This window comes from Adiantum capillus-veneris, chromosome 4 (assembly GCF_014529385.1).
Source record: "Adiantum capillus-veneris isolate H3 chromosome 4, ASM1452938v2, whole genome shotgun sequence".
Classification (NCBI taxonomy): domain Eukaryota; kingdom Viridiplantae; phylum Streptophyta; class Polypodiopsida; order Polypodiales; family Pteridaceae; genus Adiantum; species Adiantum capillus-veneris.
This window is the reverse complement of record NC_140934.1, coordinates 82,298,470-82,370,558: the sequence shown is the minus strand read 5'-3', so window position 1 is coordinate 82,370,558 and position 72,089 is coordinate 82,298,470. Positions and strand designations below refer to the sequence as shown.

The following is a 72,089-nucleotide window of genomic DNA, read 5'->3' as shown; positions in this document are numbered from 1 at the left end:
CGTATATCGTGTGTTCTCTCTCTCTCTCTCTACTCTATAATCTCTTGTGTGTGAAATCTATCTCTCTCCATTAAGTAATCTACTCAAAAATCTATTTGGCTACGTCTTATTTCCTAACATTATTTTTCTAGTACTAATTCACAAGAGGTAAGAAAGTTTGGGGGTATATAGTTGGTTATTGTATGCTTACCTCTATTTACAAAGCAAAAAAGAAAAGGGTGGTAATATAAATATATGACTAAGGTGACATTTTTGGGAAGAGTATAGTGTATGTGTCGCCACAAAGGTTAAACGAAGAGGGGGAATTTACTCTAGATAACTTAATAGCGTAGAGAAATATATACATATATGAGGAAGAGGACGTTGAGTAGGCTGACAAATGTTGCAAAAAGATGGTTACCATTTTATGCCACTCAATGGGTTTTTTGGTTACAACCAAAGATCAATATGAAACAACTTCTTCCATTGGATGGGGTATTTTTGCAGACGGGGTCATGCCTTTTGGATTGACCAATGCACCAACAACATTTTAAAGGCTAATGAGCCATGCGCTCAAGGAATATCTGCAAAATTTTCTAGATGTTTACATGGATGATACAGTGTGTGCATTTGACAAAACGGGAAAGCCATTTTGAACACCTAAAGTGCGTCTTTGAGAAATGCCGTTTATATAGGATTTGTTTAAATTCTGAGAAATGGATATTCACTGTTAGATAAGGCAAAATTCTCAGACATCTTGTCTCAAAAAATGGCATCACTACTAATATGGAAAAGGTGGAAGCAATTGCGGAATGCCTATACCGACTAGTGTCAAGGAAGTTCATGCATTTATGGGGCATTGCAGCTACTACTATAAATTTCTCTATAGGTATGCTTTCATTGCAGACACAGGTGCATGGCTCAATGCAGTAATTTATTCCACATACAAAAAGGAGACCATCCAACCATTAGAGTACTGCAGGACTAAAGTTAAAGGTTGTCATAAGGAATTGATCAACCTCAATATCTTTGTGCATGGATTTTAGTGATCAAACCTTTAATTGTTGATCAAAGATATTGAGATTGATCACTAAAGGTTACCAAAGAAACTGTTGACCAAACAAAAGCAATCACAACTGACACCTCCACAATCCCGTTCCATAAGGACCAAACAATTACATGGGACTCAGTGGAAGTGGATACCAAAGAAGCAGTGTGTAGCCAAGCCCCAGCCTAAAGTGGTGTACATATGGCAACCAAAGGCATCACCAAGCAAAGTGATGTACAAGTGCGTACCAAAGCTTCCTCTATTACTAGTAAACCCACCTACAACATTGCCAAATGATTCCAGGACCACTGATAGTTGTTCACCACTAACTGTTAACGAATGAGCGCAATTGCTTCAAGATTTACTCTTTAAGAGATTCCAGCAGGATGCTGCGTCATCTACAACCCTTGAGCTCTATGCTCAAAACCCATCTCTTGCAAATCATAGTGTTTTGAACTACATTGACATCAATAGCATGGTAGAGCCAATCTTGGCTATGCATAGACACGCCTTCACTACCCATGCACTGCACTACCCGAGCTACAACCTATCGTCCTGGAGGACACTCAAACCAGGAGGGGGGAGGCATTCTAAACGAGGACCCAAAAAGTTGAAATACGAATCAGAGCAAATGGCAATGTGTTGAAGTGTTTGTATGTTAATTGCAAATTTTTACAATTCAAAAGAAAGATTCCCTTACAAGTATAGATAATGGGGAATATGTAATATGATCACCCCTAGGTGTGTATAACTAGTGTAAGTATCGTCCAAAAAGCCAAAAATATTACAAGTTTTTCTCGTTCTACATGTTTTTTTGGCCAAAATAGAGAAAATGAGTCGGGAAGCCCATGTATGTACAGCCCACGTAGGCCAAAACTAGTGTCATCTCTACTTTTGACCTTCTTAGAGAGAGCTCTCAAAGCTGATTTTTTGCACGCTTTCACCTACTCCCACCGACCTCTACGCTACATAGTCTCACATGAGACATGAAGTTATGTTCGTAACTTGTCATAATGTTGTCATACAAACTTAGAATATAGATTTCTAGTACTCAAAACGATGGGAACAGTTCTGATCTATAAGATAACGTGGACATAGCTACAAAAATAACCTCTTCTTTTGGCGAAACACCCAAATTTTAGATTGCAACATAAATAATTTCTATTTTTGGATTTTCACAACTTTTTCATTTAAGCTTACCCATGTATTTTGAGCTAGAACACATGGAAATAAAACTTGATAATGATAAAAACATGAATTTTGACTATGTTTTTACTTAACAGTCTATAATCAAATTATCTTTTATTCAATAGTTATTATTAAATACATCTTTAATGTATCGTGAAGAGAATTTATTTTGTCCTTCGATATCTCAAAAATCATCTGGGTACGACTAATACTCTCTATCTTATAAACTATTCAACAATCTTTTAAAACCATATTTAACAAAAGGGTTCTAACCTATTATATTCCTTTCAAATTTAAGAACTTCAAAAATAGTCCTATTACACCCACCACCTTGAAGTGCCACCCTGCATGCCACCTCACTCATTTCCATTCTAACACTCATTTCCATAGCTAAGCATTTCCAACTATTCTAACACTCATTTCCATAGCTAAGCATTGCCAACTATTCTAACACTCATTTCCATAGCTAAGCATGTGTTCACAGTCACAAAGGTCTCAAAAGCACGATAGACATCACAACAACCCCATCCACAAACTTTGAGACGTAGAGGCAATTGTTCTCGTAGAAGGGGGAAAAAAAATCTTGAGAATGCAAGGAATGCTCTAGAGAAAGACTACATATGGATGTGCCATTAAGGGCCTATTACCCTCCCTAGGATCGAGGATTTTGTGGTTTTTCACATGCAGTTTTACATGATCTATGAATATGCAGGGCTTGACCAATGAGATGACAACGGATGGCCATGAAATTTTGCAAGGGCAAGGAAGCACCCAAATCCCTACCCTTGCCAGGTTTCATTGTCTTTGTAAGTCATCTCGATGGTCATTAGTGGCACAACCGACTCTTTTTTGTCGTTGGCCAGTCCAATGAAAAAAATTAGCGATTGTGCAAGGCAACGAGAGGGTAATGAATGGACATAAAACTCTACTAGGGTGGAGAAAGCATCCTATTCCCCATCCCTACAAAGTTTCATGGCCATTGTAACCTGTCTCGTTGGTGAGGTCCTGCATTATCACCAATTTTTCATTGTTGGATCCCTAATGAGCCAAATGGTAAAAAAATGACGATTGTGCAAGACTTGACTGATGCTACGATGACTGATAGCCATGAAACTTTATAGGGGCTAAGAAAGCATCCTATCCTTACCCTTTCATAGTTTCATGGCCATCGCAAATTGTTTTGATGGGGTCTGGGATGATACAATCACCAATTTTTTGTTGTTGGGTCCTTAGCATGCCTACTGGAAAAAAAACGACGATCGTGCAGGGCCTGGCCAACGAGACGACAACAAATGTCCATAACAATTTGTAGGGGTTAGGGGAAGCACCCTACTCCCTATCCCCGTAAAATTTTATGGCTATCACAAGACATCTCAACAGTCATTAGTGACACAATCACCAAATTTTTTATAGTTGGGCCTTGGCGAGCCTAATGGAAAATTTTGGTGGTTGTGCAGGGCCTGACTAACAAGACGGCCATAAAGATTTGCACAGGTAGATAACACATCCATGGTAATTGGTAATTATGTAGGGCCTGACCAACGAGACGCCAACGGATGGCCGTGGAGCTTTGTAGGGATGAGAGAAGAACCCTACTCCCTATCGATGCAAAGTATCATGGCCATCAAAAAATGTATTGATGGTAAAAAATGACACAATCACCAATATTTTCTCGCCGGGCTGTTAGGGAGCCTAATGGGAAAAAATTGGCAATTGTGCATGGCCTCATGAAGACGAGATGACAACAAATGGCCATGAAGCTTTGCACCAATAGAAACAACATCTTACTCCTTGCGTCGGCAAAGTTTCATGGCCATCGTAAGCCATCTCAATGGTCATTATGATCCTAACCATTGTTTTGCAGTTGGGCCCTTGGTGAGCCTAGTGGCAAAAAAATGGCGATTCTCAAAGGCCTGATCGACGAGACAACAATGGATTGCCATAAAACTTTGCAAGGATAAGGGGATCACCTACTAACTCCCCATCCCTACAAATTTTCATCGCTTGAAGGTGAAGGACGACACTATCACCAATTTCTTATCGTTGGGCCCTTAGCGAACCTAATGGCAAAAACTTTGCAATTGTACAGAGCCTAACCAGTGAAATAACAACGAATGGCGATGAAAGTTTACACAGGAACAGGAAGCACCCTATTCTTTCCCTTGAAAAGTTTTGTGGCCATAATAAGATACCTCAAGGGTGAGGGATGTCGTAGTCACTAATTTTTTGTCGTTGGGCCCTTAGAAATCTCAATGGCAAAAAATTGACAATTGTGCAGGACCTGATCAACTAGGCGACAACCAATGGCCATGAAAATTTTCTCGGATAAGAAAAGCATCCTACTCCCCATCCTTGAAATTTTTTGTGGCCATTGCAATCTATCTCGATGGTCAGGGACGAAAAAATCACCAATTTCTTGTTGTCGGGACCTTGGCAAGTCCAATGGCAAAAAAATGGTGATTATGTAGGGCCTCACTGAGACTAGACGGATTTTGATGGCCATGAAACTTTTCAAGGGTGGGGGAAGACCTATTCCATGCCTTGGAAAAGTTTCATGGCCATCACAATCCATATGGATGGTCATCAATACCCTAAACTACCGAACGAAAGAAAAAAAACGACCACAACTTCCAGATCTGTGGATCAAATCGTACCAAACTTGAAGGAGGGCATAACGACCACTATTAGAACATTCCTAATGACGCATATGACCATTTGGCTGGAGACTGGGGGTTCCATAGATAATAAGCTGAATTTTGGCCCGGAGTCGAAATAGCATTCTGACTTCACAAGGAGCTTCCCCATAGGTGTTGTAATCAATGTACCTAGGTGGATTCATACGGAAAGCTTAGTTGAGGCCTCAGACACAAGAAATTGGCTCGGACTACCACAAAGCGTCATTTTTTTAGCTAAGGCCTCAAAACCACTCCAAACGGGACAAAATTTGATAGGGCCACTTCTCAAGCCATATTAGACACCACCCCATTCATGGTTGGAGGAAAAGTGATCCATTTCAAGTGCCATGAGCAAAACTGCCATAGTCAAACGGCCAAGTGCATAATAGACTCAAGGAGACCAAACTTAATTCCAATTAGGCTAAAAGTTACTCATTAGGCCTATAGGGCAAGTGTATGGCAGTGGAAGTTGACAAAATTGGAATTTTTCAACCCTAGATAATAAGCGCGTTTAATATCCCCTGACTCCAATTTGGCTCATTTTCACTTTTTTTGACTTCATGCACAATCTCCATTTAATGCATAAAGGCCATGAATCCCCTTACGAGTCAAAAATCACTCATTTCATGCTCACATTATCAAAACACACACTAAAACTTTCAAATCCCAAAAGTTGACCTAAGGGAACCACTTTTAAGTTCAAAAAGTGCAAAAACACATTCAGAGCAAGGAAACACTCTTTACAACCTGCCCAAGCCGAAAAAGTGCAAAAAATCTTAAAGAATATCAAGGTAGATAATAAGCGTGCTTATTATCTCCTGTAATCAAATGAGCCCAAAATTGAAATCTCTTGTTCTCGTTAGCTTCATCGTAATTTTGAGTCAATTTGGACACTCAAAAATTTCGCACCAACACTTGGTCATTTTCAAAGCCTTCCAACCCAAATTTGATCCCAACCAGGCATCCATGCGTCCAAATCCAACCAAATTTCAATGCCTATAATCCAAGTGCACAACCAAAATCCAATTTTGATGCCCAATTGAAGCCCTAGATAATAAGCGTGCTTATTACCCTAGATGTAATTTTTTTGTCAAATCAACTTTCTGATGTTAATACCTTGATTTTATGGATCATTGTAGTAATTATTTGGCTTTAATTGTGAATTTTATTGGTAGTCTCAATTCCGGCTTAAGAAGTGAATTTCCGCTCTGAAATGCATCTAATGCCTATATGGTGGGCTTGCACCATGATCAATATAAAACCAACCCTCCATCCCTAAGAAGAAGACTCGGAAGCAAAGACTGCTAGATCTTCCCAAATACGAAATGGAGTCCTTGAAAAGAACCATGTCCCAATCTTCCAAAGGAGATTTTGAACAACGGTAATCAAGTGGTCGAGCTACAGATGTTCCCCAAAGAGATTCAAAATGTGGCCCAAGCATAAGAGCTACGAGTGGCTCATCGCAAGCTTGGACTCCCAAGAATTCTATCAGATGGAGCCATGTGGAGTAGACCTGCAAAGATCATATGAGTTTCTTAACTCTATCCAAGAAGATGGCACTACACACATTTTCGATGCGGCCGAAAAACCAACAAAAGTCAATATCTCAAAAGAAATAGTGGTTGAGGCACTCAAATTGCCTATAGAGGGAGAGTCAATGCGGTCAAAAGAAAAGAGAAGAATAGGGATCGTCACCAAAAATACCACCGCTGCAACTTTTCAAGATATCATTCATAAGCTGGCCGAGGAACCTACAAGGCTATTCCACCAACATTTCCAGTTTTCTACAAAACGGCCACCTCGCTATACCTACCAAAATCATGCAGTGGCCTCTGCATTCACAACTGCTTTGAAGACTAGGCTAACAATGCATGCCTATTATGTGTTGAACACCCTTAAGAGCACAAAGAAAACCAAAGGGATCAAATACCGGGGTTCAGTGGAAGTCCTTTACAATAATTGAAATGGCTGACAGGGCTCCAGAGGAAAATCTATGTTTAGAGACAGACTTGAAGAATGAAGAGAGAGAGAGAGAGAGAGGAGGAGGAGCCACCTTCACTACTCATAAGATTTCAGAAGAAGCAACCCCAGTCTGCGCCGCAAGGAAAGTGATGAAGGGGGCCCATAGACGACCCAAAAGATAAAGATTATGGGCCCATATATAGAGAACCCATAAGATAAAGATTCTGAAGATACTGAAGCAAATCGGGAGATGATAGAAGAAACAAAAAAAGAGGGCAAAAGGCAAAGGAAAGGCCATCAAAGCGAGCTCGCAAGCCCACACCAGTGACTATAGAAGAACCATATAAGAGGAGAGGGCTGCCAGGCTTGAACGGGAAAGAGAAGTCTTTGAAAGGGAAAGAGGTCTACGAGGAGACTTTGAAGGGTTCTGGAAACCAGAACCGCGAATGAAAGTAAGGACAAAAAATTTCTACTGAAGACCAGCTTGAGTTCGATTTCTCTCGTCTTAGAGCTTTGGCATGCTTAGAGAGTGTAGTGTAGTCTTGGTTGTGTAAGAGTTGTGATCCGTATTTTGTAGTAGTATGTAGTAGTAGATTTTAGGTATGTTGAAAGCAGGTTTTAGGTAGATTGAGAGTTGTGGGTCACATGATAAGTTTTACAAATGACACAAAGATTTGCACTAGAGCATTGATAAACACGATGCCAACAGCATGGTAGAGCCTTGGCTCATGCAATGAAGAGAATGAGCAACATATACCCAAAGTGTTGGAGCATGCTTAAGAGCTTATCTCTTTATGTGTAGAGACCATACTTCACACAATGATTAGCTTACAATAGTAGCATTGATTTTTTTTTTCTCATGGCATTTTAGCGCTTTTATTCATGCAAAGGGGAAGATTGTTTAAATCTCTCTCTACAACCCTAGTTTGGTATCAAATTGGTTTCAGAAAGAGCTAGTTATCCCATTGTTATACTCTTCTATGCATATAGTTCCACATCCATTAGAGCTAGAGCCTCACACACCCTCATGTTATTTTGTAGAAGGTTTATTTTCAACAAACTAGTCCTTTTTGTTGCATACCCTTATGACACACACATGTTGGCCATTTAATCTCATAAGGCCAAACTTGGCCTCTAGGGAGCATGCCCCAAAACAATTAGTACTGTGAGGAGAGTAGAGAGACAAGAGAGAGACTTCATACCCTTATGACACACACATGTTGGCCATTTGATCTCATAAGGCCAAACTTGGCCTCTAGGGAGCATGCCCCAAAACAATTAGTACGGTGAGGAGAGTAGAGAGACGAGAGAGAGACTTCAAAGTGAGGTACTCTTGGGGGTCACCACTTATAGACAGTCACGGACTACCTTCCGGCTCTTAGTGTGACAGAAGAAGAGGGCCTACCACCTTGCTCAGCTGGAGCGGGACTTGTACTAGCTATTTTTGAGTCCCCTTTGCATATCGTTCCACTTTCATTAGAGTTAAAGCATATACACACACCCCACACCAATATGGTTTATTTTCAACACTGCTGTCCTTTTTGCTGATACTGAAAGGACACTTTTTTTTTAGGTAAATCTGCTTTGATTAATTACAAGTGGAAAATCTCAAAGCGAGGAAAACCCACGAAAAGAAAGGGATACAAAAAACGGAGCACTATGAGGCTCCGAAGGCTAAAAACAATCAAAGTAAATCCTGTAGGTATCAAGAGTGATGTCTCCAGCGTCGTAGGCAAAATGCAGCGCTTGACCAAGAGGTAATTTGAAATAGGGAAAGGGATCAACACAAGTGCCTTGGAACATTAAGGAGTTCTTATGGCGCCAGATGGCCCACATAGTCCATAGTCCAAAATCTGGCCCAGCTCAAGAACACCTGTCACAAAGTGATGATGTGGCGGACAGCAAAAACCCTAATTTCTGCCAAAAACCCTAAAATTCATGCAAACCCTAATTTTCTGCCAGAAACCCTAATTTCCGAAAATCGTGGAGGGTTTTTTTTTTAATATTTTTTATTTTTTTTAAAATGATGAGCGACGCGAATCTTGCTTTTTATTCTACGCAAGAGAATGCTTTTTTTTAATTAAATAAAAAAAAGAAGAGCTTGAGAGAGAAGATCTTTTGAGCTCTTATGCTTTTAAATGGAAAGCTTTTGGGGCTCTGCTTTTGGGCATCCCTTGTACTTTTAAATACGTGGAGAGGGCTTCACTTCTCAGAGTATCTGGACACAGAGTCTGAGAGTGAAACCCTAGCCACTCTCTTGTACTTTCATCTGATTAATATAAAAAGAAATACCGAAAGGGGCGCCAGTCTTTGGGGCCAATATCTCTAGGCACGGAACTCCGTCGGGCCAGTGTACATCTATTGTGATCTGTGACTTGTTTTGAAGTGGTTATTTGGTGCTGTCACGGTTGCTTCTTGACTTGAAGTGTCCAAGTCCGTTACAGTGGTATCAGAGCACGATCGATTTTTTCTTCTACGGGAAATCCGATCCCCGAATTTTTTTTCCCGCGGCACCTACGGCTTCAGGCAATGATCAGTCGACTCCCTCTGCATCTGGAGATGCAGGCAAGGATCACAACGAAGATTCCGGCACGGAGTATGGCCCGCCTAGGCCTACTCCAGCGGAGCAGCAAGAGATGGAGCGTCGAAAATTGATTGAGGATGCAACAAAGATGATGCTCAATTTTGCCAAGGGCCCGAAGATGGCAAAATATATGAACCAGACCTCTTTGGAAGAGGTACAGATGGAGTGGCAGAGAACCACAACACCACTCCCGAAACCCGCTCTCAAGAAACCTTCTGCCTCCAAGAAATATATGGAGAAGGAACTGGAGAACGTAGTTGATGCACGGATTGCTCAGCTTTTCGACGTGCAAAAGAAGGACAAAAAGCACGGCAAAAAGAAGAAGAAAGGCACTGACTTCTCGGGATATTTGGGTCGTCGGTCGACATTCGACAAGGCAAAGAAACTGAAGAAGCGCGTCAAGTTTGAAGGCCTACCCAGTTCTTCTTCTTCTTCTTCTTCTGACAGTTCTTCTAGCTCTTCAGACTCGAGCGAAGAAGACAGGAAAAGCAAAAAGCGAAGCAAGAAACAACGCTTCGGAAAGGGCAAGAAAAAGGCAAGGAAGTCTAAGTCTCGCCCAGCGAGTGACACTTCTACAGAGGACTCGTCTACGGACAGTTCAGACTCTGACAACGGAAACTTTTATGATAACAAGAAGAATTTTTACAAAGCCAACCAGTACGACTTTCTCAAAGATAAAAGCAAGAAAGTCTGAGAGTTTAAGAAAGGTGGCCAAGCATTTAAGTTTGATACTTTTTCGGGATACTCCGATGCTTCGAAGACTTTGTCTTTTATACAGCAGTTTGACATTGCTTTCGCAGGAGCACGCTATTCGGAGCACTCCAAGATTCGGAGAGTTGCCTCTTATTTTAAGGGGAATGCTCGCACTTGGTGGTCCATGCTTCTATTAAGTAAGATTATGCCAGTTACATGGCTGAAATTCAAGAGGCTTTTTATTTCTTCTTGGTTGGTTTGAGCGAGATATACGAGCTGCTTGGAACCATCTCCGAATGACCAAGAGCGATACAGTGAATTCTTACTGTGAAAGATTCTGGAGCTCTTTTCTACCCGCCTCTTCATTCAAAAAGATCTCGTTCAGAGAACAGATTGAGCGGTTTACCTTGGGTCTACCTACAGAGATCCGAGATCACTGCTTGGAACAGAAGTCAGCTTCTATTCAGGAGTTGATGAGTCATGCGAAGCGAAGCTTTGCCATTCACTCTGGCAGTCTGACCTACCCCACAGATGAGGCCATGACACAACGAGCCGAACAGATTTCTGGGAATAAAAGTAGAAAGAAAAAGAGCAACCCAGAGAAAAAGGATGCACGACCCAAGCTTACTCCTCAGGAGAAAGCTCCCTTCATCAAGATGGGGAAGTGCTTTGAATGCGGGGAACATGGACATATCTCCGCGAAGTGCCCTAAACAGGCACCGAAAGAATAGAATGATAAGAACGACGACAGGCCTGAGAGTTCGAGAGCAGCTGAGGAACGTGGCAGAAAAGGCAGATAGAAAAGCAAAACTGGTACCACATGGCGTAGGACCTGCACCGAATCTGATGAATGAAAGTACAAACTTTGTCGCTTTTGGGGCAAAGTGAAGGATCAGGAAGCTCTTTTGAAGGAGCCAAGGCAAACTTCTTTTCACTTGGGATTGGCGGCTCGATTTGGAATTACGCCCGACAAACTGACGCCACAGCCGGAGGTAGTTCGACTGGCACTCGGATGGGATGTTGCCATTACACCAAGCCTTGGCAAACTTTGTTTTCAATGACAAGGGTGTTCAGGACATGCGAGTGACGTTCTACTCGGAATCCCTTGGTACCACCAGAACTACGCCGTGGTTGACTACCAGGCCGAGAAAGAGACTTTGATAAATGAAGGGCTTAGAGATTGTACTTGATGAACTTCAGTTTCTTACTCATTCTTTTGGGAGAGAACTGAACGATGGATAAAGGTTGAATATGTTTTGACCTGATCAAAAGAACGCCAAGATTTTTCTCCACACTCATTCCGATTGCTTTTTAGAGGGCTTGAAGATCAAACCATTGATCTGATACCTGGAAGCACGCCACCGAATCGACCACCTTACCGTGTGAGCCGAGTACATAATGAAAAGATTATGAACCCAGTGAAAGACCTCTTGGAAAAGGGTCTTGTCCAGCCTAGTACTTCACCGTATTGCTCTCCAATGTTGTTGGTTTTGAAGAAAGACGGATCTTGGAGAATGTGCATCAATTATAACACTCTCAACGAAATCACCATCAAGAACAGATTTCCGATTCCTAGGATCAATGATATACTCGACAGGTTACAGGGATCCTCGTGCTTTAGCAGGATTGACTTGAAGAGTGGATATCATCAGATCAGGATAGCGCCAGGAGATGTCTACAAGACAGCTTTTCGGACGACTTTTGGGTTATTTGAGTTTTTGGTGATACCTTTTGGCTTAACCAATGCTCCTGCGACAGTTAACCGGATGATGGACAAGATTTTTCGAGAGTACAGGCTATTTGTTGGCACTTTCTTTGACAACATCATTGTTTTCTCCAAGAATGAGGCAGAACACAGAGATCATCTGCTTCAAGTCTTTCACGCATTACAAGATCACACGTTAGTGATTAATGCAAAGAAAAGTGAATTTTTCCTACCAGAGATACACTTTTTGGGACACATTGTGTCAGCAGCAGGAGTGCAAATGGACCCGGCCAAGATAGAGACTATCCGTGATTGGCCCGATTTGAGGAATGTCCATGAAGTTAGAAGCTTCTTGGGACTGTGTTCGTACTACAGGCAGTCCATATGAAAGTTTGCAGAGGTTGCTTCCCCTTTGCATACCTTGACAGAGAAAGGAGTACCTTTTTCGTGGGGACCCACAGAGGTGACTGCCTTTCGGAGAAATTGACTACAGGACCTGTTTTGACTTTGCCGGACTTGCAGAAGTCATTTTAAGTATATTGTGATGCTTGTGGTCGTAGTCTGGGTGCGGTCTTGATGAAAGAAGGCCATGTCATTGCTTACGAGAGCCGATTGTTCTCTAGGCCGGAGATGACAACACAGATTTATGTGAAAGAGCTTTTGGTGGTTATCCATGCTCTTACTCAATGGCGGCATTACCTACTCGGAGCGGATTTTACTATCTTTACAGACCATCAGAGTTTGCGCTACTTCTTGCCACAAAAGGAGCTTTTGGAAAAGCAGATGCGGTGGGCGAACATCTTGTCACAATTTCACTTCCAGATTGTCCATGTGCAAGGACAGAAGAATGTGGTGGCAGATGCTTTGTCTCGGAAGCCGTTGGTTCTGGCTATTTCCGCGATACATCATAGGAGCTTCGAGGATATGGTCGATCAGTATGCCACAAATACAGATTTTGCAGATATTTTCACACAGATACGGGATGGGGAGACAGTAGCTGGATACTCCCTTCGGGAAGGCTACTTGATGAGAAAGACTATGTTGTGCGTTACACAACGGTTGCGGGAAAAGGTTATGACTGAATGCCATTGTCCACCTTTTATGGGTCACCGCGGCATTGCTACCACCATGAAGGGGTAGAGAGATACTTCTTTTGGCCGAGACTCAAAAAGGATGTGGAAGAGTTTGTGCGTAGTATGCCAGAAGGTCAAGTTTGACAGACATAAGGCACAGGAATTGTTACAGCCTTTACCCATACCCACCCGCCCCTCGGAAAATATTGAAATGGATTTCATTTTTGATCTCCCGAGAACACAGAATGATCACGATGATTTTCCGATTACATGGCACGTCTAAGACGATTGTCTTCGATAGAGACCCCAGATTTATGAGTTTGTTTTGGAAGGCAATTTGGGAGAACATTGGCATGCGGTTGCAGTTCTCGTCATCGTTCCAGTTGCAGACTGACGGGCAATCTGAGATTGCTAATTCAGTGATTTTAGATTTATTTAAGTCTTGTATCTCGGATGAGAAGACTCAATGGAAAAAAAACTTACCTTTGGTGGAATTTGCCTACAATAACACAATACACTCTTCGACGGGAAAGAAACCATGTGAGATTGTTGAAAGTGCTCCGAAGGTTCCATCCTTCCTTAGCACGAAAGATTAGATATTTGAAGCGGATGAATATTCGCGAGATTTGGATACGGCTTTTGCCAAGGTTCGCGAGACTTTGCAGGAGTCTCAAGGACGACAGAAAAAGGCAGCGGATTTCCATCGTCGTGACTTGAAACTGAAGGAGGATGATTGGGTGCTCTTACTTTTGAGAAGGCACGCCTAAGAAAGAAAAATGGAAAGGAGAGGCTTTTTCTAAAGCTTAGTATGCGACACTACGGACCTTTCCAAATAACTGAAAAGATAAATGATGTCTCCTTCCGATTGAAACTACCAAATACTTGGAGGATTCACAATGCATTGCATGTGAGTCTCTTGAAACCTGTTAAGGGTGATGTACCTGATAATGGGGAGCCTGATGAGCAACCCGCAGTGGAAGAAAACGAGGAGACCCTTGTTCCTGAACAAATTTTGGCACATACGGATACGAAGAAAGGTAAAGTCCGAAGGCGGTTCTTGGTTAAGCTCAAGAACTTTCCTACATTTGATGCGAAGTGGATGGAGGAGGAGGACTTAGCAGATACTCCTCGGATTGTGAAACTTTACCTCGATGTTTTGGTTTAGAATAGTCTACTCCAAACGAAACCCAAAAATTCAGCTTTGCCGAAGATCCGGTGCAGTGGGATGCACAAGAGGGGAGTTACTCCGCTCCTTTGTCAACAGATGCCTTGATTTTTTATAATAAAGTCACTGATGTCTCTTTTGAGCTTCAGGGATACTGAGAGCTCACAGTATTCTGCTGGATGACTTTATGAAATGGAATTCCTGATAATGATACTGATTTGTTCTTGACTTTTTTTGAGTGCAGAAACTGATAGCCGAAATGACTGTAGCATTTTGGTCTGATTGATCTCGAATAGACATGGTTGCAATAGGGGTTAGTCAATCGGATATCGATGAGGTATCGATTGGACCTAGATGTGATTGCTAGCTACATTGCCGATAAATCATGGTCTAAGATCCGAATGAATGATGAATGTCACGTGATTTCCTGTGATGTGTGGTGATTTCCTGTGATGTGTGATGTGACTGTCGATTTCGTACATGTGCTAGATGTGTGTTTCTAGTACGTAGGTACTAACAGTTAGTGTCTGCTAAAACGGTTTATGGCTTTTGTCGGTTTTGCAGGCGTAATCACGGTCGATTACAATGCTTTCAAGAGGAGGGTATGTCACAAAGTGATGACGTGGCGGACAGCAAAAACCCTAATTTCTGCCAAAAACCCTAAAATTCCTACAAACCCTAATTTTCTGCCAAAAAACCTAATTTCCGAAAATCGCGGAGACTTTAAATTTATTTTATTTTATTTTATTTAAATGATGAACGACGCGAATCTTGCTTTTTATTCTACGCAAGAGAATGCTTTTTTTTAATTAAATAAAAAAAAGAAGAGCTTGAGAGAGAAGAGCTTTTGAACTCTTATGCTTTTAACTGGAAAGCTTTTGGGCATCCCTTGTACTTTTAAATACGTGGAGAGGGCTTCATTTCTCAGAGCATCTGGACACAGTCTAAGAGTGAAACCCTAGCCACTCTCTTGTACTTTGATCTGATTAATATAAAAAGAAATACCGAAAGGGGCGCCAGTCTTTGGGGCCAATATCTCTAGGCACGGAACTCCGTCGGGCCAATGTACATGTATTGTGATCTGTGACTTGTTTTGAAGTGGTTATTTGGTGTTGTCGCGGTTGCTTCTTGACTTGGAGTGTCCAAGTCCGTTACAACACCGCAAACTGAGATTGTGGTGACTGGAGGACCCCAAAAAGCCAAAAGCGTTTGTGAAAAGAGCCGGAAGTAAAACGAAGCCGAAGAGCAATCGACACTTGCCGAATGAAGGCTCTGGAGTAACGACAACGCCACAGTACGTGTTGCATGCTCTCCTCAGCTTCAAGGCATCTGGGACAGCGGGAAGGTGCAATATATTGAGTATGTAACACACTGCCAACAGGTAGAGCTCCCACCAGGCAGCGCCACAAGAAAACACGTTCCTTCAAAGGCAAATGACTCTGCCAAATGCGAGACAATGTGTGTTGCCACCACAAGGATAATTCGAAAAGCGACCACAATGAATTACCCTGATGCACAATCCATACATCAGATTGAAGGATGACATAGACACTGCTAGCTAAGATGTTGTCCAATCTAGTAGTAGCCAGATTCCATTAAGAGAAGTGAGAGTCCACATCCAAAGGAGGAATGGGTGAATGAGCAACAAGTATCCTTTGAATCTCCCTCTAGAGAGGAGAATAGTGAAGACTCAACTGAAAGCGAAACACTACATCAGCAAACAAAAGAACATAACCCGAGTCATCAACCACCTGATGCACCCGACAGATTCCTTTTTGGAAAAGAAAATACGCTTAGCAAGGAGAAAGTCGAAGTGAAAGCCCTGCTCCAATGCAGACTCTCTAAGCGAAGAGAGTTACCCACAAAGGATTGTCGACCATTCCAAGCCAAATGCGAAGTGACAACCTTCCAATCAACAATTAGAGAAGAAGTAAAGGGACATCCAGGAATGTGTCCTTCAAGCTTCCCAAAAACAACATCCCAATAAGTCAGTTTCCAATGACCAAAAGATGGGGTGACAATGTGCGTACACAAATGTGTGACCATGAGAGCCAAGGGTTGTTGCTGCTCCACCAAAATTGGCAACAACATAGCTTTCCGAGCCAGAAGATGATGTCGCAAGTCCAAAATATTTAACCCTCCAAGCCGCTTGGGAGGACACAACTTGTCCATAGATAGAAGCCGAAGACCCTTCTTGCTAAAGAAGGTTCACCAAAAATGCTCTAAAATATTGGACATGAGGGACTGCAAACGCAACCAAGACCAGGATAACAAAGGCAAGTAAAACTGCACATAAGCCACAAAGATGCATTAGACAATCCTGAGACGCACATGAAGTGGCCACGTGGACAGTTTCCACTAATTCATCTTGGAATGCAGACTTGGAGCACCCAATCCAGTTTCTGCATAGTCGATACATTCCAACCCCGTGGATAACCCAAATGGCGAACCAAAACATGTGGAGGAACAATCTCCCGAGGCCACAATATCTTATGCCAGTCACACTCTATCAGAGGCAGTAGCTTGAATTTGCAAAAGTTAACTTTGAGACATGCTGTCAATCCAAACAAGTGAAGAGTATGCATAATTTGTTGTACATCGTCATAGTTATTGCGAGGCATGAACAAAGAGTCATCCGCATAAGCCTGACCAGCAAACTGTCATCCAATAGGTAAAGTCAGGCCATGTAGCCTACCAGTGGAAGTCAAGGAATCCATATACATAAACAAGGGATGAGTAGCAATCGCATAAAGCAAAGCACTCAGAGGGCAGCCCTGCCTTACCGACCGTCCCAAAGGCCAAGATTCTATGGGAGATCCATCCAACAAACCTGCAGAAGTGTTGTGTACATACAAAAAGAGCACGACACGGGATAGCTTAGGCCCAAAGCCCAAGTGTTGCATGATATCCGCAATATAATCCCAAAGAACAGCATCAAATGCCTTTTCAATGTCGACCTGCATGACCAAGACATGTAACCATTTTGTTCCATAGGCCAAATCCAACATCTAGAAAATGGAGATTAAAGTACTTCAAAATCTCACCAAAGTATTTCACAGGGAAAGGTGCTTATTACGTCCATATATTAGCCATGAAACATCGTCGGGCAAGTGCGCACCATCGGGCAAGACCCATGCGTAGGCATCACCATGGCCACCTGATGCTCCACATGTTCTGGAAACAACAGAGAGAACTCGTAGCAACAAGCTATGAACCTCCTCCTTGGGTGACCCACCCCCAGGGGAAGGATGCACTCTAGAGTTCAGGGACGACAGGCCGAACAATGTGAACACCAGGTGAGCACAAGGTGTCCCTCTAGAGGGGACCCAATAGGGGATTCGAACCCATAATCGGTAGGTTGAGAAGCCTAAGCCTTTCCGTTAGACCAACTCTTTGGGGACTTCATATGCAAGGTTTTCCTGTGAACTAATCATTGAAACACAATCATGCTCAAGAAGAAGAAACATGCTTGAAGCTAAGTTGAAACCAAAAAGCTTATATTTTTCATAGAAGCCTAGGATGCCTTAAATTCAACTATAAAGATGTTCTGATTCAACCTTATAAAATGTAAACATAATGATGTGAAAATGAACTTTTAGAGTTCTCATAAAGTAAAAACTTACACTGTCACGCAAATAATCGAGAAAAAAAAAATGTAGCTTAAAGCAATATCAGTGACAAATTTCAAAATTTACCTCTAAATTTTAGATTTGAAGTTGAGAGAACTCAAAACACCCAATAAGTTATAGTCAATTTACCTCTGAAGTCTTCCTTGTGTAGGCTTTCTGGATTTTTGGAAAAATATGTATATCAATTACAATTTGACATGCATGACCGACTGAAATTGCAAAATCCCAGCTAGATTCAAAGCTTGCCTTGAAGAAAACCAGCAAAATTTTGTAAGTTTAAGTGTAAGTACCGGCATACGCGTCAAATTTGGACCTGAAAAATGGAAAAGTTTGTGTGCCATTACTTCTTCGATTAGGAAAAATGTTTTTGGCAAGCCCTGATTTCAAGCATAGATAGATTTCTTGATTAATAAGCTTCCAAATTAAGGGCCTGTTGCTGTCCCTCAATCAACAACAATGCTCTCCAAAGCATGTCCTGAATTTCTGTTTTCGAATCCCCACAGATGGATTTCTGTGCCTTATTAAGATTTTCGAGCGCAAGCTTTAAGTCCTTCTTGTAAACGTAAATCAAGCCAATTGCCAAAAAAATTTCTTCACCGCTTGCTTTGGTAACTCCTAAAACATGTTCTCTTACTCCCAAGATGTCCTGCAAAAGGACACATGTTATCTTCTCCTCTCCGATTATATGCCATGAGCTATGCTGTATGCCAGCATGAGTGTTTAAAAAGAGCTCGATTCGACCTAATATACACTTGAGTTGGAGAAAGTTGTGCATGCAAGTCTCTGTGTCAAGACACACACACATATATGTGTGTGTATATATGTATACACACACACATATTATACATAACACACACACACACGTGCGCACGCACGCACACCACTGAAGGTTCCAACTATGATGTGTTACTGGGCAACCTTTTATTTATATATAGATGAGTGTGCCACAGATGATTACAAAATGTTGTTCTTTGTTGTCAAAGCGGCCAACAGTCTTGTATACACACATGTTTGTGCACATGCATGTGCATCAGTTGCATGTAAGCAATCGTAGTGATGACCGTAGAAATGCAAGGAAGATTCTTGACACTTATGAGCCTCTCTGACTTACCTGCAGCATAGTCACCATATCATCAACGTGAACCCAACGGATGTTTTCTTGGCTATTCCTCAGGTCAGGCACGATCTCTGGATCTAAGTTTCCAAAGGTCTTTGAAGGAAATGTGGCTCCACTCAAGACCAGCCCTCCCATTACCAGCAACCATATATCTACAACCACATCTCCAAAGGCTAAGCAATCCTCATATCTTTCCTGCGGAGAGCACTTCTTGATCAGCAAACTGAAAATTGAAAGGAAAATTGGACGATAACTAGCAGCAGAATAATAAGTCGCAGCAAGATTTGTTCGACTGATCTGCTAACTTGAAGAGTGCAACGGTCGACCAAATCTATTTCCAGATTGATGTAGAAAGAAGACGTCCTGCAACTTGACTCATTGGACCAATCAGATACATCCAGATTTACAATCCATTTCAGGCAACATGTAATGATAAAATAAAGAAAAGAGAGCTTCTTGCATGTTTGGGCTGGCAGAGCACTGTGCACACTATGTTGCAAAGCGGTAGACCCTGCAAAGCACTGGGTACATGCCAAGTATCTGAAGAGATTAGGAAGAGATACCATTGCCTCTTCCAAGATGGCATCGGAGTGCTGAGAAGAAGGATGGGAGTAGCAACTTCCCCCAATTTGCCTTACTCTTCAAGTACAGATAGCAACTTAACTCCTCATCACAACCTACAGCCTTGAACCACGCATTCCTGCCTTCCCCATATATTTATGAAATTCTCTTTGCAGATAGGACGCTCGCTACCTTTTCTGTTCATCTACTCTCCAGGCTGATACACACTTCTGGAACAAAAATGGCACCCACCTAGTCCTAATAGGTAGCAACTGTGCCTGCTTTGCTAAGCCTCCAGACTCTTACAATTTTCCCCGTCAGTTGCTATCAAGATCTTCCACCTCAAAAGGAAAAAAAGAGATCCTGCATTCTAGACACTAGAAACAAAAACCTATGATGAAAGCCACTTTTCTTTAGCAAAGAGACAAAAGAAGGCTAACTGCTGCATGCATAATTGATAGAGAAGCTAAAGGGATTTTCAAGACAACTTGAAGCCAAATAAGAAAGATGCACAACTATTCGAACCGTTGAATCCAACCTGAATGATGGATGCTGCTAGATTGTACGGGTGTTTTTGCTGTTTGCAATTGTTTGAAGTAAGATTTGGGCATGTGAAACATATATACATTGTAATTCAGAGCGGGGAAACCACATAGCTAACCAATGTTCCACCATCTACAATACCGATGCACCTGGTCCAGATAACATGCCACAGCAAAACCCTAGATGCAGCCAACCTTTAGCTCCCTCCTGCAGGTCATCCTTGCTCAAATCAACAACAGAGCTAGGTCTACGGTTGAGTTCATTTGACAATAAGCCACATCAATGAGTTGTGACTCGTGACGATGGCACTCCCCAGATTGATCATGGCATTCATCCTTTAGGTGGCTCACTGTTATTTTCTTTTAATAACCTTTCTTACTGTCAGTCATAAGCGGAGTTCCCAAAACTCAAAAAATTCTCTTTCTCCATTTCATGTAGAGCCACAAAATAAGATAATGCATCACAGAAAAAATTCTTACCAAAGTTTTGAGCACCTTGAAGCTGTTGTAAAATCCTATGCTGGTGCGGATGTCTAAAACACCATGTTCCTTGGAGACATAGTAGATCTCTTCTGCAAATGCTTGAAGTGCATTTTTGAACTTATTCTAGAGGAATGAGCAAAATCAAAAGCTGAATTGTACATCAGAAATAGGCCTTAGTAATGTTAAACCATGCAGGTTGGCTTTATTAAACATCCATCAGACAAGTGCAAGGCACCTGAAGCACATACAGCTGGCCAAAAAGTCTTGAGATCTCTGCTTGTGTATCATAATTTTCTTCACCTTGTGGACCTTGAAGAAACAGCCAAGCTGCAATCCCTAACAGTTCTTCGCATTGTGTACTTCTGCCTAGAGATAAGCAGACCTAAAGAAAAATGGACAAATAGTCAGCTATCGTTCAAAACTTAATTGCAACGTCAAATTTTCTATTTGAAGGCTTCAAATTCAGAGGCTAAAAGCAAACAGCACCAAACTCCAACTTGGTAGAGGATACATTAAAACTACCCAAAAAAATCTGAGACTAGAATATCATATTTCGACAGGACCCTTAAATCCGCGCAAAATAAGAGCAACAAAAGATTGTTTATTGGTTCCCAAAAGATGACACTGTCACACACATTGTGTTAATCATTCGAGAGCGGTTACAATCCTAGAACAATCGGTTGGTAGAAGGACCTGCATAGACATTTTCTTTCAATGAGCAACAGACGTTACCTGAACTGAAAACTTGCCCAGTATGGCCATCTTGCTCAGAAACCTAGCTACAGCCAAAGCCTATAAGTCTTCTCATGGGAAGAATAATTTCTTCAAAAAGAGGTTAAATCTACAAAAAATCCTATTTGGTCTCCTTACCTGTCACAATTGGAGAAATGCCACAATGACATAGCAAGGAGAGACACTGCCAAGTGTCTTGTCATCTAGATGGCATGGGGCAAGTGGACAAGCATGACGAGAGGACATGCCTCTGCAGAAACTGCAACAATTGTGAAGAGAAGGGTCCTTACTAGAGGAAATATCCTTTGCAGAAAGCACAGTTTCCTTTGTTACACAGATGAAGATCCCTCAGGATCATATACCTTTGGAGCAAGAGGGGGGATTTACTTTCCTTGACACTCCTTTGGATCATTGACACTGGTGCAATTAGGCACATGACTTCTTCTCAAGATTTGATGTATGATCTGATGTCCTATGAGGGTGCAGTTATATTTGGAGATAAACCATTGGCTCTTGGTTTTATGGGAGGTCGGTCAACTTTGTTGGGCCCCTATATAGGGAGGGGGGATGTCCATCCACCATTGTATCATTGTTGAAGCCTAAAGGTGCAAGCGTAAGTGAAGCCTAGAAGAGGTTCCAAAGAAAACCTAAGGTTGGACTAAGTGGGCCAGGTTCTTCAAAGACCGATGCAGAGCTAGAAGCCTTGAAAGGCCACAGAAACTACAACAATTGTGAAGAGAAGGGTCCTTACTAGAGGAAATATCCTTACTGAAAGCACAATCTTCAGCACCAACTCCAATACTTTCCTTGTTAAGCAGATGGAGATCCCTCGGGATCATATCCCGTTGGAGCAAGAGGGGGAGTTTACTTTCCTTGACACTGGTGATTGGATCATTGACACATTTGGAGATAGACCATTGGCTCTTGTACACAATGAGGGCCTGGTTTTAGGGGAGGTCGGTCAACTTTGTATCATTGTTGAAGCCAAAAGGTGCAAGTGTAAGGGAAGCTTAGAAGAGGAAAAATTCCACATGCAATGTAAAAGGCCACCACCTCATGTAAAAGGGGGCCTCCTATTTCATTTTCAATCAAGTCATTTGTTCAAGCAGCACTCTTTTGTGAGTCAAGTAAATTCTGTTCTTGTTCTCTTTTGCTTCAATTCATTATGTTGTTTGACGATCCTCCGTAGCTTCATTTGGTATCAGAGCCAGGGTTGTTTGTTAGGCTCGAATTTGCATGTGTGCACAGATAAGAGCCATGGAAGTTTCACTCGTGCCAGTTATTGGGAAGACCAGCACTAGGAGTGAGCCCATACCGCTTCCCAACATGTGTACTCTTGCAAATTTTTGTCGTGTGTGTGTGTTGGTTTTCATTCGCATCATTCTCAATTCTACTTTGTGTATGCCATCATCATTGATTGTTTTTCTTTGTTCCTAATGTGTGAGGTCGTGTGTGCATACAGCATTAGCAAGAGAGTGAGTGTATGTGAGTGAGTTCTAAAAGAGAGAGAACTGAGTTTATCCTGCCATCGTTCTCAATTCTACTGTGTGTGTTCCTTTTGCAAATGTGAGGTCGCGTGTGCACGCAGCACTAGCAAGAGAGTAAATGGATGTGAGTGAGTTCTAAAAGAGAGAGAGTTGAGCACATTTCTTTTGTCCTGCCATCAGTAGCATCGGTACTTGTATCGATTTCATAATCAATACGCTATCAACAGCTTGCAGGAACTGCAGCTTGTTCAACTCTCTATTTTTGGAAGCATTTGGCAACATCTACCATTGCTCTTTACCCTTGTTGTATCTGCAACTCTGGCATCTCTAGCCTACAACTTGGCGCAGGAGTAACTCCTCCGACAACTCACTTGCTTTCATTTGCTCACCATCAACACCATTACCCCGCTTCCTCAAACTGCAGTTCCTCTCAAGACCCTCAACCACTCACCTCCTTCGACCTTTGACCCTCAACTCGGCCAAGAGCAAATGGGAAGTCCGTCAATGAGCACACACAAAATTATATGAACTTCATTAAGTAGCCCCTATAGTCGTAAAAGAAAACAATAAGTACGTCAGCACAACCTCACACATAAATCAAAGCTCTTTTGTGTATCATGATATTTGTGCACAATGCACAATGATTTCCTAAACTTTGCATTTTTGAACATTTATGTTGTACAAAGGCTAGACACTGATTCAAACCAATCATTGCATCGAGAACAAAAGGCAAGGATGGGATTCAAGCAGACAAGAAGGATCGTTAAGACGAACGCCTCAGCATAAGACTGTCCCTATGTATGCAAGGAACAAAGATGGTGCAAAGAGAAAACAACAACATTCAATGGTCATGTATGTGGGCAAAGAAGAGTTTGTGTGTCTAGAGGACACAATTGCAAGCCTAAAGGGCTAAAACATTTGTAAAAGCCCCTACTGACATGAGTGACAGAGGGAAGAGATTCCAGCTCAGCACTAAGGGGGGGACTAATGAGTCCAAATCGGCTAACGAGCCTAGGTTTATGAACCTATCTAAGTAAACATTGAGATGTCCATTGTATGTATGACCTTCACACTCGTGATGCCGAATCTAGCACCGATAGGAGGGGGAAGGGTTGGGGGGTTGGGGGGGGGGGGGGGGGGGGGGGGGGGGGGGGGGGGGGGGGGGGGGGGGGGGGTGTTGGTGGTGGTCGGTTGGGAGCACAAAAGGTGTTAAGTGTAAGTGAAAGCCTAGAAGAGGAAAAATCCAACATGCAATGTAAAAGGCCACCACCTCATATAAAAGGAAGGCTCCTATTTCATTTTCGATCAAGTCATTTGTTCAAGCATTTGAACACTCTTTGATGGGTCAAGCAAGTTGTGTTCTTGTTGGCTTTTGCTTCTTTCTATTATGTTGTTTGATGTTTTTTTTTATCCTCTGTGGCTTCAATCATCAATTTTGTGCATTAGCAATAAGAGCCAATGTTTCTCCCTCCAATTTTCCTCTTTCTAGCAATGTTTCTCTCTCTAGCAGTTTTGTTCCATATCACCTTCTCTCTCCTCTGCCTTTGCGTTTTTGTAGGTGTTCCTTTTCAATGCCCTCTCATGCCGTTTCTGACCCCTCTACATACAGATCTCTTGCGGTCTAGGGCGTGTACCACAATGGGATTGCTCTCATCTCCACAGAAAATACAGCGATATCATCCCTCTCATGCATGCATAACCTTGGACTCTCCTTACACAAGCAAGTAATTTTTGCCAAATTAGGATCTATATACAAAGAAGCTAGCTAGTCTATATCCCATGCGTGTTATACTATTAGTGTTGAGCGAATCTGTTTAGTAATGGAACACTTAACAAAAGCGCAATCAACCCATGAGCTTGCGCATCCTTAGCATCCCAACATGTACCATCATCCACAACCTATTCACAGAAGCTGGTGTAACTCCATAAACATGCACAATGTTCGAAACCTCCTTTTCAGCAAGGAGATGTTGCATCATGTACGCCCAAAGCAGGTAGTTGTTCCCAGCCTGTTTATCCTCATAAGACAGCATGTTCAAAACATCATTGTTGTCAACCATGGCCGATGACTGCACCTGATGTAAAAGTGTCCTCATAGAGGAAAAACTACTATATAGCACAACTCATGAAAGACTACAAAGTGCCTATTTTGAAGAAATATGCACTATAAGAAAACCTACACAAATGTACAAAATTGCTTGAGCAGTACTGCAAGTAGTGGAAACATAGGCCGAAATGAGCCCGAATCAAAATCCTGACGATACCAAGCTCTATGAGCTTGCCCAAAGATTAGATACTTGCGAAGCTGCTTGAGATGTACAAGCGTGGTCTGAGACCAATTGGTGGAATACGACTACAAGAACGCATGCGAAAATGGAGAAGATGAAGGAGAAACTCAAGAGCACACAATACAAGTAGTAATACTGAGTGTGCTAATACAGAGATAAAGCTTGCCCTAGAGTGATGGGCGTATACACAAGTCCAGGGGACCTCCTAGTGAGGGAAAAAAGTGCTCCGGTGATCCAAATTGCGTTCACACACATCTCTACCATAATATGGTAACACCGTCAAGACTGCCATGCCTCAATTGTCTATAGAAGTGCCACGACACTAGTTTGTACACACTGCCACATCATCTGACGATACAGCTCCTGTGCTAGCCTGCCAGGTCAGCAGGCCATACACTGCCCCGTTAGCAGTTTGCGACCAATTGATTGCCCCAATAACTCGCAAGGGGTATCATCATCCTTTGAGATGATAAAAGAATGAGCCTTTGTTTTACTTCTTTTTTGGACCTTTTTGGCACCATAAAATGAGACATTTTTCAAATGTACAAGTCGCTTATACAACAGGTTTTATATTTTTCATATAAAATAAGACGTAAAATAGAAAGGTAAAAATGCATATATACAAACATAAAAGCTTTCATTTACCTGAACCGCAAGCAAATAAAGAGGAACCATCTGCAAAGGTGCTTTCGGATAAAAAATTTGTTGAGCTTGTTTAATGGCATCAAGGGCAAGTGATAAAGCATTCTCAAGCTCTCCTTGTGCCATCAGAGTTGCAGATTGTTGTGTCACCATTCTCATTAAAGCAACTTTGAGTATCGGCACCAAGTCAAACTGTTAAAGATTGAACAAATGATATGCCAATGAACAGACACACTAAGGATCACAAAAGAAGTAAATAGTTGATTCCTTCCCTGCTAATCATCCTACTGAAAGAACTCAACACACAAACATAACTTTTTATAAACAGCACTAGACATAGCTTTTGCATAGTATTCTCATATAACTCTAGGCATGAATCATGGAAACATAAATGAAATTGTTTCTCTTCACGAAAGATGAGAATGGGAAATTTTAATATTGAGCTAGTGTTGATCAGTCTGCCGATTATTAAACCAAAAACATAACAGAAAAGAGATGATAACCTTGCGTGTATCATTTAGCAGCTCCTCTAAAGTTCTGGGTGACAACAATGTGGCACCAATCGATGTAGAAGAATCTGGAAAAACATTAAGACGTGCCAATGTCTCTAGTATGTTCTTGTCTTCAATGTGTTGCTTATTATATCTTCCTTGTCTGAGTTCCTGCTTAGCAATAAACAAAAGTATAAGTTGTGAATGTACTCAATGACATTAAACTTCGGAAGAAGTCCATATGTAAGTCACTAACTTGCTTCTCATGCTGCAACATCCCAAAAACAAAGATGCCAAACTCATCATCTGTAGAACTATGAAGAAAATCAATAGCTACTTCCCAAGTCAGTGTGATGAACATCTTCAAAAAGTAAGACCATAGCCTGCGAAAATTTGTTCAATAATAAGGCCTTAAAGAAGCCCATCGTATGTTTTACTGCACCTTAGGGGAAAGGGCTGCCTGGGACTGATCGTCCTCAGAAAATATCTTGAATCATCAGTCTATATCCAGGTGGCTCTAAAAAAGTATATATATGAGTCCTACTGAATCTTGATGTTGAAATCAATGTTTGCAAAATCCATATCACTAAAGAAAATTTGTTTTCCACTTAGAGCACTCTGCGAGCTTGAACTTCAGCTGCAGCAAATGCATACTTAAAATTAACTTTCATAAATGCCTTTTGCACCCTTAATTATGCCGATAATTTGCACTATCTCTCGACTTTGTCTTGAATCATGATTTTTTCTTTCCTCCTTCATTTTCAAAATGGCTGTCCTACAGTCCAATGCTTCATGTCTAATACAAATAGTCTCTAAACGCCTTAATGAATGCTCACATCTTTATTATCACAGTTTGACAGTCAAGTTTTCTCCACATAGACAACAATCTCAAGGTTGAACCTGCTTGCTGAGACCGACTGTTCAGATCGCACATAGCGGGCCATCAGCCACGCATTTCTTTCAAACGACTCCCAATTCCTCAAACCTTTCCCCACATGAGATATGTGCTTGCTTAAGTTAAAAACTTGCATTGCTTTCTTCCTCTAGCCCATATATGCCTGTTCCATGAATATTTGAGAATCCAACTTAAACCAATATTAACAAGGATCTCTCTGGCAGCCCTACAAGGTTCATATAAATCTGAGATAGCAAGAGAGACCAAACGTGTGAGAATATTGGATCCTTTTTATTGAGGCATCGTCCCATGTTCATTTTAGCAACCTCTATTAACCAAGATTCCAAGCGACGCTTCATCTAACCATTGTCCCTTGCAAATAAAACAAAGAATAAAAAGTTTCCTGTTAAAATAAGGCTTACTAAGCCTACCTTAGCAAACGCAGAAGGGTTTTCGTGAAATATTGTTGAAGCAACCTCGCTCATTGAAAACATCTGGAACAACATAAAACAAAACAGGCATGAATCTTGTAGCAGTCAAATTAAGCATATCAAATTCCTAGTCAAAGTGGATGGCATGTGCTACAAATATCAAGTGATGACTAGAATGTACACCAAGTAAGATCATCACTCTCATCGCAGAGACTGAGGACTCATCACAGCTGCTGGGAGGACATACCAAACACAGGTGGAAACCAAACGAACAAGAAATACAAATGTCATAAGCCTCTTAAAGGCGTCATAACAGTCAATCCCTGCGTAGTTGCTCTCGAGGCAAGCCCTCCCATAGGCCAAGTTTTCTATAAAAGAGAACCTTTTAGTAGCCTTTCTGGTAGCCATGAAGAGTCCTCTTTCTGGAGGGCGGAAGCAGATGATTAGAAGTCATCTAGGAAAGGAAGACCGAATGGGTCCCTTGGTCTCGTAGCACCCGATAGGTCCTGCCAACAGAAAGGCCTCTTCCATTGCTCTCATATAAGTGAGGCTGCCATAGAGGGATTGCTCTTCATGTGTGACTATTAATACTTGCAGCTCAAGTCTGAAAGGTAGGCCGATGGCCGATATCACTCTCTTGTTATAGAGCCCCAGTTTCTTCCAAGGGCAGGTGATAGGGATTGAGGGCTCTTTTGTGAGAAATCTATCGGCTCCCTTGCTTGAAGGGAGGCCTTCTGCGCCTACTGCGGCGGCCTGCCACTGTTTTGTGTCACCAGAGTGCCACTTTCCCTTCGACTTCTGAAAAGGTACCAGTGAGCCCTGTGCGAGTTTCTGCGGCTCATTTCTGTGTTGTTTTGGTGAAAGTTCAAGAGGAGACTCCTGGACAAGTTTTGCTCCGATCCGGTGTGGCTTGCTGAATGGCCTTTGTTGCTGCAGAACTGGGTACCAGGAGAATAGTACTTTTGGAGAAAATTTTGCGAGTCAATTTCCAACTTGGATCATTAATTTGACTTCAAGACCCCAACGATTTGGTGACGGAATTGATGGTCAAGAGGAGCACGTTATTTTGTATTATTGATCCGGTGCGATAAAATCGTAATGGTACGAGGATTGGGAGGATTCGGTGTGCAGCTTGAGGAGAAGTCATTGGCTGGTTGCTGCTATTTCTATTTCTCTCAGATTTGGTGCTGATTGACACGGTGAGAACTGATTTAGAGTGGTTTTTTCGTGTCCGCTGAGTTTAGCCCCTTCTCTCAATGTTTGTGTCAAAAAGCCACAAAAATTTTGTGGTAAAGATCCTTGCATATCAAAGAGTTGAGACGATTCGCTATGAGCAAAATCTATACTCCAAGGTATGATGTTCTGAACACATGAAAACTTCTGTAGTAGCCATGTATGCCATCCAAAAGCGGCCCAGAACTCAAATAACATCCCCTGTATGTGAGGCCACAGCTAGCCTTTGGACATGGGGAAGTTGGTTTTGATGGCAAGTTGAGAATCCCTCCTAGACCCCATCCTCTTCCTAACTAGGCATTTTGCTCTCAAGACTAGGAGGTAGGAGATATGAAAATGTTATGTACCGTTGTGCGAGGATGATGTGCATCACAACTTACAAGTATAAATGGCATCCTCATCATCAAGCCGAGATGCATATCTATAAGTCATATTCTCAGAAAAGATCAAAGCTTTCCCCTATACTATGTAGCCCATTCTGGACTTTAGAAGATCACTATACTGCTTGTATGATATGGTCTGGTAAAGACTCTACCAAATTCTCTACCAGACCATAGAGCAATGAAGTGTTCTTTGAGTCTCTACCAAATTCTCTTTGATAGAACGTATACACCCGGGAGTGTTTTATTTGCTGAACCACTTACTCCCAAACAAACCTATTGCCTCTTGCAATGTACCATCTCTTCCTTGGTTGGATGATTATGGTCACATGCTATCTTTTCCAGCAGCCAAACAAGGGTCTGAATTCGGGGCCATCACATGTTGCTTCAGACCTTCACATGTTTTGAGACCCTTTTCACCTCCTCACAGCATATCTCAAACAGACATTGCATTCCTGTTTTCATATTTCTTCAGCATTAGAGTCGTGGCATTCCATCTCTGGGTATTGAATTATGGTGCATTCATTGCGGTTTTCATTCATTCTGAGGTGGTCCATGCCCATGTGCATGTGTGTATGCGCGTGCACTGAAAGAAAAGAGCGTGCGTGCGTGCGTGTGTGTGTGTGTGTGTGTGTGTGTGTGTGTGTGTGAGAGAGAGAGAGAGAGAGAGAGAGAGAGAGAGAGACTCACAACGCCCCGAGGGGTTTGAATTGCGTGCACTAATCCAATATTCCCCAAATCTACTTCCATGGTGGCCATCCTCGCCTGCTACGTACGCGGCAGCGTGACCCCCTGCAATCACGACGACATTTTGAACATTCCTCCTGGTCGTGGTTTTCATTCTCCGTAGGATTTCCACAGACGGCGAGGGAAGTTTGGCGGGCATCTCGAGAAATTGGGGCACCCTATGGGAAGGCGGGATTGGAACCCTCGACCTCTACCACGTCACCTATCCGCGCACAGGCCATTTTACATAGTGTTATAAACGATAAACTTGGACTGGCCTAGAACCAAACGAACAGGCCCCATGTCACAAGCGATCTACGGTGCAGATCGCCTCGACGACTGCACATGGACTTCCCATCCATTGATCCCCTCACCGAGGGTAGGATTTTGATCCTAACTCAATGAAACATTCAAAAGATGAGAGGGAGTTAAGACAATGATGATACCCACTCGATGCATTCATCGACGATCTCCTCATGAGTCATGCCCAAGGGCTATGACAATCATCTCTCTCTCTCTCTCTCTCTCTCTCTCTCTCTCTCTCTCTCTCTCTCTCTCTCTCTCTCTCTCACACACACACACACACACACACACACACACACAGCAACAGGTATTGTCTCAAAATTTTCCCTCTCTAGCCTTGCCCTCTATAGTCAAGTTGTTGGTGCAGATGGATGTGTATGAGGCTCCCTCCATAAGGTCAGTTTTGGCTTAAGTAAAAATAAGGCTTTTATTCTTAAAAAATTATGGAGCTTCATTGATTGGGGGCCATAATGAGAAGGTTGGGTCGGCGAGGCTTTTGAGATGAATGATGTGAGTTGCTTCATGTACCGCTACAAGCCAATCCTTAGTGGTTATGGTAAGCCGAGGATACATAGATATTTTTCGCTTGCTCTGTGCAATACCCTGCTTCTTTGCGTGGAAGCCCTGAGGAAGGTTGAGGTTGAAGGGGATCGAGGAGCACCACAGACGGAGAGTGAGAGAGAGAAGGAGACACACGACACACAGATATGGGTGGGGAGACTCCAAGAGTGAGCAGCCCCCTATACACTTATGCTACGTATAAGGTATACAAGTCAGTGGACGCCCAGACTCTGGGCGGCCGGGCAAGGCACAGACGCCTATACTCCAACAACCTCCCACTTAAAGGCGATTGTGCCTTTAAGCAAGAGAACCTAGTCTAAAGACTACAAAAGGCGAGAGAAAACCACTCTCAACCGATGCCCACTGGCTGGCTGTGATCGTGTGCATCCGGCTGTCCTGCTCCCGTGTAAGTCCATACACCACCAGACGTACCGCACACGTACTGCAAGTATGTACGCAATACCTGCATATCTCCCTCGTGCACTATGCCATCATCAGTCAACAAACGACTGACAACCCCAACTGCAAATGCTCCCACTGCAGCTGCTATGTCGGGCCTCGAGATCAACATCTCGTACATGAGGACACCGAATGTTGATGCAACCCTGGCAACCTCTGCCACCTCCAACTCAGAACTCAACTCATGGCAATCCTGTCCCCTATCATAAAGACCATGGCACTCTGACTCCGAGCTCTGGAGTGACTCCTCGTGCCCACCACATATCACATGTGTACCAAGTGTATCCATATGTCCTGAATCTGCATCAAGCTCTGGCATAAGCATATCAAGAAATGACTCCACAATAGCCGACATCTCAGCATCCATGTGAGTCATCTTTGTCATCACCTCTGATGACTCATCCTGCTGTGACTCACTAGAGCTGTCCCGCTCTACATGTGCATCCGTAGACGCAACCTGCACAACAAGGTCACTGCTCTGCACTCCATGCAAAGCACCCTGCAACCCACAAGCAAAAGAGACTCGCCTGCTCTCTCGCTCTCTACCTGGCTGCATGATCACAGAGACAGCACCGTCTCTCGCGTGATCCACATGCAATGGGTAACCTGTACCACTCCTGGCACCTCTCACAATCACTAGCGAACCCAAATGCATCACAAAATCTCGCTCTCGTAGCGAAATCTGACATCCACAATCTCTAAGCTAACCAATCGAGATCAAACTCACTGTCAAATCTGGTACATAGCGCACATGTCGTAACAAGTAAGATGCACCACTCGGTAATGACAGTCTCACATCTCCTGCACCTGCTATCGCATGCACCAATCCATCGGTCAAACGTACACTGCCAAGCATCCTGCTAGAATAGCTACAAAACCATTCACAATGCGGCGTGACATGAAACATAGCATCTGCGTCTAGCAACCACTGCGAAGGGAGTGCACTATCCACATGTATAGCATCTCGTGCATAGCTCGAGGTAAAAGTGACATCCCCGTCACTAGTATACTCCGACACTACATCCGCATCAACTGTCAAAGCAACTGAGTCCATGGCATCACTACATACATCTCTGAGACTGCCATGTCTCCTACGACGAAAACAACGCCGTCTAACGTGTCCAGAATGACCACAATACCAACATATCACCTGTCGGCATACTCGTGAATGTACATGTCTCACACGAGTCCTTGATGACTCAGATCTATCATACATATCATGTAATCTGCGCCAAAGTGCTCTCGAAGTAGTCTCATACATAACAAGAGCATATACAGATTCCGCAAGGTGCAAAGAGAGCGTAGATAGTGCCATTTCCTCTAGCTCCTGCCACTGATCGTCAGACATGTTTGAAGGTCTACCTGCATCACCACTCAATAGTGGATGCAACCCTCGCTGTGTCAATGCATCAAGCATACACTCTCTCCATGCCGCAAAGTCTGACCCATCAAACACACGCATCTGTGAGAGGTCACAATATGATCGATCACCTGTCTCTGCCATGAGCACAATGTAGCAAACTAGAAAGCAAAACCACCTCACCAACAACACCTGGAAACTGTCTACAAATATGGCCAGAAACACAATGTAAAACCTGTGAGACACACTCCAAAATAGAGCTCCCGCAATGTCAATACAAGCCTCACCTGCTCTAGTATCACACTGCAATCTGTGAGCTAATCACCAAGCCCACACTGTGCGGTATCGATGCATACACACGAACAAATCTCCCACCTGCAGAGAACACCGCACGCAAATGCTGAGTGCAACCCGCAATCTCTACCTAGATCGCATAAATGATGCGCATAAAACTCCTGGGAAAATTTCGCCAGAGTTTCGACGCACAATGGCTATCAACACAAAATAACCATTATCCTGCAAGCTCAATACAATGAGCAATCAATGCGCATCAAATTACACTCAACATGCATGCATAAGCTCTGCAAAACTATGGCAAACAATGCTCGAGATAACAAGACTCTCCCACCTGAGAGCAAACCACTGTCTCAAGCAAAGAAAGATACACAACTCCTCACTCTTGCGAGAGTGGATACCAAAACACAAAACTGTGTACAAACTGACAAAACCTGTCAAAGTGAGAGTAAACACTCGATCACAAACTATGGCGAGAATCTGGGAAAAATCCGACAGAATTTCCCCTGAAAACTGAGCAAAAAACTCAAGTACAATCTCTACCATAAACCATAACACTACTCAATGCCAATGAGTAGAAATGCCAAAATGGCTCCACATTTTCACATACAATGGCAATCCGCACTCAACGTACATCAACGGAGTGACCGCGCATAAGCAAGCGCCAAAAGATTTGCAATCCGGAAACTTGATCAATGCGAAAACAATGCTCTCAAGAGAGCTTACCGGCACTTGAAAGTGCTCGCCAAAATGCATATATGATGGGCATCAACCATGCGCCATAACCATATGCAAACCATTCGCAAAGACCATGAATCCAAGCACAAAATCACTGCCAAAGTATCCTGTGAAAACCAGTGAAAGAAGCTCCACCTGTGTGCTCCAAAAAATTGCGTCTCTCAAGAGACCGCTTCGGTGGTGTGTAAACGCCTCCGTACTTCGTTGCCCAAGTCTACCAAAAAACCCTCAAAGTATCCTGTGAAAACCAGTGAAAGAAGCTCCACCTGTGTGCTCCAAAAAACTGCGTCTCTCAAGAGACCGCTTCGGTGGTGTGTAAACGCCTCCGTACTTCGTTGCCCAAGTCTACCAAAAAACCCTCAAACCACAAGCTTAACACAAGCTACAATTGCATCTTCAGCTTAGAATTTATGCACTTAACTTCAAGCATCTCCCGTGCTTCCAAAAGTGCATCAAACTCGCACACAATGCGACAACAAAAAATCTGGAATTTCTGTATATAGTCAGTCTGAGTTGAATATCAGCAAAACGGTGAGGAATTTGCAAAAAGTTTCTTCTGCAAAGTTGTAGACCACGTCGAAACGAATGGGTTCTACGGTCAAAATTCTCAGATCTGCATTCTACAAGGAGAAAAATGAATCTGAAAACAATGCTGCTGCGCACACAGTTTTAGGGCAGCACCTTCACTTACACACAATCTTCCACACTCCTTTCTGAGCTTCCACAAAAGCATACATCACTCTCAACTGAGCTCACAAGCTCCCATTGCATTCTCACAAAGCTTCCAAGCTTTCTTAATCTCTCTACCGTCGAGAGCGAGCGAGCTATCGCCTCGAAGCTCTCAAAGCCGTCGTGCTCTCCGCGGTCACCATAGCTCTGATACCAATTGAAGGGGATCGGGGAGCACCACAGACGGAGAGTGAGAGAGAGAAGGAGACACATGACACACAGATATGGGTGGGGAGACTCCAAGAGTGAGCAGCCCCTATACACTTATGCTATGTATAAGGTATACAAGTCAGTGGGCGCCCAGACTCTGGGCGGCCGGGCAAGGCACAGACGCCTATACCCCAACAGAGGTGTTGCCTCGACGTGCCACTAATGTATTTTTTGCATGTTGGGAGAGGGGTAGACCGGTTGCTTGGACAACTCAACAATTCCTCACAGACATCACCATTAACATGTCACCTTCTCTCCCAAATCCAAGTACACAGATACCTAGACTAGACAACACATACACACACACAATGAGAATAGACTTGACAAAAACAGATTAAGAGAAAAGACTTAACAAAAACAGATTAAAAGAGATTGTAAGAGATGTTTCAACAATTTCTCACAGACAGACTAGACAACACACACACACACACACACACACACACACACACACAAAGAGAATAGATTTGACAAAGACAGAGTGTAAGAGATGTAGACATAATTAGAAGACATGCAACATGAGTTAGCATAGTCTAGGAGAAAAGAACAAAGAATCTTGCAAATGAATGTCCTAAAATCGTAGCCCCAAACTCCATGGCACCCCTTATTGTGGAGTTTGGTATTTAACTTATTATTTGAGTCTTTGGGTGCCAGAAAGCATAAGCTTTTAGCAAGTCAATGATAGTGCGATTAGTGACTTTGGTTTGACCATTAGACTCAATATGCAATGTAGAAGTAAAATCGAGTGTAGTTCCAAGATTTTCAAAAACAGTAGCCCAAAAAGCACTACAAAATTTGGAGTCTTGATCAGATATTATGACTTTAGGCAAACCATGATGTGGAAAGACAATTTTAAAAAATAGAAGTGCAGCGTGATGTGCTATGAGTGTTTTCTTACAAGGAATGAAGTATGCTCATTTAGAAGAATGATCAATAACAATCCAAATCATATCATGCTTGTGAACAATGAGTGGAAAACCAGTAACAAAATCCATTGAAATGTGTTCCCAAGGTTTTTTAGGAATGGGAAGAGGGTTTAAAAGTCCCAATTTCTTACATGTTGTTGCTTTGATCTTTTGGCAAATCAAACAGGTTGAAACATATTGTTTAACATCCCTTTTCATATCAGGCACGACATAAGTTTTGAAAACTAGCAACAAATCCCTTATGTTCAGCATAGGGTAGTTTGTGCAATTCTTCATGATCAATGTACGAAAGGGTTTAGCTACACACAATTTTTTTTAGAAATAAAGAAATTTTTCTTGAATGGTGTATTCCAAAAATATGTGCACAGAATTGTCAAAACATATGCAACCATGCGGTTTTGAAATCATCATCTTGTGTATAAGTGTCTGGCATAAAATCAAATGAAGTACCCATAATGGTTGATAGTGTATTCCAAAAATGTGTGCAAAGAATTGTCAAAACATGTGCAACCATGTGGTTATGAAATCATCATCTTGTGTATAAGTGTTAGGCATAAAATCAAATGAAGTACTCGTAATGGTTGATAGATTATTAAGACGGGGTCTTTGACTCAAAGCATCAACTACAATATTTTCCTTACCATGTTGGTATTGAATGTTGGGTTGAAAACTTTGAATGTAGATAGCTCTAGTGAGAATTCACCCTCATGGGACATGCAATAAGTGATGTGCTCCACTCAAGTACTAAAGTGGACTAGATGTAAAAGAGAGGCCTCCAATTTTGATACCCAAAACTCAAATAATAAATTAAATATCAAACTCCACAAGAAGGGGTGTTGTGGAGTTTGGGGCTATGATTTTAGGCCATTCACTTGCAAAATTCTTTGCTCTTCTTCTTAGACTATGCTAAATTATGTTGTGTACCCTCTAATTATGTCACATCTCTTACAGTCTCCTACTCTCTGTCTTTGTCAAATCTATTCTCTTTGTGTGTGTGTGTGTGTGTGTGTGTACTTGGATTTGGGAGAGACGATGACATGTTGATGGTGATGTCTGTGAGGAATTGTTGAATTGTCCAAGCAACCGGTCTCCCCCTCTCCCAACAGTGGTATCAAAGCTTTTGGTTCGAGGAAAATTGGTGATGGAATTCAAATTTTAGGAGCAAACTGTGAATTTGTAGCATCGAGTTTGCCAATCAAGGCTAATCGGTGATTAATCGACAAATCGACAAATTAATTTTGCCCATCAACATCGAGATTCGATATGGCCAATTTAAATTTCAATCAATGGCTAACTCTTGTCGATTGTGAAGACAAGAGAGAGAAAGAGTCAAGGAAAACAGAAGGGCTTGAAGATTTTGAATAAAGGTTATCCAAAATTGGTCATCGAAGAGCTTAAATAAGAAAAGGAATTAACTTCGGAATTAAACAAGGAAATTAAGAAGATACAATCTTTTCGAGCACTCAAAGCTATTTTAAAGGAGAAATTGTGGTTCAAGATGGAGCCGGTAAGCAATTGAACTAGAGTGCTTCGTCACCCTGCATAATCGGAAGTGGTTGAAGTATCGAGGCATTGAAGAAGAGTATATATTAGTGAAAAGGACATAGAAGTGAAGGCTGAGAGAGAGAGAGAGAGAGAGAGAGGTTGCTGTTTTTTTTCTGACAAATCTTTTTAGCGTATGGGAGTAGAAGTGACTCGAACGTGCAGAAATGTATATACTGTTTTCATCTCATGCAAGCATTGAACAAGAGTATACATCCGTAAAGAAGAATGAAGAAATGAAAGGTGAGAGAGAGAGGGAGAGAGAGAGAGAGGGGGAGAGAGATAGAGCGCTTATTATTTGTTTTGCAGAAATGTTGTTACGCTAAGTGAGTGTAAGTCACTGAAACGATTTGATATAAATAGCATGCCAAAAAGTTGACGCATCAAGAACGGAACTAGCGAACGAGAGTTGAGAAGGCTTTGAATGTAGCATGCAATGACTTCTTTAAAATGAAATGGATAGAAGTTATGTGGAGAAGAGGAGGAGGACTAGGTAACAACACATATCAGTGGGAGTTTTTGATGCAGGAAGATAGGGCTATATCGGTAAGATGCTCTTCAGAGTTGCGCGTGTGGGAAACTGGTTGACAGAAAAATAGCGCGAAACGAATTGTTTAGCTGACTGAAGGTGGCTGGGGACCACGTTAGAGTAATTTAATTCTATAGTCTCGAGTAGGCCGAGCACGTCCGCAATATGAACGAACAACATACAATGGTGTTTTGTGGAGCAACCAGCTAGCACGGCGATGTCGATGGTGATTTGTCGACCGAGTGTATTCCAAGTGATGTAATGTGGATGCCATGGGGTAGGTGGCTGAACTGGCCATGGAATGAACTCACTCCATTTATGCATGTAGTGTCTGAGGACCCGCTCTTGCAAATGTGGGTAAAGACAGTATTGCAACATATACATTGCAGTCTGAAATTCTGACTGCTGCTCAATCAGATCAACTGGAATCGGCCTACCCATTCTAAATTGAAAAGAAAAAGATTTCAATCAAAGAAGTTGATAAGTTGTCATGTCTGCCATAGTTTGAATGAAAAAAAAAAAGACATTGTTGTAGCCAACGACCAACGTTATATGACAAAGACAGTGAACAAAACAATGAAATGAAGATGGCAGAAGTTCACAACTATACCTTCTTATTTTTTTTCAAAAAATAATATTTTCTCAACCTTGGTGGATGGCCAGAACAAACGTTATAACCTAATGCAGTTGTTGTTTTGTGTTGTTTAATATAGAAATGTTCTAAGTTTCTAGCTTTATGTATATTGGTACTGGATGCTAAAGTGGTAATTTCAAAATTGTCCTCGAAAGGACTATGTGCCTGCATGTTCGCTTGCATTCTCCTGGGAGGATTGCGCTTGTGCTGGCTAATGCGTTTATGGACGTTATTTGTAACTCCGATGTATCTCCTATCGTTTTTCGTGCAGCGTATACTGTAGACTTGTATTCTTCCCGCGACGTTGCTTTTTCTGGGGTGGAAAGCCGATGCTTGTCTCTGGTTGTTGATGAGTGTCTAAATCTGCAGTCCATGTAGATTGGTTAGGCCAATTAAAAAATGACGGTGCTGTGGAGAAATGAATGGAAGCTAGTGATACTTGTTATCCATACTTGCCTTGGTCTATCGCAACTGGCTCGTATGGAGAGGCTGGTTGTCCGTAATTTACTGCCTTGTGTTCACTGTAGTGCCATGCTACCTTCTGGATTGTGATAGGTGGATTAGTTGCATCGTGTGTGTGGTTTGCCGAAGTCATGAAATTTGTCAAGATAGCGGCACAGTTTTCTTGAGTAGCTTTTGAAAGTTCAGCTAAGTCAATGTTGTAACCAAACCGAAGCTGCTCCATCGTGTACAGTGTAACTCCTTCACTTTTTGTGTCGAGGAGTTGTTGTGCTTCAACATTACGCAACATATTGTCATCATCCTCGTATTGGATGTCAAGCTCTTCAAGTATTTGCTTCATGAGACCTGCAGGATGTAGGAGCAAGCTAGTTAGTGTAACAGACAGAAGGCATTATATTTTTCTTTCCTGATAGTACCTATTGTCATTCTGTCTGTGCTTGGTGTGGCCATCGTTTGGTTTAGAGCTTTATATCTTGCTTCGCACTTATTCATGAAGTTGCGACGCTCTTGAAAAGTATGGAACCCCTTAATATACGCATGGGGTTTCTCGCCTTCTGAGTTAGCTAGTCTCATCTGCTTAGTCGTGAGGTAAAATCTCTTAGGTTGTATCGCTGGTTGCGTTTCCTTTGCATTGTTTGTGTATTGCTTGAAGAGCTGCACAGTAAGATGAGTGATTGATTCGCATGTGTATACATAGGCACATGCAAGATCAGACAAGCGTGCAAAAGGTACCGTGTTGTGATCCATTGTTTGATTCAGTTTCCTGCATGTAAAAATAATTATTTTGACGATCTGTTGTAGTATTTCTGAAGCATAAGATCGGACAAATGTTCAAACTCAAATGAATGAATTGAAAAAGGGAAGAGTAGTAAATTTACAAAAGGTGGATCAGAGTGAGTAGGGGTGATAAGGAAGATGTCTCAGCAATGCAACATATTGAACATGAAAAGTCCACAGAAGAGAAGATAAGTAGTTAAACAAAAATTCCTAGTTTATATACAAGGCAGTTACAAGGCGATTTCATCAGTTTAATAGAAAGAGGAATTGAGACTGGAGAGGGCGTAGGAAACATTCCCAGCTAGAAGTTCAAAAATCTAGATGGTGTGAATATCTCTGGCGTAGGGAGCTGTAGTAAATGTAGCCGGGTTCGCTCAGTGACGCGTGATAGCGTCACGTATAGAAGGCCAGGGGCAAAAACTTCTTTTACAATGAGCAAGACGTTGGTGTTGATTGTTGCACCTTGGGACTTGTGTCCAGTCATAGCGTAGGCGAGAGCTAGTGGGAATGTGGATTTATGGTACCAGTGCCCATTGAATGTCCGTCTGCTATGCTTTGACCGTCGAAGTGTAAGTTCCTGTTTGGATGTGTCGAGTGTGACTTTGATTGCTTTGACGCCTCCTTCTTCATCTTGGAGGACTTCGTCTACGCGACACAGTGATCCATTGGCTGCTCCAATTGTTAAGTCTATGTTCTCTGTTATCAGCGCCTTTGCTCCTTCTGCTATTCTGTCAATTTCGTGGAAGTTGGGATCTTCAAGCCATGCTTGGAGCTCAGGGACGTTGTGTGCATTTGTCTTGAGGCCGATTTGGATGATGTGACTATTCTGATGGAAGCGTGCCAAGAGAAGGTTATTATAATATCGAACGTCACTCTTGTGTGTGCAAATGATTGTCATATTCCTATCCATGTGTTGCTCTATTTGATCCTGCGTTATGATGCGGTCACCGAGCGCATCGTGGATCTCTTTCTTTGTGGGGAGCCTGACTCTTATTGTATTGAGGAACTCTATGAAAGAGATATCTTTTGCATGGCGCTTTGAGCAAGACATAATGTACGTAGTAGGAGTGGACCAATAAGTGGAGCTTGTGATGTGGCCTGAGTAGCAATGATCACTTTGATGTCTGCATACCAGCGGCAACTGTGCCAAATCACTGAACAAGAAGAGCTTTTTATCTTTGAATGGGTCTAGCAGTGTGCAGTTGGTGACATTCACAATTTGTCGTACTATGAGATCAAAAGTTTTCTTTGTCAACATAGAAATCTCGTCTATGATAATCGTGTCTTCTTCTTTGATACTGACATATCTGTCATCAGTTTCGGAGATTGACAGGGGATACTGTTGTGTGCGCACTGGTATCTTGAATTGGTAATGGACAGTTGTTGAGATGCTGCTTAACCTCGTGGCCGCTGCACCAATCGAAGCAGCGAGCATGACAGTTTTCCCTTGCATTATGATTTGGCTTGTGATATATCTTATGAGGAAGCTTTTGCCACTGCCAGGAGTGCCTGTGATCAAATGCAGACCACCTGTTGGTTGCTGTGAGCTTCTTGTAGATCTCTGCTTGTTCAGATGTCAATGACGCATTGTCGTGCAGCTCCGCTTCCATGATAAGAAAAAGAGCAGAGAAATGCAAGCTAAGCTTCTTTGAAGCCTACTTGATTAATGGTCAGGGATGAGGGCTTATTAACAGGCCAAGTTTAATGATTAATGTATGCCAGATGCGGCTTAAAAGGGCCAACAGATGCCTTCATGATGCCAAAAATGATTATGCTTGAAGTGAGCACAGATGGGAGTTTATGATCTAGAACTGTAGTGCTTGAAGTGCTCTACCGGCATGTCTTTACGGCTTGCCACGTCATAAAAGGGAATTCATGTCAAATGTGATAAATGTGATACCACATAATAAGGCCGCCCAAGGAAAGAAGATGGCCGCCCACCAAAGCCTAAAAGCATGGCCACCCAAATAAAGGGGTTAAGTGAGTGTGAAATAAGAGGAGAAAAAGGAGGCGATGGCGTGGAAGCTGCGAACAGGTAGCGCATGGAGGAGCTTTTTGTTCACTGCGAGCACGGAGATCCTCGGATCGTGACGTGCAAGAAGCGAAAAACTTTCAGCACGGCGGCGTAATGCTATTCGGCAGCGCTGTTAGAGAATTTCGTACTGGTCACCGTCCGGGCTTGCCACGTCATAAAAGGGAATTCATGCACCACATCAGTCACGGCGCCGTGACTGATGGGTTTAGGCAAATATAGTAAAGGGCAGCGCGTAAGGGATAAGAAGATAGGGATTCGAAGGGAAAGCAGAAGAGGGGAAGGAAGCTCTCTATCCTCTCTCTCGACCTCGGCTAATGGAGGCAAAGCTCCTTGGCTAACGGGAGAACGAGAAGAGGGGAGAAGCTCAAAGGCAGCAAGAAGAAGGAGGGTAAGCAAGAGAGGGTTCTCTATCTCTCTCTCGGCCATGGCGAAATAGAGGAGCCGGTGTGAGCGGGATGAAAACACACAGAACGCCTCTATAACGACCCGACACACACTCTTGGGAAGATACACACACACACACTATGGGGCACCACTCGGCTTACACAACCCTCCTGGCCGAGACAGGAAACACACCCATGGAGTGAGAGGAGAGAGACTATCCACTTGCCCACTCCACACACACACACACACACCCCCAAAAAACTCAGCTCAAAAGAGGAGAAATTCTGATGTTTAGATACAAATGAGATTGGGCCAACACCAATGGGGCAAACAGCTCACACAATATGGGTAAAAGATACCAGATACAATCACAAATTGGAGCAGAAGCTTCGCTCATAGGAGAAACTTACACAACCAAAACAACAGAAAAAGAGTGAGGAATTTGGAAAAATGGACAGCGCCATCACGTCCGGAACGGCCCAAAACCCAGTCTACAATGTCAAAGTGCTCAAATCCGACCTCGGATGAGCAGCTTACGGCCAAAACAGGCTCCAAAAACCCCAAAAACACACCTGCGGCTGTTCCTCCTCTCTTCTCCACGTTTTTTCTGGTCTTCTCTCTGTTTTTTCAGTTCCCACACTTAGCTTTATTAGTTAGGCACCCTTGGCCTTTTAGATGACCTCAAACGGACCCCGAACAGGCCAAAAACTGACCTTGTAGTGCATAGTTGTCACCTTTTTGCATCATCCGCACATCTGGCACTCAACATTTTTCAATAATGCGTCTCGCAACCACATGAAGTGGCCCCAAAATATGGTCCTCATGATGAACTTTCTGCATAATTCTCACAAGAAAACACCCACGTTGTGTCCGTACTTCTCCGCGTGCAAGTATTGACCCCATTTGCCGTCCTGACGCCACTAGATGCCATATGATGCACCTGCTTACCTCATGTCTTCAGCCCGCGGATAGCTTCCTCGAGAAGTTTTACGCGCTACCAACTCCTCATTATTATAGAAAAAACACACTGGTACTAGTAATAGTGAAAATCGATGCACTATGTACATGTTGTCCTACCTGTACACATGTGGGCCCCACGTAACCACCTGGCTCTGAAAAATGGGCAATTCTTTATTTGATGTACCATGCATGTATATGTACATATGCGCAATCCCTTGCTCCAAAAAACTCCTGACATAATTTTCCCATCCCCTAGCCTGCTAGATCATTCATGATCAGCAGCAGCAAAGAGAGATATGAGACTCGCAGCGTCACAGGTCTCCTCATCCCTCACAGACATCACTTTCTCCACAGAAAGCTCATCCTGCTCCACCATCATCAATCTAGCATGATAAAATTTAAGACACAATCCATTTACCCTTGACTTATGTAGAACCCCATCCAGGTTAGCCAACTGATATGTACCATTCGAGAAACACTCCACTACCTTGAAAGGGCCTTCGCACTTAATTTGAAACTTCTTTTGGAAGGTGTTGTCCAGCTTACTGTTGTAGCGCAAAACCAAGTCATGCTTCTTGATACCCTTACTTTTGACCTTTTCATTTATCTTTGCCAAAGCCTTATCTTGCATGTGCCCATAATGCTCCAATGCGCTCATCCTATCCAACTGAACCTCTTGTAACTGCAAGAGCCTCTCTTTGAATGCATCACTAGGCGGCCCAAGCAACTTCTCTAACATCTTGACCGCAGGCAACTCTACTTCCACAGGCAATAGTGCTTCCTTTCCATACACCATATGAAATGGAGTAAACCCTGTACCTGTCTTCACCGAAGTACGGTAAGCCCATAATGCACTAGGCAATTCCAAATCCCAATTCTTTCCTTGGTGCTCTATCACTTTAGAAAGAATTTGTACCAACTCACCATTGAATCTTTCATTTAAGCCATTACACTGCGGGTAATAAGGAGTGGTATGCTGATGCCTAAACTTCATCTTTGTACATAAAAAGTCTAGCAGTTTAGCTCTAATCCTGGCCCCTTATCTGAAAGTAGCTCTAATGGCACCCCAAACTTGCAACATATTTCATCATACACAAATTTTGCCACATCCTTTGCAGTGATCTATTTTACTGCTATAGCCTCTGCCCATCTAGAGAGATAGTCCACCGCAGTCAAGATATGGCTTTTGCCCCTGCTTGTGATAGGTAACGGGCCTATTGCATCAATCCCCCACTTTTCAAACACATCAAACGCCATAATGGTTTTTCGTAGCTCTGGCTTCAAAACTCTCTTCCCAAATGCTTGACACCTATTGCAAGACCTACACCAATGGTGAACATCCTTATGCAAACTAGGCCATACATACCCCTCTTGCAAGATCTTATGCAAGGTGATCTTTAGAGAAAAATGTCCACCACATGCGCCTTCATGACTCTCTTCCAACACTCTGTAAAGCTCCTCCCGCCAAGGTACACGTCTCAACACGAGATCAGCCCCTTTCATGTATAAGACATCACCAATCAATTTGTACCTGTATGCTCTACGCACAAAGCCATACTTCTTAGACTTCTGAATTTCCTTTGGAATGATTTCTGTTAGCAAAAACTCCTCTTCTTGAGCCAAACTTTCCCGGCCATGATAAAGAGGTAAAGTGGTCCTCAACACAAATAGCTCGCCAATCATGCCTTGAGCTGCTTCATGTGCCTCTCCATTTAGAGCACGTTCAATGTGTCTGATGCTCCATGCTTCAAACTTTTTTAATAGGCCTTTAATTCTGAAGCACATTTCCTTCAATGAGGTGTTCTTGCTCTTCCACACACCCAGCACTTGCTTCACCACTAACAAGGCATCACCTTTTATGCTCAACCTTCGAACCCCATGCTTCAAACAAATGTGTAATCCGGCTTCCAGAGTAGCATATTCAGCCTCATTGTTACTATGAGCATCCAATTTGAACCCTCTCTTGCATACTAGCTTCCCCTCTGGATCATAAAGTGCTATACCCCCTGAGGCTGCATCATGGCTCTTTCTGTATGAACCATCAAAGAACAACACATGTGCATTGCTGATTTGTGGCACTTATTCAACTACCTTTCTCACCACCTCTTCCTTAACAATAAGGGGATTCTCCTTGTAGGTCAACAGATCAGCTAGGGTAGCCCTTGTACTATCTTCCACTAGAAAAGAGAACTCAAACTCTTGCAGCTCAATTACCCATTTCTTCACCACATTTGACATGTTAGTACCATTAATTAACTGTGGAAAAAAGGCATAACTCATCAAGAAAACAAAAGGTCATGGTAGCAAGTAATGACGAAATCGTCAACAAGCAAATATTACACTGGCCATCACTAGCTCTACTTCCGAGAATTTTCTCTGCTACCAACTTCACTCGGCTTGCACAATACACTGGCCTCATATAATGGCTGCCCTTCCCCTTTTGCAATAGCATGGCTCCAATGGCATCATCCCCTACTGATGGATTTACATAAAACACTTTCTCCCAATCAGGAGCCTGCATGGCTGACAACCCCCCTAACACCTCTTTCACCTCTTGAAACACTTCTTCACACTTGTCATCCCATTTCAATGGATCATGCTTTGCCACTTGTTGTAATGGATAAAGAATCTGAGAAGACAATGGAATAAACCTTGCCATGTACTTCACTTTGTGTATAAAGGTTGCCAATTGCTTCGTACTCGTAGGTGATGGAAGAAGAATAATAGACTTAACCTTGTCTGGATCAGCCTCAATGCCATTTTCTGACACCATGTGGCCCAATAACTTCACCCTTGGCTGTGCTAGATGACATTTCTTTGGATTTAGTTGTCCTCCACATTCATCATATCGAGCCAATACCATCTACACCTTCTCATGGTGTTCAGCCCTATTGCTATAAACACAGAAGTCATCCATAAAAGCTTTAACACAACTACCAATGAATGGTTCCAACACCCAATTTGCTCTCTCTTGATAGAAGGAAGGTCCATTTGACAACCCAAATGGCAATACTGTGTAGCAATAGCAGCCCCATGGCGTAATGAAAGTTGTTTTTGTGCGGTCTTTAAGAGAAATCTTCAATTGAAAATAGCCTGAAAAACCATCACACACAATGTACCTCTCATAACCCGCCACTGAATCCAAGATCTGATCAATGAATGGAAGAGGATATGGGTTCTTCTTAGTGGCTGCATTTAAGGGCTTAAAATCTACACAAATTCTCCACTTCCCATCCTTCTTTGGACTGACCACCACTGGACTCACCCATTCTGTGGTCTCCACTGGGACTATGAACCCTGCCTTCAATAACTTGTCCACCTCTTCCCGCAAGGCTTTCATTTGCGCTTGACCCATCCTTCTTAACCTTTGTCGCACTGGCTTAGCTCCTTCTTTCAGCTCTATATGCATCTCTTCTCCCTTGAACCCTCTGATCTCTTCATATGAAGTAATGAACAAATCAGGAAAACTAGCCAGCATGTGCAAATATATCTCCTTCTCCATAGCTGAGAGGTCTCCGTTGATCATTTGTGTCATCAATTCCTGCTTCTTTGACAACTCAACTTTGGTTTGCATCAGCCCTTCAATCACTTCATAAGGCCCTTCACTTTCATCCTCGACTTCATTTGCAAATGCGATTAAACCAGACTCCTAGATTTCTTTATCCATCAAAAGAAATGCAACATCAGCATGCTCATCACTGCTGGTAGTGCTATTACTGTCCTCATCTGTCACCGTGGAAGAGTCTTCATCACTAGACTCATCCTTATCTTCATAAAGCTCCTCTAATCGTTTCCTTGTGTCCATATTGTATAGCTTCTTGGTACCTGTCTTTCCATAGAGGCTAATCGTACCATGTCGCCAATCTTGAATAGCTCCCACTGCACGTAACCATGGTCTGCCCAGTATAATAGGATATGCTCCCAACCCTGCTGGCATCACATGAAAATCAACCACTGCCTTTGCATCATATGCCTCCACTTCTAAGCTCTTTACAACACCCAAGCATTTTACTTTTTGATGGTTTGCCAATCTGATCCGAAAACCTGACACCCCAGCCACTGTGAGACCCATCTTCTCAACGCATGAGTGTGTTATGACGCATATTTGGGCTCCGCCATCCACATAACCTTGTCCCAAATTTTTCCTTTTATGCCACACATCTACTATTGGACAAATGTCTGGTAGCTCATCCATTGCCAACACCTTTACTGAACCTCTCTCTGGCTCTTTCTCCATTGGGTTAACCATCCTCTTCCACTGTCGCTTTAGCTTAGGCACTATCTCTATAAGATGCCCAAAAGTAACATCTGCCTTCCTGCTCGTCAGATCCTCCTTCAAGTCATAGCTTAATTGCCCATCCCCTAGTGGAAAATCTGAAACATGAAACTTTCGACGAGCTCTCCTTTTCCTCTTGGCCTTGACATCCTCACCTTCATGACTCTTTCCCTTCTTCTTACTAGGACCTGGGGCACTTCTTCCTTCCTTGTCCTCTGTTGTCCTCTTCCCAATAGGCATCACTAATGTATCCTCTAGCTTTGATGCCTTCTCTAAGGTAACCACACTTAACACTTTTGTCTTTCCCTTTTCCTCCTGGGTTAATCCACTGGTTCCTTCATCTCCCTTAATTTCGATGCCATAATCATTTGACCTAGTTAGCACCTGTCTTGGCAATGGATACATGTCTCCCCCCATCCTTGGTGGCTTATCACATTGCGGGCTGATGTGGCCCAACTCTCCACAATTATAACATGTGGGCGTCTGCCTCCAGAACCTACCATTACTTTGTCCAACCCCATTCCTAGGTCTTTCTTCACCTCCTGGTTGATTTGCAAACCTCCCTCGACCTCGATTATTTCCCACCTGACCTAGCATGTTTAGGCTGAGATTCTTCATTAAATCTACCACTTGCCTTAGCCCATCATCTTGCACTGCTGTAGTGACCACTGTTGGCATAACTTGAGGAGTAATAGCAACCACTGGTTCATGATGAACCCTTGGCATGTGACCTTGTAAAGAGTCAATAGGCTGAAATTCAGACCTCATGGGCAAAGACTCCACCCCTAACTGGCTCATTTTCCTTAACATCCACTCTTTGTTCCTGGCCACCTCTAGTGCATCTTCATATGTCATAGGCTTCTTTAGCTCCACTCTCCAACGTATATTCTCCCAAAGACCAGCCAAAAACCTGTCCTTCTTCATCATGTCAGGCGGGGGTACTTGTGGTGCTAAGGCCTTGCACATTCGCTCCCATGCCAATGAAAACTTTCGTATGTACGCATCTACTGGCTCACCTTCCTTTTGCACTAAAGCCTGTACTTCTTGCCACACTTTGTCAGGATCTTCTGTCTTCACAAACTCCACTTCCAATCCATGCCTTAGATTGTCCCAACTCAATCTTACAGGTGGATCAGCCACATGCAACTCCTCTTCAAATGCTTTGCACCAAACTCGTGCATCACTCTTCAAACAAATTTGGGGAAGGCGTAACATTTGCGCCGGGTCATGAATTTGGTTGCTAATGCAGGAAACCTCCATATTTTATCACTTCTTCCATGAAACTCCGGATAAGAGAAAGCCATGGCTACCCAAGTTACTATGCTTTGAGAACCCCTTCGAACACACGTGCAAGAACCCAAAACTTTTCACTGACTCAACCTCTAGAAACTTCAATGGAGCTTGACTTTAGATAAGGACAAACACATGCACATCAAATGAGTTTTCATAGTTGATCATCCGAATCACAACAGGCAAAGGGCATTCCAGGATCTATCTTAATCTTCTTGGCCCGAACATAAAGACTATGCGCTGCTGGAAAAAAATCTTTCTGGACACATGAACATTTATCTGGATTCTTTGAGTTAAATGAAAAGGAGTGAATTGAGGTCCATTTTGATCATCCATTAAAGCCAACCATGAAGTTCCCAAGAAAGCACACCTGTCTTATCCTCTGATTTTGCCAAAATTTCAGCAGCATAACAGCATAAATGGCTCAAAAGACCAAAAAACCAGCCATCAAAATTTAGAAAAATTTTGACAGAGTTTCAACAGAAGTAGAGCAGTAAGAACCCAAAATATAGACTGTATATGTATGCATAAACTGTCAACAATAAAACCCGAGCATCAAATAGGACTCAGTAGTACATAGCCTATGGCGAGGTCACAAAAAGGGTGCTCCAGCGACCTGTATCACCGAAAGGATCTCCACATTTGAGAATCCCCCAGCTCAATAAAACCTCACGCTATCGACCCTCACACGAAGGCTAATGCAAATCGCGTATAGTCAAGTCTCAGAAATGACTATCTTCCAGACCAAGTCTCAGAAATGGTTGGGACTGCCAAATAAAACCATATATGGCTCCACAAAGGTGTACCATGGCAGTTTCCACAAGTAACGTACAATCCAACAGAAAATGCGCTCAAACAGGCGCCAAGTGATGCATACCCACAACAACTGCAAGTGACACCAATGCTAGTATATCACTGTACTCCAGCTACCTGTACCTGTGTGAATCACCTGTACCTGTCCGTGTAACATGTAACCTATAATCTGCAACCTGCAACCTACAACCTGTAATCCCGAATCTCGAAGCTTGAAGCTCGAAACAGAAGGTACTCGAAGAAGATCCTAAGTGGGGGCGCCAAAAGAATGTGAGCGGGATGGAAACACACAGAACGCCTCTATAACGACCCGACACACACTCTTGGGAAGATACACACACACACTATGGCGCACCACTCGGATTACACAACCCTCCTGGCCGAGACAGGAAACACACCCATGGAGTGAGGAGAGAGACTATCCACTTGCCCACTCCACACAGACACACACACACACACACACACACACCCCCAAAAAAATCAGCTCAAAAGAGGAGAACTTCTGATGTTTAGATACAAATGATCTTGGGCCAACACCAATGGGGCAAACAGCTCACACAATATGGGTAAAAGATACCAGATACAATCACAAATTGGAGCAGAAGCTTCGCTCATAGGAGAAACTTACACAGCCAAAACATCAAAAAAAGAGTGAGGAATTTGGAAAAATGGACAGCGCCATCGTGTCCGGAACGACCCAAAATCTAGTCTACAATGTCAAAGTGCTCAAATTCGATCTCGGATGAGCAGTTTACGGCCAAAACAGGCTCCAAAAACCCCAAAAACACACCTGCGGCTGTTCCTCCTCTCTTCTCCACGTTTTTTCTGGTCTTCTCTCTATTTTTTCAGTTCCCACACTTAGCTTTATTAGTTGGGCACCCTTGGCCTTTTAGATGACCTCAAACGGACCCCGAACATGCCAAAAACTGACCTTGTAGTGCATAGTTGTCACCTTTTTGCATCATCCGCACACCTGGCACTTAACATTTTTCAATAATGCATCTCGCAACCACGTGAAGTGGCCCCAAAACATGGTCCTCATGATTACCTTTCTGCATAATTCTCACAAGAAAACACCCACGTTGTGTCCGTACTTCTCCGCGTGCAAGTATTGACCCCATTCGCCGTCCTGACGCCACTAGATGCCATATGACGCACCTGCTTACCTCATGTCGTCGGCCCGCGGATAGCTTCCTCGAGAAGTTTTACGCGCTACCAACTCCTCATTATTATAGAAAAAACACACTGGTACTAGTAATAGTGAAAATCGATGTACTATGTACATGCTGTCCTACCTGTACACATGTGGGCCCCACGAAACCACCTGGCTCTGAAAAATGGGCAATTCTTTATTTGATGCACCATGCATGTATATGTACATATGAGCAATCCCTTGCTCCAAAAAACTCCTGACAGCGGGAGGGTTAATCTCTCTCTCTCTCTCTCTCTCTCTCTCTCTCTCTCTCTCTCTCTCTCTCTCTCTCTCTCTCTCTCTCTCTCTCTCTCTCTCTCTCTCTACTGTGGAGAGCAAGCTCGAGGCTTGAAGCCGGTGAAGCACTCAGGAAGGGAAAGGATGCTTGGTGTGAAGCCGGTGAAGCACTCAGCAAGGGAAAGGATGCTTGGCAAGAGCAGACAGGCAGATCTCGGCAAGGGAAAGAGTGAAGTTTAGCAAGAGCAGATAAGCAGATTTCGGCAAGGGAAAGATAAGGCGAGTAAAGTTTGGCAAGAGCAGGTAAGGCAGATCTTGGCAAGGGAAAGAGTGAAGTTTGGCAAGAGTAGATAAGAAGATTTCGGCAAGGGAAAGATAAGGCGAGTGAAGTTTACCGGATATGTACGTCCTTATCAGCTTCAAAAGGCTCTAATGGCAGGCATAAGTGAGAAATTTACAGTCGTAATCTAATTTGAGAGCATTAAACTCTCCTAACACCATCAGTGTCGTTAACGGCAAACATTTGTAATCAAATTTCACTTCGGCTAATCATTAGCAGCTTAAAACATTCCATTAGGAGAAATATGAACCTTGCATGGGCCTTGTAAGGAATCCTAATTTTTAGGGATTAAGGCTAATGTTGTGTGGGGTTTAGGGGGCAAGGGCATTGAAGAAGGTAGTTTTGAGTAGGCTTTTCTAGCCTTTTTTTTAGACAAATGTAGGATGTGGACCTAAAAGGTTGCTTTCTCTCTCTAGCTTTTTTTAAAGTGAAGGAAGCATAGGGGTGTGTCCACATCAGCAATTCCGTGGGTCAAAAAGAGTCAAAATTTGACTTTTTTTTAAAAAAAAAAATTTATTTGTTTTTTACTTAAAACTCCCTCCCAACATATATACATATCCAAAAATCATTTTTTGACCCATTTTTTAACCCACAAGCTTAGAAAGTCCATTTTTTCAAAAATCTTTTCCCCCAAAAAGTAATAAACATTTTGTTCTCTCATCCTCCTCCCTCCTCCCTCCTCCCTCCTCTCTCCCTCTCCCTCTCCTCTCCCTCTCTGCCCCTACCTTCCTCCTCCTCCCCAATCTCTCCCTCCCCTCCCTCCCTCCTTCTCTCCTCCCATCCTGCTCGGCCTCTCTACCCTTCCCCCTCTATCTTTTCATCATTTGCTTCCTCACGCAACAGCTTCCATGGTGCTCACGGACATCACAAATGGTTTGCTTCCACCACCACGTACTCCGCACACCAAAAGCATACATATTCGCTTACCCACGGCATTTGCACCGAAGACCACTAGTGAAGGTGATCAAAGGTCATCACAGGAACGTCGCACCGCTTGTGAGACCAATGTTGACATTTGGGTGGATGGCCATTTGTACCCTTACGATCCTATAAGCCGCTTCCATCCACCGTTTAATAACCTTTCCACATTTCTTCAATTTCTTGGGAGGGGAGAAGCAGGCTTGTTAGGCTATTACAAGCGGCTGTGTATGGGTGCAGGTGCTTCTTTGTATATGTGGATGCACGAATGTCAAGCTCTTCACCTCAAGACGACGGCATTACAAGAGAGTGTTGCCTCTTCGGAGAGGGTAGTTAAAAGTCTTGAACAACAAATGCAAGAAAAGGAGTCCCACATCCAGAAGCTTACCAACACCATCACATACTTGAAAGAAACACCCCTTGGTGCAAGGGAACGCAAACGCCCGTATTCATCCATTGAAACTCTTGCACATTCCGGAGGAGCACGCAAACGACGAGTTACAGCCACAAGGTGATTTGGTCTTTACTTGCATGCTGCATTCTTACTTCACACTATTTTCTAACATTTATGTTTATTTGTTGCTAGAAACTTCATCCAGGAGGCATGCGGTGGAACAAGCCAGGATAATCGAGTCAACCTTCTCACTAGTTGTCTCAATACCGAGGACGTTATTTCTATCTTACAGTCACCTGGAGGTAAGCACATTAAGGATGCAGTCACGAAGGACCTTATGCGTAAATTAAGAAATGTGGTTAATGATGATGACGTTCAACAAGCTTGTGATGAGGCTGGAATCAGCACCAAAGCCTATCAGGCTATTTTTCAACTCCTAAAGGATGCCCTCAAAGAACATGGCATTGTGGAAAACCTATTTCCTGTTCCTCACAAGGTTAAGCTCGCAAAGAAGGCCACAAACGAAGATGTGTTCTCCCGCATTGGGACATACCTACACATTGAGGACACAATGCCAACTTCCCTTTATGCTTCGTGCGCAACAAAGACAAGGGGAAAAGGTAAGAAACAATCCATAAGACCTTCGAATAAGGGCTTTCCTTACACAATGTGGAACAATATTTTCGTGGATCTTAGAAGGCTTCAAGAAGCCATGCTTAGATTTTACGAGTTACCTGAAGAAGGTGACACACTTTACTTTTTTCTTTGGTATTATTCTTTTCATAGAAGCTGAAGTTTAAGGTCTTAGCACTATTTATTTTGTAGTGCTTGGCACAAAAGTCGCTTTTGTGCTGAAACTCGATGAGTGTCAAATAGTGAAAGGCCGAAGGTTAGAGAGGCTAAGTGTCACTCTAATGAACAAGGCCCTTCTGCAAACCAAGCGAAGGGATTCAGTAGAGCCATATCCCACCCTATCTTTTAGCGTGCAATCAGAGAAAGACATTTGGTGGTTGGGTGCTATTGAGGTGCCCAAAGAGACCAATGGAGTACTTTCGTGGATTTTTGAGAGAACTCCATGGATCACAGAAGTAATACACTCCCAAATTGCAGGTCAGAAGTTGGAGATTGAGGGCTTTGGTAGTTATGATGTGGAGTGGCACTTAGGTGGGGATTTGAAGACCATAAAGTGTTTGCTTGGCTGCAAACAAGGGGCTTCTTCTCTCACGCCTTGTCCATTTTGCACTCGAGGGTACAAACCTAATGGACAAAAATCACATAAGAGCACTGCAAAGGCCAGTTACATGCTTCCATGGCAAGGGCATGGAGAACAAGGGTTAGATTGTCATGATGTCGGAGATGAAGGTAGAGAATGGGAAGCGTCTATTCTGAGATGTCCCGTGCTCAATGCCCCAGACCGTGATCAAAAGGACCACACTTGGAATCCAATCTTTCGATTTCCTCTATCGAATGTACATTTTTGTACATTACACGCATTCATGCGTATTTTTGATAGGCTATTGAAGCTCCACATTGACTATGCTTTCACAATGAAACCGTTGGAAAAGTCCCAGGAAGCGATCGAAAGAGTGGAGGTACTCTTGAATTCCATTGGCTGTCATGGTGGAAATGTGTCTATAGTTGCTGCAAAGAACACAGGGGAGGCCCATGAAATTGCTCAACAAGTGTCAATGAGTGGACAAAAAGCTAGACACTTTTTGAAGAAAGTTTCCCAAGGAAAGCCAAGTCGATATGATGCTCAAAGCAGCTCCAACCAGCAGGCAGGTAACCTTTGGGAGCTTTGGAAGGAGTTATGCAAAGCTACTACTGACAATGATTCAAATGGCGAGCTTGCAAACAAGCGCAAGCAAGTTTGGGCCCATTTTGATAAAATGGTCAAGCTTATGAGCCTTAACAGCACAACAGAAGAACAATGGCAATCATTTCAAGAAGCTTTGGCGGATTTTACCAAGGTCTTCACCCTTTCTTGGGGTGAAAATAACATCACACATTACATGGTAAGTCATTCATGGTGTATTCATTACAAGGGATTGTTTTTATTTACTAATGTGGATCGTTTGCTTATGTGAACAGCATATCTTGTTTGCGCATGGTGCATTTTTTATGCACAAGTATGGATCGCTTGAAATTTTTAGCACTCAAGGCATGGAGAAGTCCCATTATCGAGCAAGGGGAGTGTACTTCAAAAATACTCGACATGGTGGTGGAATGGTGCAATCCAATTATTTGGAGGAGATGTTCAACTGGTTTTTTCGCACAACATTTGCTCGTAAGCTCACAATGGAGCGTACGCGACAATCCAAGATTGCTATTGAAGTGCGCAAATGGAGTCGTCAAGAGCATAGCAACAAGTGGCAAATGTCGCAAGGTCCCACCAAGCATGCTGCATGGCGGCGATGCAGAGTGCGACAAGGATCAAAGTGGATACTGCGCGAGTCACTAAACGTGAACGCAGGGTCCAACTCTTAGCGAAATGTTTATTTTAAAAATAATACTTCTTTTAAAAAAATTAGTGTGAACAGGGCCCTTTTTAAATGGGCCCTTATAAATATTGCATGCTCTCATAAATCACTCATTTCTTAAGAACAGGTGAGCTCTTACCAACGAAATGGCGCGCACCAAACAAACCGCGAAAGAGCATCCGCCTGCCAACAAAAATACCCTCCAAGGATGTGAGAAGCCGTCATGGCTTAAAGGCACAAGAAAACGGCCACGAACACCTGGCCGTTCCAGGAACTCTTCTGGTAGTGGGCATGGTGGTAGGGCACGAGAGTCATCAAGGACTGTTGAATCTCCACCTCCTCAAGATATAACACCTAGAAAGAGAATGAAGCAATGTGCCCAGCGCTGGAGAGAAGCAGAGGGCCAGCAAACATCAGAGTCCGATAGGGAGCAGCCGTCGCGCCCCCAATCACAAGCAGGACCATCCAGGACTCGGGTGGTCAATACAGACACCGAATCAGAGAGTGAGCCACCATGGCTGCGAGAAAACATACCGCGCACACACCGGGTGGCCGTTGGGGGGAAGACATTGCCTCAAGGCAAGGGAGCTCTCCCCACACGACAAGATCGGCAACCAAGGGAAGAGGAAGAATCAGAACAGGCTGCAGAACCAGCCCCTAAGCATGTAAACAGACGCAAGTCTAAGTTTTTCAAGAAGCCTTCACGCCGCCCACCAGCAAATGTGCAAGTGCCCCCAAGACAACCGCAGTGGCGCCGAAAAATAGCAAGGGCATTTGCAGAAATCCGCCACTACCAGAAGACGACGGAGCTCTTGATTCGACGCGCCCCTTTTGCTCGCACTGTGAAGGAAGTGCTTCAAAGCTATGGAAATCAGTATAGAATGCAAGCAATAGCGCTAGAGGCTATTCAAGAAGCTGCAGAGGCCCACATCATTTCAGTGTTGGAAGATACCAACCTATGTACCATTCATGCAAAGCGAGTGACAATACAGCCAAAAGATATGCAGCTTGCACGACGATTGCGACGAGACTTCGAGCATTAGCCGAAGTTACCCCACTTTTTGTATTGCACACCCTTATCTTTGTAATGATTTGACTTTCCAATGACAATATGATCAACAGTTGTGTCTACTCTGTCTATTATCTTTGTAATTTCAAGTTCTGTATGTAATTGTAGTCAATTTCAGTAAATTTGTGCATTTTAAGTAACCTTAGGGGTAGATAAGCCTACAAGGGGCAGAAAAAGGCCTGGCCACAAGGGCGCGCAAATGGCCCATCCAAAACTGATGGATGGGCCATTTGCGCGCCCTTGTGGCCAGGCCTTTTTCTGCCCCTTGTAGGCTTATCTACCCCCAAGGGTACTTAAAATAACAGAATTTACTAAAACCTATTGGTTTTGCATCAATACTTTATATGGATCCTTATGGACACCTTTTTTTGGTCATTTCAAGCTTTGAATTCCTTATAGGATATCAAAACTTATAACATACTGTGAAACCAAGTGTCCAATGTAATTTGACTTTTTGGTGCAAGGGTGTAGTAGGTAGAGCTAAAGCAAGTGATAGTTTGCTGGAAACTTCATTTCATAATTGATTTGAGCTTTTCTAGTCTCCTTGAGTGTGAACATATACTGGAATTGCCATAAAAAGGTTGCATTTAAATGAATGATGCAAAACCAATCCATTGCAATAAATTTGTGCTTTTTAAGTACCCTAGGGGGTAGATTGGCCTATAAGGGGCAAAAAAATGCTTGGCCACAAGGGCGCGCAAATGGCCCATCCAGAACTGATGGATGGGCCATTTGCGCGCCCTTGTGGCCAGGCCTTTTTCTGCCCCTTGTAAGCTTATCTACCCCCAAGGGTACTTAAAACAACCAAATTTACTAAAACCTATTGGTTTTGCATCAATATTTTATATGGATCCTTATGGACACCTTTGTCATTTCAAGCTTTGAATTCCTTATAGGATATCAAAACAAATAACATATTGGGAAACCAAGTGTCCAATGTAATTTGACTTTTTGGTGCAAGGGTGTAGTAGGTAGAACTAAAGCAAGTGATAGTTTGCTGGAAACTTCATTTCATAATTGATTTGAGCTTTTCTAGTGTCCTCGAGTGTGAACATATATTGGAATTGCCATAAAAAGGTTGCATTTAAATGAATGATGCAAAACCAATCCATTGCAATAAATTTGTGCTTTTTAAGTACCCTAGGGGGTAGATTGGCCTATAAGGGGCAAAAAAATGCCTGGCCACAAGGGCGCACAAATGGCCCATCCAAAACTGATAGATAGGCCATTTTCGCGCCCTTGTGTCCAGGCATTTTTTGCCCCTTATAGGCTAATCTAACCCCCTAGGGTACTTAAAAATCACAATTATACTCAAATTGACTGCAATTACATACCTTGAAATAACAAAGTCAAAAAACAATTCATATCACCAATTGAAACAATTTTCAAAATTGACAAATCAGATTGAAAAGAATTTGCAATATAGAGAGACAATTCCAAATATTTTTTATTCCTTCTAGCACGGTGATTTTACATCATGTATCTGAGGAGTTCAGAATTTTTTTGACCATTTCCTGGTGCCTATTTTGCGCGTAAGGCAACTCCCCAGTCAAGAGGGACTGCGCTATGGCATTTGGGTCAGTTGAGCCAATGGAAGCATGTATCCCTATCTGGGCAAGCACTTTACCACGAAAGCCAGTGCCAAACGCTGTGCATACAAGGGATCTACGCACTAGGAACACTTGATGCGCACTTTGAACAATGGTACTCAAACACAAAAACTTGCTCAAAGCTTTTAACGACCAAGTCATAAAATGGGCTTGGGGAGTAAATTCATTATGGATAATGGCCACATCGCCAGGGGGGGAGTTGTCCGAGGTAATGCGCAAGGGAAGCTTGAGGTCCAAAGCCCGTCCTCTTGCCACCCGTCCTTGCAGCAAAATCATCAACCTCCACAACATCCTGTCATAAACCGATGAAGGTTGAGAAAAAAGACAACGAAGGATAAAATAGTAACATGAAAATTAGGATACAGTTTACCTCCTGCTCCTTGTCATCCTCCTCCCTGTTGCCCTTTGCATCCAAGTCAATGGTCCCATGCACCACAAATACAAGCTTTGGATCATCAGATGGGAGGTTGCATAATGGCATAGGCATCCTAGCAGCCTCAACCTTGGCTTGCGTGGCTTGGAAATCTTCATCAGCCACGTGCAACTGCTCTGCTGCCAGGACCTCCGCACATACAACTGCAATAGTGTCAGCAATAGAGTCCCCATCTGGCAAGAGCTTGCTTTCTAGGGCATCTGGCGTATTGTCTAAGGGACATTTGCTGCTGTTGCATAGCACGCTCAAGCATTCATCCATGCACAGGCCAAATGCTTTTTCTAAATCATGCAGGAACACAAAATCCTCCCCATCCACTAACACTGAGGAGAAGCGGCTAATTTCTACCTCTGGGATAGCCACATCCGTCAGTGGTAGTGGCACTGGAGTGTCACTAGGGCCAGCCGCAACTATGGATTTCTCAACCACTTCCTCAAGACCCCTAGGGTACTCGAGCTGGTGTGCTTTTCCTTCCGCTGCAGGGTTCATGGGGATAACCTGCTGCTCCTTGGTGTCCTTGATAAAGGACCCAACTTGAAGGTGTGGTAAGCGGAGCTCCTCCAAATCAGGTTCCTCGCTCACCAAGAAGATAAATGTTGCGAGCCGAGAAAGGTACTCCACCCCCAACTTGCGCTTCTTGAGCGCTGACACCCCAGGGGCTTGCTCGTCCAAGTAATGGCCTGCATTGGTTGCAATTTCTTGGAATCGTTGCAACCGCTTGGCGAATGGGCGATCACCTTTGTGTATATAGCGCAAAAGATCGCAAGGCACCCAGATCCCTGCATGTGGGGGGATAGATACAGAATATTTTATGATGTGCTCCTCCATGAACGCAGAAATCTCCTCAAATGCATCCATGTGAAGGGCAACTGTGGCGTCAAGGTCAGGGAGACGAGTAAAAAAGGTGTGGAGGTCCAACTTCCCTTTGTATTTGGTATCCTCGAGGAAGAGGATGAAGCGTGACAAAGGGGTGGATGTGGGTACAGATGCAGAGGCTGTGGCAGCATCCATGTTTAGCCTGGGGTGTGGATAGAGAGTGGAGGAGCTCAGGAGTTGCAAAAGTGAAAATAGTGAATGAGTTAGATGCCCCCCCTTTTATAATGTACCCTTTTTTTAAGACATTAAAAAAAAAAGGCACTTTCACCAAAAAATGATTTCTCATCCCAATGCAAAAAATTATATTCAAAGGCATGATTTGCCGAAGCAAATCATGTTGATTACAGCGGGGATCAATATGAAAATTGCAAGAGTTACAAAGTTATAAGATCGATAGCATAGTTCCATCTATCCCCCAGTCCTCCTCGACCTTCAATTTGTCTTCCATTCTCTTCCCAATCTGCGGACATTCATTACAATAAGCATCTAATGATCGACAAACCATGATGTATTGAAAATGTGGTGGAAGGATTCTCACCTTGTGACCTTGTAAACGAAATTGTGCTTGTTGAAGGGCCTCAAAACCCATAATAACCAAATGTTCTCGAACATTACTGAGAGTCCAATGCTTGTTCACTTGGACTACCTCCAAAGCATCGTTGGGCATCTTCACTGCAATGTCAAAGCTTGCAATAGCGCCGTCTACACTCTGTAAGGGAGTCCACACTCCAAGCTTGCACATCCAACGATCATAGTGAAATCGTATGTACAAGGAGGTGCGGGATTTCAAATAGCGCATTCCAATACCTGAAGCTCCAACCTTACAATAGTACCGGTCCCCGTTGTGCATGCCCTCCACAAAACCCCAGTCCTCTTTTAAAAGCCTTCCTAATTCCTCGTAATGCGCATCTTTACATACAAGCATTGTGGTAGTCTCCACAAATCCAAACTCTTTAAAAATGTGCACAAAACAATGAATAGGCAAATACCAGCTCAAGCCCACAGACCTAGAAGCTTTAGAGTATTTCAAAGAGTTTTGGACATCCATTATCATCTTTTGCTTGAAAGATGCTACCGACCACAAATCTGGGACCGGCTACTCCATACTTAATAAGGAAGTTACTTTGATGGGTTCAAGCGTTCCAAATGCTTGTGGAGAAGTAGGGACAATATAGGAGTGAGAATAGAAGAAAATCCTTCTTTGAACCAGTTTGGTTGGGCAAAGATGCGGGAACATTATTGCTCCAATATCCGCATGTATAGCATTGAATGTGCCGGAGAGACTATGTAGTGCCTGCTCCTCCACCAACGTGGATGGAAATATGACTATAAATGCATGACAAATGTTAAGTATGAATCCATAATAACATTACACTGTGATTTCACACCTAGCTTTGTATTCTCAAAACATGTACTTACAATGTGTTGGAAATCGAGGTGGTTGTTGCAAGTGCATGGTTGACATTGAGAAAACATGTTGCACAATGGCTATGGTCCCCTTGTCTTTGCGGTTCTTGAAGCCAAGGAGCTTTCCTTTCCAATGAAGATCCAAGTTTGCACGATTCCGCACACGATGAGGGCCAACAGCAGATGGTTGCATGTATACCCAAGCACCTTTGGTGAACTCTTGTGGCACCCACTCATCATCTACACCTCTAGTGTTGTGGCATGCAAGTGCTGTGACCTCATCCTTTGGTCGCCTTTGCGAAGTAGAGTTGGCCATGGTTGAGCAAAGCAAACTAGGAGGAGGAGAAGAACCTTGCTTGTTGCTACAATGTAGGTGTGATAAAGTGATATGGGAAAATGGTCAACCCTTGTGGCAATGGGAGGAGAAGGTGGACAACCCTTGCTTGGTGTGGCACTGGGAGGAGAAGGTGGATAAGCCTTGCTTGGTGTGGCAATGGAAGGTGGTAGGGGAGGAGAGAGGAGCTTCCTTGCTGCAGCAATGGAGATGGTGTAAAGAGAGAGAGTGTTGGAGTAGAGGATGAGTGTGATGGTTGCAACCAAGGAGGGGTTGGAAAAGGGGTTCTAGAGAGAGAAAATCCCTTTTTGCCTAATAACTAATTTTGGGGGAGCTCTGGATAGCAAAAAAAGATTTTTTAAAAGTTTTTTAAAAATTTTGAATTTTAGGGTTTTTGGATGCACGTTTTAACTTTTTGAGATCAAAAAATGCTTTTTTGACCATAAAATAGTTTTAGGGGGGTTTTCAGAAGATGAAATTTGAGTTTTGAAATTTTTGAAAAATTTCAAATTTTTGGGATTTTTTCAGAACCGGATAAAAAAGGAGGGAAGTTGGAGGTTCCATATGGCCCACCCCCCCCCACCTTCTCACTAGGTAAGAGCCCATTTAAAAAGTGTAAGACTACTTTGTCCCCCTACATTTTTGAGGGCATAGAGTGTGTCCACCACCCTCTTCTCATTGGCTGGCCTCTAATTAACCTTGATCCCAAAGGGCCCCTAGAGGGTTCATATTTTTCCTAATGCCGGTTGTCAAATTTTTAGCATTTAAGGTGTTTTCAGAGTCTTTTGCTTTGTGTTTGGCATCTAGTCTCTCGCACCTCCCACAGCCAGAGGCCCGGCGCCTGCCCGGCTCACGTTTCGAACACATATCCCCCGACAACGTTCTGGACGTTTTGAAGCTTGTTTAGAAGGGCACAGATACGAGAAGTCGTGTCCTGTTGCTTGTAGTCAATTTGCACATCTGGAGATTGAAATGAGGCAGCCTTTGTTGAGGATGTCTTTTGTAGTATCATGTTGTGAAATTGGTGTGTTTGATCTGTTGTGAGCATATTTCGTTGTGTATACTCTGTGATGTACATCTCAAGGTCCTCATCTGTCATTATCAAATTTTTAAGTTTGCACTCAAGATAGTATGACCTGGACGTGTTCTCCGGTGAGAGCAACTGGGATTCATTTCTAAAGGTGATGCTCTTTAGCAGCACGTTGTAAAAGAAAGCCTCCGGATGATGCCCTGGGTGGAAGTCTGTGAAACGGACCAGTCGGTGTTGCTGCTCTAGCGGTTGGCCGTAGGTGTTCGCCTCTGAAATACCTTTTTTCCCTTTTTTTCCCTTCATCACTGTTTAATTCTTGTGGAATTCGTACAACGTAAGATTCTCCAGACTTTGTGGTCGTGCGCAGTACAGATCGACAGGGTGCAGCACGACATCATTGTTGTGAGAAATTATTCGTTGTCGTAGTGCCGGGGGTGATGAGTCGACGTATTGGACGGTGTCACTCTTTGAAATGATTGGAATTTGCACACAATTTAATGCCACTTCTGTTGTTGAGATAGGATTCGACAGTAAAGAGGCTGAGATCAGCTTCAATTTCACAATGTCAAGGCCACCTAGGCCTAAGCGCTCTGCATCTTCTGAGCAGATGTTGAGATGGCCCATTGGTTGAGTTTTGAGTGCATACTTCAGGAGGTAGTAGGACAATGATGAATTGGTGACCCGCTGTATATTCATATGTGCACCCCATAGCAGAAGCAGTGTAGGGTGGTACGGTACGACATTTCTGTCTTCATGACGTCGGGGCCTGAAGTATTTCCATTTGTGATTTTGTTCGTTGAAGACTGGGTTTGGATTTGGCTGCGCATGAAATGGAAAACCGTGTTTACATACTCCATCTCTTTGACCGTGGTAACAACTTGTACGGCACTTGTGAAGTTGTTTCCTGAGTACGAGTTGTTGGAGGCGGCTCACTTTTGGCAAAACCACAGTGCTAGTTTCTGGCAAATGTATGCAGTTATCTCAACAGATAGTTGCTCTTTGTCTTCTTCATGCATCCACAATATGACATGAGCATGTAGTGATCCTCTATTTTGGACCTCATATCTAACCAAGTGGTGTTGCACACGGCCCAACACACCTTTCGCAAGTATATATTTGGACATAAGCATTTGGAACTTAGTGTGGAAGGTGAGGGCGCATTCAACTGGGCAATCTGTCCAAGTGAAGGAGGCGTTCAAATAACGTGCAATTAGCTCGATCGTGTCAATCTCAGGCCATCTTGTGTCTGTGACCTCATCGACAGTGAAAGTCAAGAAGAAATCAGGCATTCCCCATTCGTCCACCATTGCTATTAAGTCCTTTAGGTTGTTGCGGTGCCACGAGGAGGAGCCTGGCATGCTAGAAGGGGTGCTATACTGAAGCACATGTCTCACAGTATCCTCATCAGTTGTTGTACGATTGGCCTTCTTATAGTTGTCAATGTCCCTTTGCAACAAGCTCGTGTGTGTATTGTTAGCCAACATAAGAGCCTGCTTTAGTTGGTACATTATGAGCAGGTATGGCTTGTATAGGGTGTAAATAGAGAACAGAGTCGATGCACGTATCTTTACATATATACTGAAGTTGATTTTACCATCATATTGGCCTTTCCCAAAAGGGAACAGGAATGGAAACGCTGCTGTCTCTATTGTGATGTCGTTCACGGAGCTTGATGCGGCAGGCATGCCATTGGGCTTGAAAGTAACTGTTCTCTCTAGCAATTGTTGACGGCCACGGAGCTGCAGAGAAGCAAATTCGTAAGTATCGCTAGCAGTGAATGCTCTTCTCCTGGCTGGTTCAACGATGTTTTCAATGATACCAAACATCAAACTCGTGTCCAGTTGCGCCATCAGTGCAAAAGGTGCGTTGTCTTGTTGTTGTTGAATGATCTTGCTCACACTATCTTGACTTAGTATGCAGAGGCCAAGCTTCTTATTCGGCTGTTCAGCCATCGACATGTACTTCTGTAGTACGAAGTTGTTCTCAAGATTGAATGCAAGTATGTCTGCCACTTGTGATGTAGCTAGATCTTGCTCTGTGAAGGTTGTTCTATGCTCTTTACTCCATGATAGCAGAGGGTTATCTAATATTGAACGTCTGTCTAGTGTACCTCGTGCAATTGTTGTCACTGTTGAGATGGCGTTGACAGATATGTCGATGACGCTCAGTAGCTGTATATGAAGCTGATTTCCGGTCAATATTCTTCTAGTGTATTCTGGAAGTAAGGGCACACAATATTTGCAACGTGCGCTTGAGTTCTCACAAGCGGAGCACTGCACCCATTGTGTTCCTATTTGTGTAGCCTCTAAGCTGGATACCAGTAGACTGCTAGCAAACATTGCAATCGATGTCTCGTCTGGAGCTCGAGTACAATGAAAAGAGGCACTTCTTTGGATGAAAACTACACCACAAACAAAGCATATGCTTAAAGGTCTGAATGTCATTGCTATTTTTGAACTCCATCGGTGTACTAAATTGACGATATCAACCCATGATTGTGAGCATGGTAGAAATCTAGCCTTATTCTTGATTGAAGTGCGATGTCTCGCTTTCGATCTGCTGAGGTGTATCCTATGCTTTTGATGATGGTCCATTGAAGGCTTCAGTCGGACTCAATCTTAATGGTTCAATGCGATCAGAACCTTGTGATATTTAGTTACTAGTCACGGCTAAGCAACGAACAGTTGAAGCGTTTGAAACAACTATGTACCTGGTGGTGCTGGATTGTGATGTTGTGGGGTTTCGAACTGAGAAGAGGTAAGCGATAGCTGATTTCTTGAATGTCCCTTGCAAAGAATAAGTACGAAGAGTTAGAAAAGTGATTGCACAATGCTGAAGGTTCTAAGAGTAATCTCATTATTTGTATGTGTTCTTTATCTCTTATGTTATAGAAAAAAAAGAAAACGTGCTAGTGTCCCTGCACGGGGGAGTTTGCACAGTCCTCCCCAATTTTTATAATACAAGGGAACGTGCCATTCCCACGGCAGCATGCAATTTTCAGTGTGTTCCTTTTTACTGTGTCCTCGATGTTCAAGATTAAAATGTGGCACTTCTTACTCACTGCACGTTGGAATATGTCGCTGTTGCAAATGTAGAGGAGTTGTGTCCAAGTTTCTCTTGATCTGTCTGCAGTGAAACACGATAGAGTTAGGCCATAAGTAGTTGTGGCTACAGAAACGACCTGAGTAAGGTAGTTGAAGGTGGACATACACACATAGCTGCTATGATTGCTACGCCGGGAAGGCGTAGAGGCTTTACTGCAGATGAAGGTCAATTCAAATATGGCGACGAGGCAAACAGTGACATTGTCGACCTTCTACTGCTGGAATGAATAGGGAGGAGCTTGGCCTACAGAATCTATGGTATTGAGGCTTGAAGATTTCAGGGCTAAGAGGTGGGGTTTTCTGTAATTACATTTAGAAGACTTGTGGTATCAGTCAGACTTGGTCTCATGAGGCTCTAGTTGTCATCTCTTACCTTGAGTGATCAGTATCCGGGAGGTCGAATGTATAAGCTGTCTTGATACGTTTCCCGTTTTGATTGTTTACAAATTTATGATTGATATGAACAGCGTGTCTAAGGAGGTATCATACTTGCTAGTGAAGGCATCAATGGAAGCATTTGTGGGACTCGAAATACAGTCAAAAAGGTTTTGAAGCACATAGAGTCCGATGAATGATTGATGAAGTTGAGGCGGACTGAGTCACCTACTACCAATGAAGAAGAGGAGCTTCATCATGGTCATACCGTTGGGGTCATGTCAGGGATAAGCTTAAAAATGAGGTGTGTAAACTACCTCTATGGAGTCTCGTGCTCTTTTGAAAATTCCAGACTGTTCGTTGTTTAACACAAGGTCTATAGGCTATATTGGCAGGAACAGTATGCAAAGGCATATTATGCTGCTTTGATGCAAAGGCAACAAGCATGACCGGCTCTTTGGCCAACAGTGATGTCAAGCTGTAGTTTGGTGGGTCCCCCTGCGCACTTGACATGGTAGAGCACACCGCAGCCTCTCTTCAGCGCTGCACGCTACATCAGCAGAAGCTCTTGGCCGCACGTTCAAATCTTGCCAAGCGCCTTGGTTAATAGTTCTTAGAGCTGTGTGATAGATGCGAGGAACCCTGGCGAAGCAAAGCAAAGCCACCTTGTCGTTCAAGCCTGGCAGGAGCTCCGCCATAGCTGCGCCTACACACAACCTCCAGGCTCCTACACGAGGGCGACTGTGTGTTTCTTTCAAAACATTCTTTCCTGCTCGACAGGTTAACGGTCCGTTGCTCTCGTTACCAGCAGTGGGCTAGCGTTTCAGAAAACCAGACTACAGTTTGTAAAGAGGCGTGCATGTGTCCTCAATAGGCTACATCATTTGGAGTTTCTTTTCTAGGACCTACCACACGCTCGCGGGGCCTGATCTCTAGGTAATGCTTATTTTCTTTTACGGTGGATGAGAGAGAGAGAGAGAGAGAGAGAGAGAGAGAGAGAGAGAGAGAGAGAGAGAGAGAGAGAGAGAGAGAGAGAACCTGAAGCTGCGAACTGAGCCTGCTGTCAATCCTGTGAATTGTCAACCTGCTTCAAACTGCCTGTGGAGAAGATCGACGGACCTGTGTTTTTTTTTATTCTGCTTGTTTGCTGCATTTGACGGCGCTTTTTAAAGCTTTACAGCGTGTTGGCGATGTTTTTTTTGCTTGACGGCGCTGCTTTTTTTAGAGCTTCACGGCGTCGGCGCTGTTTTTTTTAAGAGAGATGAGGTGCAGTCACGTGGGCTGCTGAGGGGCCAAGGAGTGAAAATTTGCCACTTCGCTAACGAAGTAACGAGCAAGGTTGCACCACCCAAATCTCCAATCTCAAGGTCGAACTGCGACCATCTCGCATCCGAAGTACAAAAGAAAATTGCACAACGAAGCGATACAAGGAGTGAACTGCCGTAGGAATCAGGTCTTGCATGCAAAAAGGTGCCTCTGTTGACCACGACCAGATCGCGCCAGTCCTGCATCAAGAGGGGCGCTCATGCCCAATGGTCATTTTCCCCTTCTTCCTCGCGGGCTGAAAACATCGACAAAGGCCTCCATCAATCTCTGATGCACTCAGCGTTGTCATTCTTGCTGCATGCAGCACTCGTCACATTTTTTTTCATGCTTTTGCCTTTAAAAGTTGGGGCTACAAACACATTACCTTCAGTCGGCCGTCCATCCAACAAGTCAAAAGGAATATCCTCTAGGGACAGTTCTCGCCCGTCCTTCCACAAAAGCTTCAAACTTGTTGGTTGGGCATCGAACGCAAGAAGCCACTTGTCATCCGCATTATTCAACCCTAACTCCACCGGAGTGAGGTGTCTTTAGGTGTCTTTAAGTGTAGTTGTTGTTGTGAGGTTGTGAGCCTCACACCTTGTAATCATGCCAAGAAAATTAGGTGTGAATCGCTCTTTGGTGGAAAACGTGATGCTTAGGACTCAAGAATATCTCACCTTGTGTGCAATGCAATTTTTTTCTGTATCCAACACCTTGTATTCATGCCAAGAAAATTAGTTGTGACCTTAGCACTGAGTTTGTCGTGCATCAGGTGGTTGTGGACTATTTGGTGGCCACGTACAGCTATAGTGTAGGCACATGAGGTAGTCCATTTTAGTGGACTCTGTTTTGGTAGGTTTTCCTAGAACAAGCACATACACACATGACGATTTTGGCCCTGCCCAAAGGGAATGGGCTAGTTAGTATGTCTTTACGATTCTGGGTTCATTTTTCTGAAGCGAATCCAAGGGGATATTGGATTGAACTTTAATATTCTAACATCAGGGTCTGTATTGGCTAATGGCGGGGTCGCTCTTTAAATATTACTTCTAGTTTCAGACCATGAAGTTAGAATATTAAAGTTCAATAATTTTAAAAAGCGCCACTATTGTGGCACTTTTAAAACCTGCTACTCGTCGTCCTCCTACAGCGAGGGCAGTTGAAGGCAGCACCACTCGCGCATCAACACCCAATCATCGACAGTGTGCGACACGCAATCGTGGACGTCCGCACCAGCTCATACGACATGCAGAGAGAGCGAGAGAGAGAGAGAGAGAGAGAGAGAGAGAGAGAGAGAGAGACACACACACACACACACACACACACACAGAGAGAGACTCTTCTCCTCCAGATTGCTGAGGGCAGTCGTCGATGCCTTGGCCACTATGTGAGAGAGAGAGAGAGAGAGAGTGCTACAGAAACGGGGGGAGAGAGCGTGCTGCAGGAAAAGAGGGGGATGGGTAGGTTGGGGGGGGGGGGGTTTGGGAGGGGGGGAGCTTCTCCAAAAGTCAAAGTTGCTATTACAAAAAAATAGAAACTTGCTATTACTGGCCACAGCCTTTTTTTTTTTTTCCAACTCAACTTTGAAGAGGTAAAGAAAGGAATCTTCTGGTTTTCTTTGGAGATAAATACAAACCCAAGATTTGGGTGCTCTATTTGATGCCAAGTTAAGATGAAAAGTGAAGCAAATAGGGTAAAGGGACCAACTTAAGGCCACCTAAGAGGAAACACACACTTCGGAAAGCACGCTAAATAGAATCTAGTGTTTAGATGCTCAAAATGAAGATCGAGATCGTCTCTACCAGCAGCAAAAATCTGGAATCAAGTTGCATTTATACAGGCGAAGAACGCCCGCATAACATTTTTTATGTGTATAAAAAATGGATGTAAATAAGAAACCAAAATGGGGGGGCATTTAGAGCCATTGTGCCAACAAGGCTTGAACCCAAGATCTAATGGCCACGATTGCAAGTTGGCTACATTGTCCACCCCAACTCTCACCCATTTGTGTCTCACAATGGGTCCGAAAGTGCACAAAAAAACTGGCCCCGACAGTCCTCCTAAAGGGGGGTGGTTTTTTTATTGGCCCCATTACCCTAATAAAGACGAGGGAGGGAAAAGAAGGGGGGGGGGTTAGATATAGGTGGCAGACGAAGGGAGATGAAGTGGGAGGCAGGTGCACACGTGTAAGGGAAGGAAGACGCGAGTCGCGATAGATGTTGGGCTATAGTTATTGTTAGGCTCCTACTACTACTAGTGGCTCAACTAAAAAAATTTTATATTTCTACGAAGATCCCTCAAATATTCCCAGCGCCCCACCTCCCTCCCCTCCCCTCCCCCTGCCGTGTCTGCACCAACTTCCGTCCGTCTTCTTCTCTGCTTCCCTTTCGCACGAGAGAGAGAGAGAGAGAGAGAGAGAGAGGCCTCTGCAGATGAGCTGCTCCCAAGTTCCCAACACTACCTCCGTATCGCCACTACCTCCGTATCGCAAACTCATGTATCCATGGCCCCCACCCTGAAGACCACTTGCGTCCTCTGCACACAGACCCTGTAGGGAGCCGCACCCTCATGCTCACAACCTGTGGGACTTGCAGAACGTTGCGCACGAGAGAAAGTGAGAGAGAGAACCCTCGACGCTGAATTAGGAGGAGAGAGAGAGAGAGAGAGGGCGCCAACTGGACCATGCACTTCCAGTGCTTGTGTACCCACGGTCCACCGCCTCGGCGCGAGCAACCTCCTGCATGACTGCCGCGTCGCCCATTACCCGCAATGTATCTGATTTTATTCTCTGTAAGTTTTTATTTAATGTGATTGGGTCCTCCCTACTCTTTAGCCTTACCTAAAAATACTTTTCATATTTTTGAGAAGAGAAAATTTTTGACTACCTGCAAAAGAATGGTAATTGAAAATGGAAGTGATCATAGCGAGTGGTTCTGACTCAAAAAGATAAATTGTCCTCAATGATGAAAAGTAGAGGGTCGGTACCATAGGCTTGTGTAAGGTAGCAGGCTTAAGTTTTGGGCGAGAGAAGTTTTGTACGTTTTCTCAGCTTCAAATTCAAAATTAAGAGAAGGACCATCGTTAAAAAGCTTCAAAGCTTATCAGAATTTAAAAATTCTTTCAAAAACTTAGCAAACTTACATACTATAAAAAGATTATCACCATGATGGAGCACTTTTCTATTCGGCACACGCTGATGATGGCGATGTAGCACGCTCCAAAGTTAGGTCTGGGGACTCAAGAGCGGTTAAAGAAAGTAGATGCAATAAAGGGTTAACTTCACTTCAAGAAAGCGGCATGACCTCCTTCGTAGGATCCGTAGGAGTAGGAGGAGCATATGGTACACACCGTAGCAAAAATACAGAAGATTATGATGCTCTTTGTCAAATTGGTGCCCCTCATGAAGGAGGCTTCGACTCACACACACCCTATGGAAGAGAAGCTAGAGAAGATTATTAGGCTCTCTTGGCAATCAGTGTCCATCGAGGTTTTGATTGATCAATATGTTGCCCCATCGCCACATTGTCATGCACCCTCTACTGACCTCCATCTCAGTTGCTACGATCTCGACTCCGTGGAATTAGATGATCTCCCATTACCAAAGCACCGATTTAGCTGTCAATTCTACATTGTTTTCACGGCTAGAGTCACTAAAACGAAAAGTAACGAACTCTCCTCTTCAACATTAGCCGTTGGCTTTACCTCTACACTACTCTCACTATCTTAGCCTCTCATGCAGGCTTCTAATGATCGACCTTCATCACCGCCTTGACTAATTATAGAATATATATAAAGCTCATATAAAGGGGGAAGGGATTCCATACGCCCCCTCCCCCCACCTACCACCATTTTCTCCATTTGGCCAATGCGCCTTCTTTAAATGCAAGGATTGCTCAACTTCCACGTTTGCCACATTAAAGTTAATAGGCAGACCTCCCCAGCTTCAACCTGCATGTACCTCCGTCACGAGAGAGAGAGAGAGAGAGAGAGAGAGAGAGAGAGAGAGAGAGAGAGAGAGAGAGAGAGAGAGAGAGAGAGAGAGAGCTCATTAACTCTTAACTCTCAACTGAATATTAGTGCGCAGTGTCCATGATTATGTATGTGTATGTAGGGTTGGATGCACTCACACCTACAGAGCGGCGTGGTCATTTGAGTGTTGGTAGGGACTGGTGGAAGATCTTGGAAGTCAACAAGAAGGCGTAGCAGATAGTGACATGGCCAACAAAGAAGGGCCATATCAAGGCAAGTGCATAGGCATGCATGATAGGAAAGGGAGAGAGAGAAAGAGAGACATTTTGTCTACAACTTGGCCTCACAAGTTAATTTTCATAGGAACAATCCCAAGGTACCTCAAAAGAAAGAGAGAGAGAGAGAGAGAGAGAGAGGAGGAGGAGGAGGAGGAGAAAAAGAAGAAGAAGAGAGAAGAGAAGATAAGGTTTTAATGTCATAGGAACAATCCCAAGGTACTGTCGCTATGTTAGCCTCTCATGCAGGCTTCTAATGATTGACAATCATCACCCCCTTGGCTAATTCTATCTATACTATATATAAAGCGAGGAGAAATTATGACCCCTCCCCTGGCGAGGTGTCAAAAGGAGAAAGCTTCGGTGTGTTTTGTGTGATTTGGTCTATGTCATGAGAGAGAGAGAGAGAGAGAGAGAGAGAGAGAGAGAAGAAGAAGAAGAGAGTTTTAACGTCGTGGGAAACTATCCCAAGAGACCTTAAAGATCTAGCGGACTAAGAGAGTTGAACTCAAGTCCTTTTATTCAAGATGGAAATGGCATAACCAATCTACCACACTTGGGTGATAGAAAGGTTATACCATTTTCCTCTTTTATTAGCACACACACACACACACACATCAAAGAAGAAGAGAGTTTTAACGTCGTAGGAAATTATCCCAAGAGACCTTAAAGATCTAGCCGATGAAGAGAGTTGAACGAGAGAGAGAGAGAGAGAGAGAGAGAGAGAGAGGATGAACGTTGGACCTAGGTAGTCTTCAATTAAAGGTTGTAGTTTGCAATTTCACCCTTTTTTTTTTCAAATCTCACAATATGTGAGAGCTTATATTAAAATGAGAAAACTCATTACATCAACACCATGCTCAATATCCGAGCCATGGCCACATATATGCCGTTAAAGACTAATAGTCAACCCTCAAAATATTGTGGATCGATGCTAAGAGTTATCCACTTCCATTCGTTAGGGTTCTACTTTTTCCAATCCCCTAGATAATAACCTTGCTAGCTTGGATGATCTCTACATAGCTAGCTCCCGAGAGATCCTAGACAAACGCACGGCCATTCGTGGCCTTCCAAACATGGTGACAATAGCAGAACCTAACCACCTGAGTACATAAGAGGACCGGCAGGCTTTCAATTTCATTCCCTCCAAAGAGCACGTCATTCTTGGAGAACCAAATCTTCCAAGTCCTTTAGATCATTTTACATACTTTCCCTGCCAGCCCTCTAACTCTTGGACATTCCAAGAATAAGTGGGGCGGGTCCTCCTTAGCAGTTGTGCAGCCTGAACACTTGTCGGGGCAGATACCTCGAGCTAATACCTTGACACATGTTGGCAGGGCCCCCCATAATACCTTCGACAAAAAGATCTTCATGGACAAGGGAAGCCGAGGGTTCCATATGTTCTTTGTAAATTCCAGCCATTGAGCCTCTGGCTATTGCTTGCCCCACTGTTTATTAAGAGGGGCGAACCAATCGGCCATATGCATGATGCTACAACTCTAGCTTTTGAATTTGAGGGTACAAATTGCATCTAGCATATTGTTCTTTTTGGCTTAGAATTTTATAAAAGAAATTGTCATAGCATAAATAAAAAGTAGGTTATTTGTTTGATGAGATGATTGCAAAGATTTTTTTAAAAAGAGACACAAATGCATATGGTAATAAAATCACTTGTATCACTTTACTCAAATTTACTCAAATCCACCACAGCTTAGTAGACCCGTTGCATTTACAATCACCAAGAGATTTTCAA

The 72,089-nt window shown here is 43.3% G+C and overlaps 2 protein-coding genes across 11 annotated transcripts; both read right to left on the bottom strand.

Annotated features, from left to right (window-relative positions):
- Positions 1-16,650: 16,650 nt before the first annotated feature.
- Positions 16,651-29,898, bottom strand: LOC147459502 (uncharacterized). Of its 10 annotated transcripts, none has more exons than XM_086510761.1 (11): positions 29,674-29,898; positions 27,371-27,433; positions 26,057-26,215; positions 25,557-25,745; positions 20,640-20,786; positions 20,402-20,527; positions 18,813-19,013; positions 17,992-18,347; positions 17,831-17,910; positions 17,117-17,498; positions 16,651-17,029 (listed from the first exon to the last, which is right to left on the bottom strand). In XM_086510761.1, exons 1-8 carry the CDS (start codon positions 29,740-29,742, stop codon positions 18,108-18,110), a joined length of 1,194 nt encoding a protein of 397 aa, XP_086366887.1. In that variant the 5' UTR covers positions 29,743-29,898; the 3' UTR covers positions 16,651-17,029; positions 17,117-17,498; positions 17,831-17,910; positions 17,992-18,107. The 10 variants fall into 10 exon arrangements, with proteins under 10 accessions (XP_086366887.1, XP_086366888.1, XP_086366890.1 ...); XM_086510762.1 differs by having other exon boundaries at positions 17,117-17,491; XM_086510764.1 differs by having other exon boundaries at positions 17,831-17,947; positions 18,046-18,347.
- Positions 29,899-39,531: 9,633 nt separating this feature from the next.
- Positions 39,532-40,683, bottom strand: LOC147459501 (uncharacterized). The gene has a single exon (XM_086511602.1). It carries the CDS (start codon positions 40,681-40,683, stop codon positions 39,532-39,534), a length of 1,152 nt encoding a protein of 383 aa, XP_086367728.1.
- Positions 40,684-72,089: the final 31,406 nt, after the last annotated feature.

Bases quoted from the DNA above. Each gene is read 5' to 3' on its own strand.
- LOC147459502 (XM_086510758.1), bottom strand. From the start codon at position 29,742: ATGGCCACCATGGAAGTAGATTTGGGGAATATTGGATTAGTGCACGCA. The intron at 25,746-26,056 runs GTTATCATCTCT...AATCTTTAACAG, and splicing joins TGCTAAATGATACACGCAAG to TTTGACTTGGTGCCGATACT. The intron at 20,528-20,639 runs GTGCCTTGCACT...TCATTCCTCTAG, and splicing joins GCCAGCTGTATGTGCTTCAG to AATAAGTTCAAAAATGCACT.
- LOC147459501 (XM_086511602.1), bottom strand. From the start codon at position 40,683: ATGCAAGGGAAAACTGTCATGCTCGCTGCTTCGATTGGTGCAGCGGCC.